This window comes from Bufo bufo, chromosome 4, assembly GCF_905171765.1.
Source record: "Bufo bufo chromosome 4, aBufBuf1.1, whole genome shotgun sequence".
Taxonomy (NCBI): Eukaryota; Metazoa; Chordata; class Amphibia; order Anura; family Bufonidae; genus Bufo; species Bufo bufo.
In genome coordinates, this window is record NC_053392.1 from 239,921,030 (window position 1) to 239,993,118 (window position 72,089).

At 44.9% G+C, this 72,089-nt stretch overlaps 1 protein-coding gene across 1 annotated transcript; it reads right to left on the reverse strand.

Annotated features, from left to right (window-relative positions):
- Positions 1-2,616: 2,616 nt before the first annotated feature.
- Positions 2,617-31,047, reverse strand: LOC121000056 (receptor-transporting protein 3-like). Its single transcript, XM_040431080.1, has 4 exons — positions 31,006-31,047; positions 22,690-22,785; positions 11,804-11,989; positions 2,617-3,484 (listed from the first exon to the last, which is right to left on the reverse strand). Exons 3-4 carry the CDS (start codon positions 11,983-11,985, stop codon positions 3,136-3,138), a joined length of 531 nt encoding a protein of 176 aa, XP_040287014.1. The 5' UTR covers positions 11,986-11,989; positions 22,690-22,785; positions 31,006-31,047; the 3' UTR covers positions 2,617-3,135.
- Positions 31,048-72,089: the final 41,042 nt, after the last annotated feature.

Consider the following 72,089-nt stretch of genomic DNA (forward strand, 5'->3'; position numbering starts at 1 on the left):
AGCCAAAAAATTGGGAAAACTTTGAAAGTAAGGGCTATTTGACCATGAAGGAGAGTGATGGGGTGCTGCGCCAGATGACCTGGCTTCCACAGTCACCGGACCTGAACCCAATCGAGATGGTTTGGGGTGAGCTGGGCCGCAGAGTGAAGGCAAAAGGGCCAACAAGTGCTAAGCATCTCTGGGAACTCCTTCAAGACTGTTGGAAGACTACCTCTTGAAGCTCATGAAGAGAATGCCAAGAGTGTGCAAAGCAGTAATCAAAGCAAAAGGGGCTACTTTGAAGAACTTAGAATATGACATATTTTCAGTTGTTTCACACTTGTTTGTTATGTATATAATTCCACATGTGTTAATTCATAGTTTTGATGCCTTCATAGTCATGAAAATAAAGAAAACTCTTTGAATGAGAAGGTGTGTCCAAACTTTTGGTCTGTACTGTATATCTATTAAATATGAAAAAGTACTCAGCGTTCCAAAGGGACCAACCTTCTACTTTCCATCACCCACCTTTAAATATATATATATATATATATATATATATATATATATATATATATATACTAGCAGAAGGACCCGGCTTCGCATTGGTATATTTGATCTATTTCATTTAATGTTTGTGTGTGTTGTTAAAAGATATCGACAGTATCCACTATAAGTCCTCTTTCACACTACCGTTTTTTTTTTTGTTTTGCGGCCGTTTTTTTGCGTTCCGTATACGGTCCCTATACGGAACCATTCATTTCAATGGGTCCGCAAAAAAAACGGAATGTACTCCATATGCATTTTGTTTCCGTGTTTCCGTATCTCCGTTCCGTGCAAAGATAGAACATGTCCTATATTTGGCCGCAAATCACGTTCCGTGGCTCCATTAAAGTCAATGGGTCCGCAAAAAAAGGAAGGGATACTGAAATGCATCCGTATGTCTTCCATATCCGTTCAGTTTTTTGCGGAACCATCTATTGAAAATGTTATGCCCATCCCAATTTGTTCTATGTAATTACTGTATACTGTATATGCCATACGGAAAAACGGAACGGAAAAGCGGAACCGAAACGGAAACACAACGGAAACAAAAAATGGAACAATGGATCCCTGAAAAGTGGACCGCAAAACACTGAAATAGCCATACAGTAGTGTGAAAGAGACCTAACAGTGACATCTACAGTACCCCACCCCTTTAACAGTGATCTTCACAGCGGCCGACCCTTTATTAGTGACCTCCACAGTACCCCGTCTCGTTAACAGTGATTTCCACAATAACCCGCCCCCTTAACCGTGATCTCTACAGAGCTCTGTTCCCTTAAAATGTGACCTCTACAACACCCCGCCCCCATAACAGTGACCTCTACAGCACCCGCTCTTAACACTGACCATAGGTTACTGTCCCCTTAACTGTGATCTCCACCATTCCCGGCCCCCTTAACAGAGACCTGCACAGCGACTGCCCCTTTAACAGTGACTGCCACAGTACCCCGCTACCTTAACACTGACCTCACAGTACCCTGCTGCCCCTTTAATAGTGGCCTCCACAGTCCCCTCCTCCCTTAACAGCAGCGATGGACTGGCCATCGGGAGTACCGGGAGAATCCCGGTGGGCCGATCGAATTATGGGCCGGCTGTCAATCACTGTCATTTTCTGTGTGATTTTGATTCATTTACCTGGCGGCTGGCGTCGGCGGCGCCGTCAGCCAATGACCGGCGTCCATCAAGCTGCGCTGGCCTGCCACTTCCCTCCGGCTCCGCCTCCTCCTATGTTTAGAGCGGCCCTGATCACCTCCCAGCGACGTGAGGTATCTCAGGGGTCACGCTCACGGCCGTATGCGGGAGGACAGGAGGAGTATGGGAGGAGCCGAGCCCGTTCAAGCAACAAGAGGAGGCGGAGCCAGCGCCGCCGAGGAGGAACGAGGAGGAACGAGAAAGTGTACGAGTACAGCGATAATTCAGTGCCACCACCACAGCGTCAGCAAGTAAGGTTAACAACAAGTGTTACCTATTGCCATTAGGTGTGACTTGCAACAACAAACATGTTAAAACACAAGACTAAACGTAAGGGAGGAGCCGAGAAGTTAAGAGACAAAAAAAGGCAAGCACTTGAGGCAGATGCCACTAAATGTGTAAAATTAGATGCATTATTTGCTGGAACGTCCGCAAAAGCTGAGAGCAGTGCGGGCCTGACTGCTATGGTAAGTCAGACATTATTATTTATTCCTTCTTAAACCACATACAGATTTGTGGACTTTATGGAACATATTTAGCCTACAGTTGTGACTTACTATATGTCTATTCTCAGGCTGGGTCCACAATAGAGGAGAGTGGAGAGGAGAGGGAGCATGAGGCAGACGATGAATGTGAAGACGATAGAGGAGATGAGCAGGAACATGAGTGTAGACAAGAGAGAGAAGTTCTGAAAAAAGACAGAGGATTAGAGAGAGGAGAAGACATAACGCATGAGATAGTAGATGACAGAGGAGATGGAAACATACTTATACTTACAGTGGAATGTTTTTACTTATGTTTTTTTTTTAGTGTGTTTGGGAAAAATAAAGTGGGCCGGTCTGGCTGAAGTCCAGGGCCACTTTATTGTCCCAGTCCATCCCTGCTTAACAGTGACCTCCACAGCGGCCGCCCCTTTATTAATGACCTCCACATTACTCCGTCTCCTTTTAACAGTGATTTATACAATAACCCGCCCCATTAACAGTGACCTCACCAGAGCTCCGTTCTCTTAAAATGTGACCTACACAACACCCGCCCCCTTAACAGTGACCTCTACAGCCCCCCGCTTGATTGACCGTGTTTCTGTTCTTGTCATTACCTGTTAAATCTCAAGTTTGAGAAATGGTCAGGATCTAGCTATTATTTGCCTGATTTATTTGTACAGTTAAAATTGCAATAAAAATTGATCAATGGAGCTCAGCTACAAAACCAGCTATGCCCTATGTAAAGGTGTGGGATTGTTTCTGGAATAAAGCCACCGTTTTTTTTTTATCCTGGACGGCACCTTTTATGGAGAAAATTATTTTGTGATTCGCAAGCCCATGAACTCAGTACTAGGATGCTTCATTTAATAATATACAATTTTAAACCTGTGCAGGGATTTGCAGGTTGGACCAATTGATATAATAATCTCTATATTTAAAAGACTTCCTGGTCTTTATTGCATATACCCATCATGCAAGCTTCACACAGATCACTCTCATGAGGTTTGGTTCTTATTATCCGTTGCTTTATATTTTGTATATTGCTGTCAATCTTCTCATGATAACAGTTTTTTCTGATTTTTAAAATGAGATTTTCCAGAATGGCTTCAACATTTTCATCTTTAAACGTGGGGTTGATGAAGGAATCATTGCTACATTGCCGACACATCTGGCCACAGGGGAGTAAGAGGACAGTGCCTCTCTTGGTTTTCCCGAGACAGTAGTGAAAGATAAGAGTGACTCGGCCAGAGTTCCAAAAATGAGAGCATTTCGGGCAGGTGAAACTACAAAAGAAACATGAATAATTATAACAACTGTGGTTATTGTAGTAAAGCTTTACTGTACACAATTACTGTATTCAGGGTTGATTGTGCTCTGAAGTTCCAGACTCTGAAACAATAATGCACCCAGAAAGTCCAGCAGAAGGCAGCCATATTTGACTCCTGAATCAATCACTTGACACTAAGGTCTATTGCTTTTTCAAATTCTTAAAGGGGTTGTCTCACTTCAGCAAACATCATTTATCATGTAGAGAAAGTTAATACAAGCCACTTACTAATGTATTGTGATTGTCAATATTGCTTCCTTTGCTGGCTAGATTCATTTTTCCATCACATTGTACACTGCTTGTTTCCATGGTTATGACCACCCTGCAATCCATCAGAGGTGGTCGTGCTTGCACACTATAGGAAAAAGTACTAGTCTATATGTGTCTATAAGTGATGGAAATATTAATCAAGCCAGCAAAGATGGCAATATAGACAATCACAGTACATTAAATGCCATTTGCTGAAGTGACACACCCCTTTAAATTTTATTCCCATCATTCATCATCATCATTAGCATAAGGCCTCATGCACACGACCGTTGTGTGCACCCGTGGCCGTTGTGCCGTTTTCCGTTTTTTTTCGCGGACCCATTGACTTTCAATGGGTCCGTGGAAAAATCGGAAAATGCACCGTTTTGCAGCCGCATCCGTGATCCGTGTTTCCTGGCCGTGAAAAAAATATGACCTGTCCTATTTTTTTCACGGCCAACGGTTCACGGACCCATTCAAGTCAATGGGTCCGTGAAAGAACACGGATGCACACAAGATTGGCATCCGTGTCCGTGATCCGTGGCCGTAGGTTCGTTTTTATACAGACGGATCCGAAGATCCGTCTGCATAAAAGCTTTTTCAAAGCTGAGTTTTTACTTCGTGAAAACTCAGAACCGACAGTATATTCTAACACAGAAGCGTTCCCATGGTGATGGGGACGCTTCTAGTTAGAATACACTACAAACTGTGTACAAGACTGCCCCCTGCTGCCTGGCAGCACCCGATCTCTTACAGGGGGCCGTGATCAGCACAATTAACCCCTTCGGCACCTGAAGGGGTTAATTGTGCTGATCACGCCCCCCTGTAAGAGATCAGGGCTGCCAGGCAGCAGGGGGCAGACCCCCCCCCCCCTCCCCAGTTTGAATATCATTGGTGGCCAGTGCGGCCCCCCCCCCCTCTATTGTAATAATAGGTTGGTGGCCAGTGCGCCCCCCCCTCCCTCTATTGTAATAATTCGTTGGTGGCACAGTGTGCGCCCCCCCCCTCCCTCCCTCTATTGTAATAATTCGTTGGTGGCACAGTGTGCGCCCCCCATCGGCCCCCCCTCCCTCTATAGCATTAACAACATTGGTGGCCAGTGTGCGGCCTCCCATCTCCCCCCCCCCCCATCATTGGTGGCAGCGGAGTTCCGATCGGAGTCCCAGTTTAATCGCTGGGGCTCCGATCGGTAACCATGGCAATCAGGACGCTACTACAGTCCTGGTTGCCATGGTTACTTAGCAATAGTACAATAGTAGAAGATTCATACTTACCGGCTGCTGCGATGTTCGTGTCCGGCCGGGAGCTCCACCTACTGGTAAGTGAACTGTCACTTACCAGTAGGAGGAGCTCCCGGCTGGAAGCAGACATCGCAGCTCCCAGGTAAGTATGAATCTTTTACTATTGTACTATTGCTAGTAACCCGCTGCCACCAATGATCGGGGGGGGGGGGGAGATGGGAGGCCGCACACTGTGCCACCAACGATTTATTACAATAGAGGGAGGAAGGGGGGGGGGCGCACACTGTGCCACCAACGATTTATTACAATAGAGGGAGGAAGGGGGGGGGCGCACACTGTGCCACCAAATTATTACAATAGAGGGATGAAGGGGGGGGGCGGGGGGGCGCACCAACGAATTATTACAATAGAGGGAGAAAAGGGGGGGGGCCGCACTGGCCACCAATGATATTCAAACTGGGGAGGGGGGGTCTGCCCCCTGCTGCCTGGCAGCCCTGATCTCTTACAGGGGGATATGATAGTACAATTAACCCCTTCAGGTGCGGCACCTAAGGGGTTAATTGTGCTGATCACTGCCCCCTGTAAGAGATCGGATGCTGCTAGGCAGCAGGGGGCAGTCATGTACACAGTTTGTAGTATATTCTCACTAGAAGCGTCCCCATCACCATGGGAACGCCTCTGTGTTAGAATATACTGTCGGAAATGAGGTTTCACGATCTAACTCATATCCGACAGTATATTCTAACATAGAGGCGTTCCCATGGTGATGGGGACGCTTCAAGTTAAAATATACCATCGGATTGGAGAAAACTCCGATCCGATGGTATAAAAGGGACTCCAGACTTTACATTGAAAGTCAATAGGGACGGATCCGTTTGAAATGGCACCATATTGTGTCAACGTCAAACGGATCCGTCCCCATTGACTTGCATTGTAATTCAGGACGGATCCGTTTGGCTCCGCACGGCCAGGCGGACACCAAAACGACTTTTTTTTCATGTCCGTGGATCCTCCAAAAATCAAGGTAGACCCACGGATGAAAAAACGGTCACGGATCACGGACCTACGGACCCCGTTTTTGCGGACCGTGAAAAAAAACGTTCGTGTGCATGAGGCCTTAAGCAGATTATAAATTACATTTACCCTAGGAACTCCCTCCTCTTGTCTCTCGGAGAGTGGTGTGGCACGGTCCGAGTTGGGACTACACAGAAATTCAAACCTTACATCCAACACTGTGATATCTCCATAAAACAGGAACTTTATTTTAGCAGGGTATAAAAGTAACTCTTACATGTTTTGGGCTACACTTTCTCAAAGCATACTAACATTAAAAAAACAGTTAAAATACCAGTTAGAATTAATATTTGAAAGTGAAAACGTCTGACACAATTCAAAACATGGAGGAGGTACGGAAAGCATTTGGTTGTCATCTTATCCATAAGACTCAATTCATCCATTCATTATTAAAAGAACTAGTGAGAGATACATTTATGGTGTGCGTCAGTCACAGGGAAGGTATATGAGGGAAGGTATGTGTCTCCTAGAATGGTGCAGGAAACCTATTAGAGGAGATGTATGGTATAATTTGCTGTGTTCTCCCGACGATCACCTGGCCTGTGGTGAGGCCAGGTGTGATAATCACTTGGGGATAAAGCAATCCTCAGTGTGTGAGAGAAGGGAGTTAGGCCACAGGGAACAGACCTAGAAAGGGCCTGTGTGGTCCCAGCAAGGAGGGCTGGGTGGCCACAAGGCTGAGGAAGCGTGAGTGTGAGGGAATTGAGATGAAAGCCTGCCGAGGCTGTGTGTGGTTCCAGCCAGGAGGGCTAGCCGGCCACAAGGCTGAGGAAGCCTGAGTTAGGGGGACCCAGCGACACCTGGAGAAGAGAGGAGTCGCACGGTCAGAGTCAGGAGTACTGCTGGACCATATCCCCCCAAGGTATTTTGTTGCTTCCACCAGGAGGACTGGTGGGTTGCACTGGTCACATCTAGGAGGCTGTTTGACCGAAGCCAAGTACCACAGTGTAAACACTGAGCTAGAGGTGAGTTAGGCAAAACCTCTGTATAGTGAGTGCCTAGCCGGGCAAGCGTTTGTTGTTTTGTGTTGATGTAACACGTTGTGACGTGAAGCTGTGACTTCATTGTGACAAGTGACGCCAAACTTGGAAGTGTGATATGCTGTGTGACAAATAAAGCACAGTTTGAGCTTGAAAACCCCCTGTTTGGTGAAAAGTCTGTAATTGCCGACCCCCTGTGAAAGAGCGAACCCTTACAATGGGTACAACTGAAGAAATGTCAAACTGTAATTTCTCTCTGGGATTAATAAAGTTGTATCATATCATATATCATAAATTAGTTCAATGCAAGCAAAACAGTATGAAATAAGTATCAATATTGGAGAATCGCATCTTGTTTCACATTCAGTCACAAGTGAGAAAATGTAATAAGCCTCTCTGGATAAGCGTTTCTTTCTCAGATCGACCCCCCTCCCTAAACGATCTGATTACCCTATCTATCCCACTAAATTTAAAACCTATAATTAAAACCTAACTGTCAAAGGGTTAACTGCAGTGATGTTATTTTTTATCTGGTAGGTGTCTGCAGATCCTCACTTTTAAGGCATTAGTGGTGCACCGCACTTTACAAATAGTACAGTCGATGGTATTGTAAATTCATATTTTATACATATTGTTATCCACATAAGATCTACACTGATTGGGTGTCTGGGAAGGCTTTCATAAAGGTCTCTGCTCTCTAGGATGTACCATTTTTGAGATATTCCCAAAAAATGCAAATATGGCATTATCACATGACCCGTATTAGCCAATAGAAGAAGTGGCCCTGATGAAGCACAACATCGCATCAGAGCCACTACCACTCCCAGCCTCTACATCGGATTCTCAGGGGGTGGCTGCACAGCATTTCATCAGCGCCACTACCATTCTCAGCCTCTCCATATTTACCGAGTGCTGTTACAGTATATACTATATTCTATCTTCCCTTTTAATTATGGCCATGTGCACCTGTGCATTTACTTTATCTTGCACGATGTGCTGATTTGTTCTGCTATTGCCCCTTATGTGTCCCAACACAGAATGATTCCCTCTTATGTGCTCCTCACACAATGTGATGCCCTCTTATATACCCACAACACTGAATAATGCCCTCATGTACTCCCAATACGATATTACAGCCTTTTATTGCCTCCAAAATGAATACTCATTTAGCCTACGTTCTTTCAACGAACATTAGAAATCTTTCACTGCAGACCTGGTATGGCAGGCGTTCTAATGTCGCTTCATCGCTCCTACAAGCTGCAAACCACCAGGGTAAATGGTGGACCTGCTTCACCACTGTATTCAACTGTATCTGGGTCCCGAGGATGTGGATACAATTTAAAGTGGTGCCCGGCTTCCACACATTTGTGTGGTCTGCATAATGGTAAAGACCATCACTGACTGCAACCTCAAAAGTGTATGGGGCACCAGCAGCCAGAATGCTGTCAATATGATTTTGAGAATTGATTTTGCAATTTTCCTAAGCAAATGGGTAAAGGCCTGGGTAAAGACCTGGGTGCCTATCACACTTTAGAATCTGATGTGCTAAGACAGGATTTAGCTGAGCGAACTAGGCTCCTGCCAGTGCCCACTCCACTCAGAAGCTCTGCATAGGACATTGGTGCAGGGTCTCTGATGTGCATAAATGGAAACAGTGGTGTGTAAAATGTTGACTGGATACTGGTCCAGTATCTCAGCTGCCACAAGGAAGAATTAATTTTATTTTTATTTTTCATTTTTTTAACATCAGGTAGTTTTTATTTTACATTTTTTTTTAGCCACAAGAAGCACACAAATCCTTCTACCCACTATCCCAAGGCAAGGACCCAACCCAATGATAAAGTAAGAACTCGAAAGATGAAGTGGAACTAGTTTTACTCCAGGAGTTACAAAAGCATTGCATGTGTCATACTAAGAATTTTTTGTATGCAGGTCAAATGTCTCCACAAGCTTGGCTCAGCCTCATGGAGTTGCTTAGCAGCGAAACTAACACACATACTTCTGATGAATGACACCATATATTAATATTTGACAGGTTTTACAACAGTCTCCCAGAGGTGTATTTATACAGACATTAGGAGAAACGTACCATCTTTGTGCCTGAAAACGGGCACCAAAAAGCGTGGAGCATGCTGTTGCACGAAATTTTGCTACTTTTTGGGGCTTTTACACAGCGTTCACCACTTTCAAGGCAGCGAGTGGTGTAGGGACAGCTTTGGTGGTCCATCAAATTTTTTCTAATCTATGCCACGAAAAACCTACACCAGCTCCCTTGCTAGAGTAGATCTCCATTTATGCGCATGGGTCTGCATAGATGAGAGGCGTGCACCTCTTAATAATCTTAGAGCATTTGATGCAAGCAGCAGAGAAATTAAGACCAGTGAATGGTATTGAGTGGTACTGAGCTGTGCTTAGGCCACGTGACCGGTGGATGAACAGAGATGTCACTAGCCTAGGAAGGGGCCCAAGCACTCATAGAGCGGCAGAGGTCCTGGGAGATGGACCCCAAAGATCTGATATTGATAGTCATCAATATAAAATTCCCAGAAAAGCCCTTTAAGGCCTCATGCACACGACCGTATGGCTTTTTCAGTGTTTTGCGGTCCGTTTTTTTGTTTCTGTTGTGTTTCCGTTTCTGTTCTGTTTTTCCGTATGGCATATACAGTATACAGTAATTGCATAGATAAAATAGGGCTGGGCATAACATTTTCAATAGTTGGTTTCGCAAAAAACGGAACAGAAAGGGAAGACATACAGATGCATTTCCGTATGTGTTCCGTTATTTTGCGGACCCATTGACTTGAATGGAGCCACGGAACGTGATTTGCGGGCAATAATAGGACATGTTCTATCTTTAAACGGAACGGAGAAACGGAAATACGGAAACGGAATGCATACGGAGTACATTCAGTTTTTTTTGCGAAACCATTGAAATAAATGGTTCCGTATACGGACCGTATACGGAACGCAAAAAATGGCCAGTAAACGGGGGAAAAAAACGGTTGTGTGCAGGAGGCCTAACAATGACTTCCCTTGCCAAAATCATTTGGGTAAAGGTCAATCTATAGGGCTGCTGATGTTATGGAAATGTTTTTTTTCTACTGAATGTGTTTTTTGTTTAATTTTTTTATTTCTATTTAACAAGTAAAAAAAAAACAAGCAGTATATTGGCCATCATATTGAGGTTGATGAAGTTACAGAAGGATTTGTTGAGTGTAAAAACTTGAAAGGGGGGCTACTTACAGAAGGAAATAAATGGAAGAATTACATTGACATGTTAAATGTTAACACCACAGTTTTGGGGATGGGTGAGGGATAACACAGGTAGTTGGTAAAGACCAGAGCAGTTTAGATCTTTCACATGGGGAAGATTAATAGGTTATGCAGGGATTCTAGATCATATACTATGGCATTGGAGAGAGTTAGATACTCAGGAATAGCATTTTTGGAATTGGAGTCATATTTTTGGCCATTCTGGGATCTCTTAGGCACTTCCAGAAAACATCTCTATTAATTTTTTTTTATTTTTTTGTCTAGATGGGATGAGATACCACATCAATATAGTTCATATACATTTTCTTCTGTGTGTTCCTTGTTGCAGCTACTAGGGAGTTACTTTTATCTATTCCTCCCTTAATCCAGAAATCTAACTTTTATAATATGCTAATTAGCCTCTAGGTGCGGGGGGGGGGTCGTTGTTCCTGCTCCTAGAGGCTCCGTTCTCCCACCTCTGGCCACGCCCTGCTACACTAGATTGACAGGGCCAGGCAGCCTTCACCTCCAACTGCCGGCCCTGTGCGCCCGGGAAATCTCGCGCCGTTCAGTATTCAGCCCAGGAGCAGTGAGGAAGCCGGAAGCCGCCGAGCGCCCTTCACTCACTGCGCCTGGCACTTTAGATGTCTGCAAAGTGCTAGCCACAGAAGCCAATGGTTGCCAGAATGCAGCCTGTATTTACCATTTATGTCTGGCTAGTCTTCTCCTCACACATAGTAAAATAAAATCTAAGTTTAAAACTCCAGTATGTTGCCTCAAATATTTGCAGTTGCAGGTCCCAAAGATGAGGTGGGCACAATTCACAGTACCGTCAATGCGTTTTACAGGACCGCGCGTTCCCTATCCGATCAGGAGAAAACCTCTTTAAGCTCAAACCATCCACTTTAGTGTATATAGGAAAAACATCAGGTCCCGCAGGTATCCTTTTCCACCAGATATTCCTGTGGGATATCAGAAATCGCACTAATAGTGAAGCACTGTGACTCAATGCTCACAAACACTCGTATTGTTATACTCGCGAGCGCAGGTGATAATGCAGGCCCCTCAAGTTAATCGAAACGCCTGTTTTTTTTCTTTCTTCTTTTTCTCCTCACACATAGTGTTTGACTGAATGGGGTTCACAGCCATTTCCAGTGTGTTGAGCTGGAACCAGGACATAGGGAGCAATGTGGACCAGAGCTGTACTGGAACATCACCAGCAGGGAATTTAAACCATTTTCTACGCTTAAAACAGACATAGAAAATGATGAATGAGACGAGCCTTCCGTCCTTTCCCCTTCCCTGCCCACGCTATCCCCACTTTTTTAGACCTGGCGTGAGAGGGGAACAGTCGCAGATTGCACCGCAAATAACCTTTGCGCCGCAATCTGTGCAATAAATATGTATTATATAGGCGTATTTCTGGATAGTAAATGACCCCATTGATATTTTGGCAGATTTAGGAAATTGGATTTTTACCTGGCAAACTTTGTGGTTTGTGAGATCTTCCACCCTTTCTTTCTCTGCTCTTCAGTCAAAATGTCCACCAGTTTATAGTTGAACTGTAGAATCCACCTTTTCCTATATCTTTCTTCTAAATCTTTCTTTTGCAGACTTTGAAATGTGTCAATCCAGATATTTCCAGATGATGATCCAGCCATTGTTCTAAAATACATGATAATAAATGATAATAACTACAGAACTGAATAACAAGCAGTCCAAAGATATTACCATCTTCTTTACGTCATGCTCTAATCATATGCCATCAAAAGCATCGCCACTTGATAAATGACTATGTAATTCAGACACCATCTGAATTATATACATTTATGTTCATAATTGTAGGGAATATGTTAACTGTGGTTATTTGCGAATTTGAACGTCTGTATGAAAACTAACATACAAGCCAAATTTTATTACATAAGTGCTTAAAGGGGTTTTCCAGAAATTCTTCCTTAATTAGTTGTGGCTCCTAGCATGTGTGACTTAATGAAAGATTCATAGTTACCGGATTCTGTTGCTCCTATCCTGCACTGATCGCACATCTTGTTTCTAATCCCCACCAATGGTGTGCTACAGTATAAACGATCAGAGAATATCAGGGACAAAATTGTTAGAGCAGACGTGGGGGGCAGCAGGGAGAAGTGCCGACAATCCCTATTGACTGCCTAAAGGAGGGGTACTTTCCCGTGCCTACAGTGTATACACTGAGCCAGTGTGATTAAAGGTGAAAACCTGACCCACCCACGAACAGGAGAACAAATCCCAATTAAGGGGTATTATACATGTGACAGCTGCTTTGCTGTGTATATTTTAGAATGTCCCTGTGGCCTGCTATATGTGGGAGAGACACCACACGGATCAAAGATAGGTTTTGCAAGTATAAGTCGACTATCCGTAAAGATAATCTACTTTATCCTATACCCTATCACTTTGATGCTTGCAAACATAAAATACCACAATTACGATTTCAGATTATCAACCATGTACCCCAACCACGTAGAGGTTGAAACCGCATACAGCTGCAAAAAAACACGGGAAGCATACTGGATCCATAGGTTGCAGACACTGGAGCCTATGGGTCTGAATAGAGATTATAGACTAAACAGCTTCTTGTAATCACCATTTATTTATTTATTTTATCTCCCTCAATTTAGGAAGACAAAATGTTGCAAAGATGTGCAGCTGGACCAATAAGAATAACACTATGAACTTTTTAATGACTTTGGTACAATTTGCTGGATACGTTGCCTATGGTTACTACATTGCCATGTCTGCTGTTTTCACTCTGACACCTATGATTATTCACGCTGTTTTGTGGTTGTCATGGTAACACGAAGACATCACTTGGCGGAGTGTATGTGTTTAAATCTCGTCTTGCTCACTAATGGAGTATTGCAGTTTGAAAAAGGCTTGAGCCGAAACTAGTCACTGATGATGCTATTATGCTTTGAGTAAAAGTCTCTTCATGTCGTCAAGAAAGTAAGTGCCGGTCCTACTTTGCTATATACCAGTGGGACGCCTTCCCTGGCTGTGAGCACCAGGTGCAAACCGCAGTGCCGACCCATCTTCTTCAATACAAAAGATGAACAAGTCAGAGCCAGGGCTCAGGACCTGAGTTGCAGGTAAGTATGCAGGCTCAGACTGGCCCACAGGGGTACAGGGAAATCCCCCGATGGGCCCCTGAGGAAGGTGGGCCCCTAGTCTCCCACCCCCTGCCCAAGTGGCACATAACACAGTAGACTTACTGCACTACGTACATATATTCAATGTACAGCACCTCAACCAGCCTGTGTTCATAGAAATAACTTGATAGATTAGTAAAGAAACTCCCCAGTTTATTATTAGAGACATGATCAGAGCTGAGATGACTTCTAGGTATAGAGGAAAGCTACCAGTGCCCTCTTTTCCCCAGGACCTACCTTCTCAAAGTTGCTGCAGGGACCCCCATATTCAGTAATCTGGTAGCATCTTGCTGCTGTGTGAGCAGGTAATATTTGAATGTATCAGTACTGTGGGCCCCAAAAATAAATTTTACTGGTGGGCCCTAGGCACCCCAGTCCGACACTGTAAGTATGAGTCTTCAGCAGGTTATACGGGATAGGGGCCATAACTAAATAGGATAAAAGTCTTTCTAAAACCCTTTTAAACTTCCCAAAATCTAACATATATTAACTTGTGTATATTTTATATTGTAACTTTTACAACAGAAGTTAAAGTAGTGAGTTCTATGGACTGGCTTTATTTACAATTCAGGTACAGTTTTCAAAAACTCCTAGAACCTGTAAAAGTTCAAATTAATAAATAATTGGTATTATACTTTACTTATAGTCTGCATTCTTCTTGTTTCTTAATGCCAGTCTTCTTCTGTAGCCTGTGATGATAGGTCTTAGTATGTCCACAGTGTGGTAATCTCACATACCCTTGCCGACCAATGATTATGTGTTTCTATAGAAGTGGTGGCGAACCTTTGGCACGGGTGCCAGAAGTGGCACTCACAGCCCTCTCTGTGGGCACCCACATCCTGGAAAAATTCTACCAAAAAGTGTACCAATATGCCTTAGAGTTCTCCTGCCATTCATCAGCGCAGGGCGTACTATGAACAGCACAGGCAGTGCATTGAATATAGGCAGGCTATTATAGCTAAATGATAAAGTACATGGAAGATATACTATATTGGTATTCGGGGTAAATTGCCGTGTTGGCACTTTTGCGATAAATAAGTTGGTTTTGGGTTGCAGTTTGGGCACTCAGTCTCTAAGAGGGTTCGCCATCACTGTTCTACAGTGACATAACCTTATACAATAGCAGTTGGAAAATACAGTCACATCACTAAGGCCTAATCACCACAATGGATATAGTAATATGCATAATGATAGGCAAAACCTGCATTCCAACCCTCCTTCTAGAGAAGTTATTCTTTTTACAATAACTATAAATCCTTTTCATGCTGTTCAGAGGAAATTAGGTTCATAATTTAAATAATTATAATAAGTTAATAATAAAGCAACCTTTTAAGCACATTGCCAAACAATCAATGTTTTCATCAAATGGATATTCTCACATGTATATACAGTATGAATTATCAGAAAAACATTTTTGCTCTGATTTCCCTTGATTCATATTAGTTTTTAGAAAAGTTGTATACTAAGCAGTCTTGTATACTACATACAATACATGATCCATGTTATTCTCCTAGAAGACTCTGTCATAAAACCTTTTCACTAAAAAGGCATGCACAAATTGGCACTATATTATTTAAAGAGAATCTGTCAGCATGATATGTTGCAAGATGACCAACTCTGAAAAAATCAAATTTTTCTAATAACTCCCAAAAAAGTAACAATTTTTTGTCAAAGTTGATCATTTCATGCTATCTATCCTAGGATATCTCGAAAAGGTCAGGATGGTCACTTAACTCTCTGGGATAGCCATCTCCTCAGTAAGACAGTTGGTACACATCAAAAAGCTACTCCGGCACAGTAGATTCTGGGTTCAAACAGGCCACAATCAGCTGTATTATTCTTCATTCACCCTTCCAACAGATACAGTAGTCACAACACAGAACACTACAAAACAAATGGTCTGGCCACTAAACACACAGTACTTTCCCTCACTACAACAATCTGGGTCTACCACCCAGTTCCTCAAAAATCAATTCACAATTTACACCATAGATATAGTCCTCCAACTCCCATGGGTCTCTTCACTGGCGCAAATTGGTCATTTTAGAAACTCTGTTTCTTCATAAATGCCACTCTGCCTATTTCTCTGCCAACTGTCAATATAAATAAACATTTTTCTGACAGGTTATGAGGTGGTTCTAACTTCTAAGTTATTTTCATATAACATTTGGAAAATCTGTCAACTTGGTTAAATATTCACTTTAGGGCTGATTCACACGAAAGTAAGGGTTACATTCAGGATGCATGGACTAGGCAGCTTCTCTTTACCAGTCACTTCCATTTTCAAACCCTCTGACGTATTCTTTCCATTAGCAACCACCATATATACTCCATCACATACTAACCAAGGTACATGACTGACCAGGAGAGTAGCATAAAGGCTCATGGGCCCTGGTGCAAGAGTTAAGCTTGCCCTTACCTTCCTTCAGTGATTTGTGGCATGGCAAGGAGAAGAGGTGCACCTAGCCTTTCTGCTGCCTGAGGCAAAAATTGAAACGGCACCCCCCCATGCCAAATTCTCAACCTAACCCCTTCCCTCCAGCCCTACTGTTAAAAACATACTTGAAAAACATTACATAGGGTAAAATAGTGCCACATACCTGTTACATCCAGTGACTTCTATGATGTAGATGTTCTCTTTCCTCATCTTCTATATTCAGACCAGACCGCCATGAGGATTTCTTTAAACCATCTCTTGTCTCTGCACAGTTTAACAAACATACAGTTGTGGCCAAAAGTTTTGAGAATTACATAAATATTGGAAATTGGAAAAGTTGCTGCTTAAGTTTTTAGAATAGCAATTTGCATATACTCCAGAATGTTATGAAGAGTGATCAGATGAATTGCATAGTCCTTCTTTGCCATGAAAATTAACTTAATCCCAAAAAAACCTTTCCACTGCATTTCATTGCTGTCATTAAAGGACCTGCTGAGATCATTTCAGTAATTGTCTTGTTAACTCAGGTGAGAATGTTGACGAGCACAAGGCTGGAGATCATTATGTCAGGCTGATTGGGTTAAAATGGCAGACTTGACATGTTAAAAGGAGGGTGATGCTTGAAATCATTGTTCTTCCATTGTTAACCATGGTGACCTGCAAAGAAACGCTTGCAGCCATCATTGTGTTGCATAAAAATGGCTTCACAGGCAAGCATATTGTGGCTACTAAGATTGCACCTCAAGCAACAATTTATAGGATCATCAAGAACTTCAAGGAAAGAGATTCAATTCTTGTTAAGAAGGCTTCAGGGCGTCCAAGAAAGTCCAGCAAGCGCCAGGATCGTCTCCTAAAGAGGATTCAGCTGCGGGATCGGAGTGCCACCAGTGCAGAGCTTGCTCAGGAATGGCAGCAGGCAGGTGTGAGCGCATCTGCACGCACAGTGAGGCGAAGACTTTTGGAAGATGGCCTGTTGTCAAGAAGGGCAGCAAAGAAGTCACTTCTCTCCAAAAAAAACATCAGGGACAGATTGATCTTCTGCAGAAAGTATGGTGAATGGACTGCTGAGGACTGGGGCAAAGTCATATTCTCCGATGAAGCCTCTGTAATGACCGACGTCACGCACAGGGAGGAAAACAGGGAAAGCCCTGCCCAAGGGAGAGGGAAAGGTGGTGACCCCTAACTCACCTTGCGGCTGGCACCTGACTGCCCTGACGTCCCTAGACGGGTTCCTCACCCGTGCGGCGATCACGTGCCTAAACCCTGGCTTTCCCTAATATGAGCCCTAGATAGTGAACAGGCCGGTGGGATCGCTAGTCCACACCACTATCACTAAGAGGGAAACACCAGGGAGAGGACAGACAAAACAGACAAACACATACACCCAGGTGGGCGACCACAATAAACCAAAAAGGTCCAACAGGGATCCGGAGGGTAGCGTTCTGGACCAACTACCAGCGAACGCAGCAACACAGCTCCAGAAGGTCAGAATAGATGTCCAGGCAGGAAGCTCTATCTCTGGCAACCAGAGAAGTGTGAGAGAGGAATATAAGGAGGTCTGGGAGTGCTGGACAAGGAACAGCTGAGGAGAAAGAGCTACGGATCATTGAGTGAGCCAAAAGGGTTTGCAAAGCAAACCCAGAAAGCTACCATAAGGAAAACAGCCCTATCTTAAATAGAGCATGCAGCCAACCGCTGCGACTTCCTGACCCCGGGTATAACGGAGTCAGGCGTGGTTCTCGATACCCTCGTGACAGCCTCTTTCCGATTGTTTGGGGCATCTGGAAAAAGGCTTGTCCGGAGAAGAAAAGGTGAGCGCTACCATCAGTTCTGTGTCATGCCAACAGTAAAGCATCCTGAGACCATTCATGTTTGGGGTTGCTTCTCATCCAAGGGAGTGGGCTCACTCACAATTTTGCCCAAAAACACAGCCATGAATAAAGAATGGTACCAAAACACCCTCCAACAGCAACTTCTTCCAACAATCCAACAACAGTTTGGTGAAGAACAATGCATTTTCCAGCACGATGGAGCACCGTGCCATAAGGCAAAAGTGATAACTAAGTGGCTCGGGGACCAAAACGTTGACATTTTGGGTCCATGGCCTGGAAACTCCCCAGATCTTAATCCCATTGAGAACTTGTGGTCAATCCTCAAGAGGCGGGTGGACAAACAAAAATCCACTAATTCTGACAAACTCCAAGAAGTGATTATGAAAGAATGAGAGCATGCCCAGTCGAATTGCAGAGGTCCTGAAAAAGAAGGGCCAACACTGCAAATACTGACTCTTTGCATAAATGTCATGTAATTGTCGATAAAAGCCTTTGAAACGTATGAAGTGCGTGTAATTATATTTCACTACATCACAGAAACAACTGAAACAAAGATCTAAAAGCAGTTTAGCAGCAAACTTTGTGAAAACTAATAATTGTGTCATTCTCAAAACTTTTGGCCACGACTGTACATCTCAGTTTCCTACTTTTTCCATCATCCTCCAACCTTCTGAACCCCCCCATCCAGCCCCCAAATACTGTGCCCGCTGTGCTCCCCAAAACTATACTGCAGAAACAGTCCCTCTGAAAATACTAGTACCACACAGATAATGCTCTCTTCACACAGTGCCCTAAAAAATAACTGCCCAACAAATAGTGCCCTTGATACTAATATTGTAAACATAATGTCCCCAAAAAATAATAGTACTAAGCTGATACTGTGGCAGGATACCCCTCATAGTAATACTGCTCCCCAAAGTCCCACCAATAGAAATAATTATCTGCCAGAGTGCATAGTGTTAACAGTGCCCCCATTAGTAATAATACCCCCATTGTGCCCATAATAGTAATCATGCTCCCCATAGTCACCCAGTAGTAATAATTCTGCTTATGTGTGCCAGTATAAAAATGTTCCCCTAATGTATGCCAGTACAAAAATACCCCCTTATAATGTGTTCCAGTACAAAAATTATCGCCTTATAATGTTTGCCAGTACAAAACATACCTCCTTATAATGTGCACCAGTACATAAAATACCTTTATAATGTGCACCAGTACAAACAAAACCCCTTTATAATATGTGCCAGTACAATAAATAACCTCTTACATTCCCCTTTACACCTCAGATTAGACTCTTGTACCAGACCTCATATCAGACCCCCATATCAGACCTCAAATCAGAGATTCTTTAGACCTCTGTATCAGACCCCCATTTCAGACCTCAGATCAGAGCCTCTTTAGACCTCCATGTCAGACCCCTATTTCAGACCTCAGATCAGAGTCCCTTTAGCCCTCCATGTTAGACCCCATCAGACCTCAGTTCAGACCCAAAATAAATAAATTCACTCAGCTCTCCTGCTCCACCACTACTCTGCAGGTACTCAGTTTGCTCTTGCAGTTGCGGTCCCTGACGTTCACCTGACTGTGTACAATGTCGGGTCATAGTGCACCCAGATCCAGAAGATCAGGGAGAGGTGAGTACAGGCAGCTCTTCACTCCCCATGCCTTCTACATACTAGTCAGTACTTCCATAATAGAATAAAATTAAATAAAAAATTAATACAGCCATATTAATCAAACCTAACCTACATATCTCTATGCAACATACAATGAAAACCTCCTTCTACTACTTTAACCCCTTTACAACCCCTACTGTCTTTTGGTAGTGCAGGGTAGTGATGAGCGGCAGGGGTCATATTCGAATTTGCGATATTTCGCGAATATTTTTTAGAATATTCGTCAAATATTCGCGAATTTGAATATTCGTTAGGAGTAGTGTTGATTGTGAATTTTCGTAATACGAATTTTCGTAATGAGAATTTTCGTGATGCGAATTTTCGTAATGACAATTAATGAGATTGTGAAAACTCAGATCCGATGGTATATTCTAACCCCCAGGCGTTCCCATGGTGACAGGGATGCTTGTCGGGGAGGAGTATGCCAAAGTGGAACAACTGTACAGATAAAAAAAAAAAAGACAAATATTCTAGAAAACGAATATATTTGTTTTCTAGAATATTCGTAATATTCAAAAACAAGAATATATAGCAATATAGCGAATATTCGAAAAAAACGAATAAAGAGAAATTTAGCAAATATAGTGCTATAATCTTCTTTGTCTAATAGTTGTAATTTTTTTCTCATGTGAAGTTCAGAATGGAAAAAAATTACAACTATTAAAAAAAGGTTATGGCACTATATTAGCTAAATTGTTCTACATTCTTTTTTTTTCGAATATTTGCTATATTGCTATATATTCTTGTTTTAGAATATTACGAATATTCGAAAAACAAATATACAGCACTATATCGTGGTTTGTCATCCACGTCCGTGATCGGTGGTTCCAGTCCATCAAAAAAATATAACCTGTCCTATTATTTTCGCGGAAAACGGTTCGCGGACCCATTCAAGTCAATGGGACTGCTAAAAAACACGGAGGCACACAAGATTGTCATCCGTGTCCGCGCGTCCGCGTCCGTTTTTTTCCTATCATTTGCATGGCAAACCTGTCTTAGATTTTTTTTTTACTTTCCTTTATGTCTGGTGATCCTCCAAAAATAAAGGAAGACACACGGAAACAAAAACAGAAACGGATCACGGAACAACGGAACCCCATTTTGAGGAACGGAACACAACAACGGTCGTGTGCATGAGGCCTTTGTCTCATTTTTTTTCTAATATTCGCTATATTGCTATATATTCTTGTTTTAGAGTATTACGAATACTCGAAAAACAAAGATATAGCACTATATCGAATATATTCATTTTTTAGAGTATTCGTCTTTTTCTTTTTTTATCTGTACAGTTGTTCCACTTTGGCATACTCCTCCCCGTCAAGAGTCCCCGTCACCATGGGAATGCCTGGGGGTTAGAATATACCATTGGATCTGAGTTTTCACGATCTCATTGACTCTCATTATGAAAATACGCATTTCGAAAATTCGCATTATGAAAATTCGCAATCAACTCTACTCCTAAAGTCAAAGATATTGCAGCCTTCTCATTGGCCCACAAGCTAGAAGCAGGGAGGGATCATGTGTACTGATTAAAAATAAATCTCGAATATTCAAAATTACGAATATATATCACTATATTCTAAATATTCACGAATTCTTGAAGTGCCGATATTCGAGATAAAAATTAGCAATTCGAATATTCGTGATCAACACTAGTGCAGGGCCTCAGTCTTCAGTGCCATCTTTTGGTGTTGCAGAAGCAGAGTGGAGTTAACAGGTCCCGGAGCGCTCCAGCACTAAGAACCAGCTGTTACTAACAGCTTAGTGCATGCCCCTGCATTACAGCCAGGGTCAACAGAAGCTCCAATCCCAGCTGTTAATCCTTTTATTGCTGTAGTCTGTGTAATAGTGGCAGAGAGAATAAGGTATTATCATACACGAGTAATACATTATAAGTTGGAAATAAAGTAAAAAAAAAAAAACTAATTGCATAATTGGCAAAAAAATTCAAAATAATGTAATAATAAAAAAACTGTGCAAATAAATGCAAAAATTTAAAAACACAATTTTAATTAAAAAAAATTACACATATTGGGTATCCACATGACCATAGTGACCTGAAGAATTAATTTATTATCCTCAAAAATGTATGTTTTCTATATTTCTACAGGGAACAAAAATCATATACATTAGGGTCCATTCAAACATCCGCAATTTGGTTCCGCATTCTGCGGAACGGAATTGCGGACCCATTCATTTCTATGGGGCAGCATGATGTGCTGCCCAGGAAATCGCCGATTTCCGTGTTTTGCGGATCCACGAATCCGTGGATCCGCAAAACACACACGGACATGTGAATGAACCCTTAAACTGTAATTTAAATGTACCTCCTAAGAACGCCAAAAAACAATAACATTTCTCCCACATAAAACAAGGCCTCAACCCATGTCAATGGAAAAATAAAAAAGCTATGGCTGTTGAAATGCAGAGGGTGGTAACAGAACCAATTATAGTGGGTCAGATTACAGTTACTAAATAGTGGGCTAAACCCTTTTAATCCAAAGTAAATTAACAACTGATGGGTAGCTTATTTTATTTAAAACTTAACATTTAATAATGTCTAAGAGTAAAATAAAGGGCCCATTATTTTACTCTTAGACATTATTAAATGTTAAGTTTTAAATGAAATGCAGAGGGGAAAGAACGAAAAAATAATGTTGGTCATAAGGAGTTAATTACCTCCTCACACCCTTGCATATGTTTGTGCTACAATGCCCTTTGTAATAGTTACAATGTGTTACATAGTATATATGGTTGGAAAAAATATACTGTTTGTGCATCACTTCAACCAAGGGTTACTGTGACGCCAGTACTGTGGTGAGTAAACTCCTATGGAGATAATAGGATGAGAAGTGTAAAATGCTCTGATCCATGCAAACACAGCACACAAGCCATATCAAATCTCCAGTCCCTGCTAGCATACTTTTTCTAAAAATCTAACATCTTTAGGAAATGATATATAGCTATTGATAATCAAGATGTATGCATCATTCAGATGGTGCTACAGATCTTTACTTATTAGTAATAAGCAAAAATTGAGAATTTTTTCTTGACTGTGATACAGAGCATTGTGTTGCATTTTTAGGTATGCACAGTGTATCTTTCAGTTAGCAAACCATTTTTTCATATGATACATGACCTATACGACATTCTGTTTGATACATAGAAACAAGAATATATTACGGTACTCAAATGAACAGTAGTCAAAAGCAATGCACAGATATGTTATGCATACCTGGAGTGAAGGAGTGAAGCTTCGATCAGAAGGACTTCTAACTCTGATCTATCTTGTTTTGCTTTTATACAGTAGAGCTCTAGAGGAGAATAGAAACTGAAACAATGATAGTACAGATTGTCATTAACCCCTTAAGGACTCAGCCCTATTTCACCATAAGGACTTGGACATTTTTTTGCATATCTGACCAGTGTCACTTTAAGTGCTGATAACTTTAAAACGCTTTGACTTATCCAGGTCATTCAGAGATTTTATTTTCGTCACAAAAAGATTTTAAATGAAGTAAAAAAAAACATTTTTATTTATAAAAAAAATACCAAATTTACCAATTTTTTTTAAAAAAATAGCAAATTTCCAAGTTTCAATTTCTCTACTTCTATAATATATAGTAATGTCTCCAAAAATAGTTATTACTTTACATTCCCCATATATCTATTTCATATTTGGATCATTTTGGGAATGATATTTAATTTTTTGGGGATGTTACAAGGCTTAGAAGTTTAGAAGCAAATCTTGAAATTTTTCAGAAATTTTCAAAAACCCAATTCTTAGGGACCAGTTCAGGTCTGAAGTCACTTTGCGAGGCTTACATAATAGAAACCACCCAAAAATGACCCCATTCTATAAACTACACCCCTCAAGGTATTCAAAACTCATTTTACAAACTTTGTTAACCCTTTAGGTGTTCCACAAGAATTAATGGAAAATAGATACAATTTAAAAATTTCACTTTTTTGCCAGATTTTCCATTTTAATAATTTTTTTCCAGTTACAAAGCAAGGGTTAACAGCCAAACCAAACTCAATATTTATGGCCCTGATTCTGTAGTTTACAGAAACACCCCATATGTGGTCGTAAACCGCTGTACGGGCACACGGCAGGGCGCAGAAGGAAAGGAATGCCATACAGTTTCTGGAAGGCAGGTTTTGCTGGACTGTTTTTTTTGACACCATGTCCCATTTGAAGCCCCCCTGATGCAACCCTAGAGTAGAAACTCCATAAAAGTGACCCCATCTAAGAAACTACACCCCTCAAGGTATTCAAAACAGATTTTACAAACGTTGTTAACCCTCTAGGTGTTCCACAAGAGTTATTGGCAAATGGAGATGAAATTTCAGAATTTCAATTTTTTGGCAAATTTTGTTAACCCTTTAGGTGTTCCACAAGAATTAATGGAAAATAGAGATACAGAAACACCCCATATGTGGTCGTAAACAGCTGTACGGGCACACTGCAGGGTGCAGAAGGAAAGGAATGCCATACGGTTTTTGGAAGGCAGATTTTGCTGGACTGTTTTTTTTTACACCATGTCCCATTTGAAACCCCCCTGATGCACCCCTAGAGTAGAAACTCCAAAAAAGTGGCCCCATTTTAGAAACTACGGATAGGGTGGCAGTATTGTTGGTACTAGTTTAGGGTACATATGATTTTTGGTTGCTCTATATTACACTTTTTTCGAGGCAAGATAACAAGAAATAGCTGTTTTGGCACCGTTTTTATTTTTTGTTATTTACAACATTCATCTGACAGGTTATATCATGTGATATTTTTATAGACCAGGTTGTCACGGATGCGGCGATACCTAATATGTATACTTTTATTTTTATTTATGTAAGTTTTACACAATGATTTCATTTTTGAAGCAAAAAAAATCATGTTTTAGTGTTTCCATAGTCTTCAGAGTCAAATTTTTTCAGTTTTTGGGAGATTACCTTGGGTAGGGTACAATTTTTGCGGGATGAGATGACGGTTTTATTGGCACTATTTTGGGGTGCGTGTGACTTTTTGATCGCTTGCTATTACACTTTTTGTGATGTAAGGTGACAAAAAATGGTTTATTTAGCACAGTTTTTATTTTAAATATTTTACGGTGTTCATCTGAGGGGTTAGGTCATGTGATATTTTTATAGAGCCGGTCGATACGGACGTGGCGATACCTAATATGTATACTTTTGTTTTATTTATGTAAGTTTTACACAATAATATAATTTTTGGAAAAAAATAAAAATCATGTTTTAGTGTCTCCATATTCTGAGCCATAGTTTTTTATTTTGTTGTCTCAGGTAGGGGCTCATTTTTTGCGGGATGAGATGACGGTTAGATTGGTACTATTTTCGTGGGCAAACGCCTTTTTGATCGCTTGCTGTTGTACTCTTTGTGATGTAAGGTGACAAAAAAATGGTTTATTTAGCACAGTTTTTATTTTTTACGGTGTTCATCTGAGGGGTTAGGTCATTCTCAAAACTTTTTGCCACGACTGTACATCTCAGTTTCCTACTTTTTCCATCATCCTCCAACCTTCTGAACCCCCCCATCCTGCCACCCCAATACTGTGCCCGCTGTGCTCCCCAAAACTATACTGCAGAAACAGTCCCTCTGAAAATACTAGTACCACACAGATAATGCTCTCTTCACACAGTGCCCTAAAAAATAACTGCCCAACAAATAGTGCCCTTGATACTAATATTGTAAGCATAATGTCCCCCAAAAATAATAGTACTAAGCTGATACTGTGGCAGGATACCCCTCATAGTAATACTGCTCCCCAAAGTCCCACCAATAGAAATAATTATCTGCCAGAGTGCATAGTGTTAACAGTGCCCCCATTAGTAATAATACCCCCATTGTGTCCATAATAGTAATCATGTTCCCCATAGTCACCCAATAGTAATAATTCTGCTTATAATGTGTGCCAGTATATAAATGTTCCCCTAATGTATGCCAGTACAAAAATACCCCCTTATAATGTGTTCCAGTACAAAAATGATCGCCTTATAATGTGTGCCAGTACAAAACATACATCCTTATAATGTGCACCAGTACATAAAATACCTTTATAATGTGCACCAGTACAAACAAAACCCCCTTATAATATGTGCCAGTACAATAAATAACCTCTTACATTCCCCCTTACACCTCAGATTAGACTCTTGTACCAGACCTCATATCAGACCCCCATATCAGACCTCAAATCAGAGATTCTTTAGACCTCTGTATCAGACCCCCATTTCAGACCTCAGATCAGAGCCTCTTTAGACCTCCATGTCAGACCCCTATTTCAGACCTCAGATCAGAGTCCCTTTAGCCCTCCATGTTAGGCCCCATCAGACCTCAGTTCAGACCCAAAATAAATAAATTCACTCACCTCTCCTGCTCCACCACTACTCTGCAGGTACTCAGTTTGCTCTTGCAGTTGCGGTCCCTGACATTCACCTGACTGTGTACAATGTCGGGTCATAGACCACCCAGACCCAGAGAAGATCAGGGAGAGGTGAGTACAGGCAGCTCTTCACTCCCCATGCCTTCTACATACTAGTCAGTACTTCCATAATAGAATAAAATTAAATTAAAAATTAATACAGCCATATTAATCAAACCTAACCTACATATCTCTATGCAACATACAATGAAAACCTCCTTCTACTACTTTAACCCCTTTACAACCCCTACTGTCTTTTGGTAGTGCAGGGTAGTGATGAGCAGCAGGGGTCATATTCGAATTTGCAATATTTCGCGAATATTTTTTAGAATATTCGTCAAATATTCGTGAATTAGAATATTCGTTAGGAGTAGTGTTGATTGAATTTTCATAATACGAATTTTCGTAATGAGAATTTTTGTGATGCGAATTTTCGTAATGACAATTAATGAGATTGTGAAAACTCAGATCCGATGGTATATTCTAGGGATGTCCCGATACCATTTTTTTAAGACTGAGTACGAGTACCGATACTTTTATTTAAGTGCTCACCGATACCAATTACCGATACTAATTTTAACAATAAAATACACACACATGTATTTTCTGACCACTGACCAACCAAAAGGCCCAAAAACAGAACTATAACATTCCAAGGAGACGTTATACTGTATGGGGGCAGCCACAAGGAGACGTTATACTGTATGGGGGCAGCCACAAGGAGACGTTATACTGTATGGGGGCAGCCACAAGGAGACGTTATACTGTATGGGGGCAGCCACAAGGAGACGTTATACTGTATGGGGGCAGCCACAAGGGGACGTTATACTGTATGGGGGCAGCCACAAGGAGACGTTATACTGTATGGGGGCAGCCACAAGGAGACGTTATACTGTATGGGGGCAGCCACAAGGAGACGTTATACTGTATGGGGGCAGCCACAAGGAGACGTTATACTGTATGGGGGCAGCCACAAGGAGACGTTACACTGTATGGGGGCAGCCACAAGGAGACGTTATACTGTATGGGGGCAGCCACAAGGAGACGTTATACTGTATGGGGGCAGCCACAAGAAGAAGTTATACTGTATGGGGTAGCCACAAGGAGACGTTATACTGTATGGGGGCAGCCACAAGGAGACGTTATACTGTATGGGGCAGCCACAAGGAGACGTTATACTGTATGGGGGCAGCCACAAGGAGATGTTATACTGTATGGGGTAGCCATAAGGAGACGTTATACTTTATGGGGGCAGCCACAAGGAGACGTTATACTGTATGGGGGCAGCCACAAGGAGACGTTATACTGTATGGGGGCAGCCACAAGGAGACATTATACTGTATGGGGGCGGCCACGAGGAGACGTTATACTGTATGGGGGCAGCCACAAGGAGATGTTATACTGTATGGGGGCAGCCACAAGGAGTCGGCTCTCAAGTGAACCGAAGGTCAGGAGGGACTCGCTCCTGGCAAACACAGCTCTGCTGCAGTGAATGCAGTGGAGCAGACTGTGATGTAATTAAAATGTATAGTTATTGCAGGGACTCAGAGAATCGTTAAAAGAATCTAATGAGTCAGAGACTGTCACCGAGTCCCTGCCAGGCTTCCTGCTCTGCTACATGCACCCTGTACACACACAGCTCTACTACATGCTATGCTAATAATGCCCCCCCCTCCTCCCGGACTGACTTACAGGGAGCCGCAGAGCAGGAAGCCTGGCAGGGACTTGGTGATAACTAATAAACTCTCAGACGATTCTCTGAGTCCCTGCGACTCCCCCTGTGCTGTGAGTCAGTGCTGGTTCCCTCTGATTGGTTGGAGGGGGGGGAGGGGCGGGCCTAGCTTCCACTGTAGGCTCCTATTACACTGCCTGCTGCTGCCTCTGAAGCTATATCAGCTGTGCGAGATGCAGGGGCCGCGGACGGACACAGACACATTTAGAAGCGGCGCACAGGTATCGGCAGTGGTATCGGGGACATTTGCACGAGTACATGTACTCATGCAAATGTCCGGTATCGGTCCCGATACCGATACTGGTATCGGTATCGGGACATCCCTAGTATATTCTAACCCCCAGGCATTCCCATGGTGACAGGGACGCTTGTCGGGGAGGAGTATGCCAAAGTGGAACAACTGTACAGATTTAAAAAAAAAGGACAAATATTCTAGAAAACGAATATATTTGTTTTTTAGAATATTCGTAATATTCAAAAACAAGAATATATAGCAATAGAGTGAATATCCCAAAAAAAACGAATATAGAGAAATTTAGCAAATATAGTGCTATAATCTTCTTTGTCTAATAGTTGTAATTTTTTTCTCATGTGAAGTTCAGATTGGAAAAAATTACAACTATTAAAAAAAAGGTTATGGCACTATATTAGCTAAATTGTTCTACATTCTTTTTTTCCGAATGTTTGCTATATTGCTATATATTGTTGTTTTAGAATATTACGAATATTCGAAAAACGAATATACAGCACTATATCGAATATATTAGTTTTTTAGAATATTAGTTTTTTTTTCCATCTGAAGTCATGATTCCTCCCTGCTTAATTTACTTAAGCAGGGAGGAATCATGAATTCAGATGGAAAAAAAGATGAGTATTCTAGAAAACGAATATATTCATTTTTTAGGATATTGGTAATATTCAAAAACAAGAATATATAGCAATATAGCGAATATACGAAAAAAAACGAATATAGAGCAATTTAGCTAATATAGTGCTATAATCTTCTTTGGACTCATGCACACGACCGTTATTTTATTCCGTGTCCGTTGTTCCGTTTTCGTGATTTTCTGCGGACCCATTGACTTTCAATGGGTCCGTTAAAAACTCGGCTAATGCACCGTTTTTCATCCGCGTCCGTGATCGGTGGTTCCAGTCCGTCAAAAAAATATAACCTGTCCTATTATTTTCGCGGAAAACGGTTCGCGGACCCATTCAAGTCAATGGGACCGCTAAAAAACACGGAGGCACACAAGATTGTCATCCGTGTCCGCGCGTCCGCATCCGTTTTTTTCATATCATTTGCATGGCAAACCTGTCTTAGATTTTTTTTTACTTTCCTTTATGTCTGGTGATCCTCCAAAAATAAAGGAAGACACACGGAAACAAAAACGGAAACGGATCACGGAACATTGGAACCCCATTTTGAGGAACAGAACACAACAACGGTCGTGTGCATGAGGCCTTTGTCTCATTTTTTTTTCGAATATTCGCTATATTGCTATATATTCTTGTTTTAGAGTATTACCAATACTCGAAAAACAAAGATATAGCACTATATCGAATATATTCATTTTTTAGAGTATTCGTCTTTTTCTTTTTTTATCTGTACAGTTGTTCCACTTTGGCATACTCCTCCCCGTCAAGAGTTCCCGTCACCATGGGAATGCCTGGGGGTTAGAATATACCATTGGATCTGAGTTTTCACGATCTCATTGATTCTCATTACGAAAATACGCATTTCGAAAATTCGCATTATGAAAATTCACAATCAACTCTACTCCTAAAGTCAACGATATTGCAGCCTTCTGATTGGCCCACAAGCTAGAAGCAGGGAGGGATCATGTGTACTGATTAAAAATAAATCTCGAATATTCGAAATTACGAATATATATCACTATATTCTAAATATTCACGAATTCTTGAAGTGCCGATATTCGAGATAAAAATTTGCAATTCGAATATTCGTGATCAACACTAGTGCAGGGCCTCAGTCTTCAGTGCCATCTTTTGGTGTTGCAGAAGCAGAGTGGAGTTAACAGGTCCCGGAGCGCTCCAGCACTAAGAACCAGCTGTTACTAACAGCTTAGTGCATGCCCCTGCATTACAGCCAGGGTCAACAGAAGCTCCAATCCCAGCTGTTAATCCTTTTATTGCTGTAGTCTGTGTAATAGTGGCAGAGAGAATAAGGTATTATCATACACGAGTAATACATTATAAGTTTGAAATAAAGTAAGAAAAAAAAAACTGCAATTGCATAATTGGCTAAAAATTTTCTAAATAATGTAATAATAAAAAAAACTGGGCAAATAAACGCAAAAATTAAAAAACACAATTTTTTTGTATACATATATTTTATTGTGCACACTGAATAATAATAAAAAAAAATACACATATTGGGTATCCACATGACCATAGTGACCTGACGAATTAATTTATTATCCTCAAAAATGTATGTTTTCTATATTTCTACAGGGAACAAAAATCATATACATTAGGGTCCATTCAAACATCCGCAATTTCGTTCCGCATTTTGCGGAACGGAATTGCGGACCCATTCATTTCTATGGGGCAGCATGATGTGCTGCCCAGGAAATCGCCGATTTCCGTGTCTTGCGGATCCACGGATCCGTGGATCCGCAAAACACACACGGACGTGTGAATGAACCCTTAAACTGTAATTTAAATGTACCTCCTAAGAACGCCAAAAAACAATAACATTTCTCCCACATAAAACAAGGCCTCAAACCATGTCAATGAAAAAATAAAAAAGCTATGGCTGTTGAAATGCAGAGGGGAAAGAACGAAAAAATAATGTTGGTTATAAGGAGTTAATTACCTCCTCACACCCTTGCATATGTTTGTGCTACAATGCCCTTTGTAATAGTTACAATGTGTTACATAGTATATATGGTTGGAAAAAATATACTGTTTGTGCATCACTTCAACCAAGGGTTACTGTGACGCCAGTACTGTGGTGAGTAAACTCCTATGGAGATAATAGGATGAGAAGTGTAAAATGCTCTGATCCATGCAAACACAGCACACAAGCCATATCAAATCTCCAGTCCCTGCTAACATACTTTTTCCAAATATCTAACATCTTTAGGAAATGATATATATCTATTGATAATCAAGATGTATGCATCATTCAGATGGTGCTACAGATCTTTACTTATTACTTAAAATTGAGAATTTTTTCTTGACTGTGATACAGAGCATTGTGTTGCATTTTTAGGTATGCACAGTGTATCTTTCAGTTAGCAAACCATTTTTTCATATGATACATGACCTATACGACATTCTGTTTGATACATAGAAACAAGAATATATTACGGTACTCAAATGAACAGTAGTCAAAAGCAATGCACAGATATGTTATGCATACCTGGAGTGAAGGAGTGAAGCTTCGATCAGAAGGACTTCTAACTCTGATCTATCTTGTTTTGCTTTTATACAGTAGAGCTCTAGAGGAGAATAGAAACTGAAACAATGATAGTGCAGATTGTCATTAACCCCTTAAAGACTCAGCCCTATTTCACCATAAGGACTTGGCCATTTTTTTGCAAATCTGACCAGTGTCACTTTAAGTGCTGATAACGTTAAAACGCTTTGACTTATCCAGGTCATTCAGAGATTTTTTTCGTCACATATTGTACTTCATGACACTGGTAAAATGCTATAATAGATAGTAATACCTCCAAAAATAGTTATTACTTTACATTCCCCATATATCTATTTCATATTTGGATCATTTTGGGAATGATATTTTATTTTTTGGGGATGTTACAAGGCTTAGAAGTTTAGAAGCAAATCTTGAAATTTTTCAGAAATTTTCAAAAACCCAATTCTTAGGGACCAGTTCAGGTCTGAAGTCACTTTGCGAGGCTTACATAATAGAAACCACCCAAAAATGACCCCATTCTATAAACTACACCCCTCAAGGTATTCAAAACTCATTTTACAAACTTTGTTAACCCTTTAGGTGTTCCACAAGAATTAATGGAAAATAGAGATACAATTTAAAAATTTCACTATTTTGCCAGATTTTCCATTTTTTTTTCCAGTTACAAAGCAAGGGTTAACAGCCAAACCAAACTCAATATTTATGGCCCTGATTCTGTAGTTTACAGAAACACCCCATATGTGGTTGTAAACCGCTGTACGGGCACACGGCAGGGCGCAGAAGGAAAGGAATGCCATACAGTTTCTGGAAGGCAGGTTTTGCTGGACTGTTTTTTTTGACACCATGTCCCATTTGAAGCCCCCCTGATGCAACCCTAGAGTAGAAACTCCATAAAAGTGACCCCATCTAAGAAACTACACCCCTCAAGGTATTCAAAACAGATTTTACAAACGTCCTTAACCCTTTAGGTGTTCCACAAGAGTTATTGGCAAATGGAGATGAAATTTCAGAATTTCAATTCTTTGGCAAATTTTGTTAACCCTTTAGGTGTTCCACAAGAATTAATGGAAAATAGAGATACAGAAACACCCCATATGTGGTCGTAAACAGCTGTACAGGCACACTGCAGGGTGCAGAAGGAAAGGAATGCCATACGGTTTTTGGAAGGCAGATTTTGCTGGACAGTTTTTTTTTTACACCATGTCCCATTTGAAGCCCCCCTGATGCACCCCTAGAGTAGAAAGAAAGGTGTATCCATATAAATGGCCCACCCTGTACTTTCTGCTTAGAAATAATCACATGCAGCAAGGTTGATTGGACATGCTTCACAATAGGGGTGGGCGATATAGGCGATATGCAATATAAATTTGTGCCACGATATGGATTTTGTGCATATCGCCTATATCGCCGGACCGCGATATGACCACGGAGCGGTAGTGAATGATCGCGCTCTCGGCGCGCACCATGTTCTCCTGAGCCGGCACAGTGGAGAAGGAGAGAGTCCCTCCATACCCACTGTGCGCGCTGCCGCTGGCCACCAATAAAAACAGAGTAGGAGGAGGAGGGGAGGGACTGTGGCCACTGCGCCACCAATGAATGCCTGAATACCCGTAGCGTTCATGTGCCGGCCATATCCCGGCCCCTATGACTGCACGCTGCGATCCGCCGCAATTTTTCGTGCAGATTTTTCGTGCAGATCACAGCGTCCTCTCAGAGGTCGGGTGCCGGGAATGTTTGTCAGTCTCGACTCTCTGCATTGGTGGCAGTGGGCAGTTCCGATCGGAGTCCCAGCAGTGTAATGCTGGGGCTCCGATCGGTTACCATGGCAGCCAGGAGTCACGCTACTGAAGTCCTAGCTGCCATGGTATGTTAGTGAGCAGCATTATACTCACGTGCGCCGTGGCCGCCGGTCGCTCCTTCTTCTGTCTGTGCGGCGCATTGCTAATGCTTATAGAATTAGCAATGCGCCGCACAGACCTATGAGAAGAAGGAGCTCCCGGCGGCCACGGCGCACGTGAGTATAATGCTGCTCACTAACATACCATGGCAGCCAGGAATTCAGTAGCGTCCTGGCTGCCATGGTAACTGATCAAAGCCCCAGCATTACACTGCTGGGGCTCCGATCAGAACTGCCCACTGCCACCAATGATGGGGAGGAGGAGGGGGACCCTGTGGCCACTGCCACCAATGATTAATACTGGGGAGGGAGGGGGGTGGGTTTGAGTTACCAGAGGAGGCTGATAAGCGGGAGAGGCTGGGGGGCACATGAGAGGCTGGGGGGCACATGAGAGGCTGGGGGGCTGATCAGAGGCTGGGGGCCACATGAGAGGCTGGGGGGGCGGATCAGGGGCTGGGGAGCACATGAGAGGATGGGGGGCTGATCAGAGGCTGGGGGGCTGATCAGAGGCTGGGGGGCTGATCAGAGGCTGGGGGCCTGATCAGAGGCTGGGGGCCTGATCAGAGGCTGGGGGGCGGATCAGAGGCTGGGGGGCACATGAGTGGCTGGGGGGCACATGAGAGGCTGGAGGGCACATGAGAGGCTGGCTGCCACGGTCAGCTCCCTGCTGTTGTGTGCACAAAGCACAGGGCAGCAGGGAGAGTGTAAAGTCCTATTCACCCTAATAGAGCTCTATTAGGGTGAATATGACAAGGGTTCTAGCCGTTAACCACCTCCGGACCGCCTAACGCAGGATCGCGTTCCGGAGGTGGCAGCGCTGCGCACAGTCACGCATATACGCGTCATCTCGCGAGACGCGAGATTTCCTGTGAACGCGCGCACACAGGCGCGCGCGCTCACAGGAACGGAAGGTAAGAGAGTTGATCTCCAGCCTGCCAGCGGCGATCGTTCGCTGGCAGGCTGGAGATGTGTTTTTTTTAACCCCTAACAGGTATATTAGACGCTGTTTTGATAACAGCGTCTAATATACCTGCTACCTGGTCCTCTGGTGGTCCCCTTTGTTTGGATCGACCACCAGAGGACACAGGTAGCTCAGTAAAGTAGCACCAAGCACCACTACACTACACTACACCCCCCCCCCATCACTTATTAACCCCTTATTAGCCCCTGATCACCCCTAATCACCCCTGATCACCCCATATAGACTCCCTGATCACCCCCCTGTCATTGATTACCCCCCTGTCATTGATCAACCCCCTGTAAAGCTCCATTCAGACGTCCGCATGATTTTTACGGATCCACTGATAGATGGATCGGATCCGCAAAACGCATCCGGACGTCTGAATGAAGCCTTACAGGGGCATGATCAATGACTGTGGTGATCACCCCATATAGACTCCCTGATCACCCCCCTGTCATTGATTACCCCCCTGTCATTGATTACCCCCCTGTAAAGCTCCATTCAGATGTCCGCATGATTTTTACGGATGCACTGATACATGGATCGGATCCGCAAAACGCATCCGGTCGTCTGAATGAAGCCTTACAGGGGCATGATCAATGACTGTGGTGATCACCCCCCTGTCATTGATTACCCCCCTGTAAAGCTCCATTCAGATGTCCGCATGATTTTTACGGATGCACTGATAGATGGATCGGATCCGCAAAACGCATCCGGACGTCTGAATGAAGCCTTACAGGGGCATGATCAATGACTGTGGTGATCACCCCATATAGACTCCCTGATCACCCCCCTGTCATTGATTACCCCCCTGTCATTGATTACCCCCCTGTAAAGCTCCATTCAGATGTCCGCATGATTTTTACGGATGCACTGATAGATGGATCGGATCCGCAAAACGCATCCGGACGTCTGAATGAAGCCTTACAGGGGCATGATCAATGACTGTGGTGATCACCCCATATAGACTCCCTGATCACCCCCCTGTAAAGCTCCATTCAGATGTCCGCATGATTTTTACGGATGCACTGATACATGGATCGGATCCGCAAAACGCATCCGGTCGTCTGAATGAAGCCTTACAGGGGCATGATCAATGACTGTGGTGATCACCCCCCTGTCATTGATTACCCCCCTGTAAAGCTCCATTCAGATGTCCGCATGATTTTTACGGATGCACTGATAGATGGATCCGATCCGCAAAACGCATCCGGACGTCTGAATGAAGCCTTACAGGGGCATGATCAATGACTGTGGTGATCACCCCATATAGACTCCCTGATCACCCCCCTGTCATTGATCACCCCCCTGTCATTGATTACCCCCCTGTAAAGCTCCATTCAGATGTCCGCATGATTTTTACGGATGCACTGATAGATGGATCCGATCCGCAAAACGCATCCGGACGTCTGAATGAAGCCTTACAGGGGCATGATCAATGACTGTGGTGATCACCCCATATAGACTCCCTGATCACCCCCCTGTCATTGATCACCCCCCTGTCATTGATTACCCCCCTGTAAAGCTCCATTCAGATGTCCGCATGATTTTTACGGATGCACTGATAGATGGATCGGATCCGCAAAACGCATCCGGACGTCTGAATGAAGCCTTACACGGGCGTGATCAATGACTGTGGTTATCACCCCATATAGACTCCCTGATCACCCCCCTGTCATTGATCACCCCCCTGTCATTGATCACCCCCCTGTCATTGATCACCCCCCTGTCATTGATCACCCCCCTGTCATTTAGCACCCCTCTGTAAGGCTCCATTCAGATATTTTTTTGGCCCAAGTTAGCAGAATTTTTTTTTTTTTTTCTTACAAAGTCTCATATTCCACTAACTTGTGTCAAAAAATAAAATCTCACATGAACTCACCATACCCCTCACGGAATCCAAATGCGTAAAATTTTTTAGACATTTATATTCCAGACTTCTTCTCACGCTTTAGGGCCCCTAGAATGCCAGGGCAGTATAAATACCCCACATGTGACCCCATTTCGGAAAGAAGACACCCCCAGGTATTCCGTGAGGGGCATATTGAGTCCATGAAAGATTGAAATTTTTGTCCCAAGTTAGCGGAACGGGAGACTTTGTGAGAAAAAAATTAAAAATATCAATTTCCGCTAACTTGTGCCAAAAAAAAAAAAATTTCTATGAACTCGCCATGCCCCTCATTGAATACCTTGGGGTGTCTTCTTTCCAAAATGGGGTCACATGTGGGGTATTTATACTGCCCTGGCATTCTAGGGGCCCCAAAGCGTGAGAAGAAGTCTGGTATCCAAATGTCTAAAAATGCCCTCCTAAAAGGAATTTGGGCACCTTTGCGCATCTAGGCTGCAAAAAAGTGTCACACATCTGGTATCGCCGTACTCAGGAGAAGTTGGGGAATGTGTTTTGGGGTGTCATTTTACATATACCCATGCTGGGTGAGAGAAATATCTTGGTCAAATGCCAACTTTGTATAAAAAAATGGGAAAAGTTGTCTTTTGCCAAGATATTTCTCTCACCCAGCATGGGTATATGTAAAATGACACCCCAAAACACATTCCCCAACTTCTCCTGAATACGGCGATACCACATGTGTGACACTTTTTTGCAGCCTAGGTGGGCAAAGGGGCCCATATTCCAAAGAGCACCTTTAGGATTTCACAGGTCATTTACCTACTTACCACACATTAGGGCCCCTGGAAAATGCCAGGGCAGTATAACTACCCCACAAGTGACCCCATTTTGGAAAGAAGACACCCCAAGGTATTCTGTGAGGGGCATGGCGAGTTCCTAGAATTTTTTATTTTTTGTCACAAGTTAGTGGAAAATGCTTATTTTTTTTTTTTATTTTTTTTTCATACAAAGTCTCATATTCCACTAACTTGTGACAAAAAATAAAAACTTCCATGAACTCACATTGCCCATCAGCGAATACCTTGGGGTCTCTTCTTTCCAAAATGGGGTCACTTGTGGGGTAGTTATACTGCCCTGGCATTCTAGGGGCCCAAATGTGTGGTAAGGAGTTTGAAATCAAATTCTGTAAAAAATGACCTGTGAAATCCGAAAGGTGCTCTTTTGAATATGGGCCCCTTTGCCCACCTCGGCTGCAAAAAAGTGTCACACATCTGGTATCTCCGTAATCGGGAGAAGTTGGGGAATGTGTTTTGGGGTGTCATTTTACATATACCCATGCTGGGTGAGAGAAATATCTTGGCAAAAGACAACTTTTCCCATTTTTTTATACAAAGTTGGCATTTGACCAAGATATTTATCTCACCCAGCATGGGTATATGTAAAAAGACACCCCAAAACACATTCCTCAACTTCTCCTGAATACAGAGATACCAGATGTGTGACACTTTTTTGCAGCCTAGGTGGGCAAAGGGGCCCACATTCCAAAGAGCACCTTTCGGATTTCACAGGTCATTTACCTACTTACCACACATTTGGGCCCCTAGAATGCCAGGGCAGTATAACTACCACACAAGTGACCCCATTTTGGAAAGAAGAGACCCCAAGGTATTCGCTGATGGGCATAGTGAGTTCATGGAAGTTTTTATTTTTTGTCACAAGTTTGTGGAATATGAGACTTTGTATGAAAAAAAAAAAAAAAAAAAAAAATCATCATTTTCCACTAACTTGTGACAAAAAATAAAAAATTCTAGGAACTCGCCATGCCCCTCACGGAATACCTTGGGGTGTCTTCTTTCCAAAATGGGGTCACTTGTGGGGTAGTTATACTGCCCTGGTATTCTAGGGGCCCAAATGTGTGGTAAGGAGTTTGAAATCAAATTCAGGAAAAAATGAGGAGTGAAATCCGAAAGGTGCTCTTTGGAATATGGGCCCCTTTGCCCACCTAGGCTGCAAAAAAGTGTCACACATCTGGTATCCCCGTACTCAGGAGAAGTTGAGGAATGTGTTTTGGGGTGTCTTTTTACATATACCCATGCTGGGTGAGATAAATATCTTGGTCAAATGACAACTTTGTATAAAAAAATGGGAAAAGTTGTCTTTTGCCAAGATATTTCTCTCACCCAGCATGGGTATATATAAAATGACACCCCAAAACACATTCCCCACCTTCTCCTGAGTACGGAGATACCAGATGTGTGACACTTTTTTGCAGCCTAGGTGGGCAAAGGGGCCCATATTCCAAAGAGCACCTTTCGGATTTCACAGGTCATTTTTTACAGAATTTGATTTCAAACTCCTTACCACACATTTGGGCCCCTAGAATGCCAGGGCAGTATAACTACCCCACAAGTGACCCCATTTTGGAAAGAAGAGACCCCAAGGTATTCGCTGATGGGCATAGTGAGTTCATAGAAGTTTTTATTTTTTGTCACAAGTTAGTGGAATATGAGACTTTGTAAGGAAAAAAAAAAAAAAAAAAAAAATCATCATTTTCCGCTAACTTGTGACAAAAAATAAAAAGTTCTATGAACTCACTATGCCCATCAGCGAATACCTTAGGGTGTGTACTTTCAGAAATGGGGTCATTTGTGGGGTGTTTGTACTGTCTGGGCATTGTAGAACCTCAGGAAACATGACAGGTGCTCAGAAAGTCAGAGCTGCTTCAAAAAGCGGAAATTCACATTTTTGTACCATAGTTTGTAAACGCTATAACTTTTACCCAAACCATTTTTTTTTTACCCAAACATTTTTTTTTTATCAAAGACATGTAGAACTATAAATTTAGAGCAAAATTTCTATATGGATGTCGTTTTTTTTGCAAAATTTTACAACTGAAAGTGAAAAATGTCATTTTTTTGCAAAAAAATCGTTAAATTTCGATTAATAACAAAAAAAGTAAAAATGTCAGCAGCAATGAAATACCACCAAATGAAAGCTCTATTAGTGAGAAGAAAAGGAGGTAAAATTCATTTGGGTGGTAAGTTGCATGACCGAGCAATAAACGGTGAAAGTAGTGTAGGTCAGAAGTGTAAAAAGTGGCCTGGTCTTTCAGGGTGTTTAAGCACTGGGGGCTGAGGTGGTTAAGGAGGCTAATAGTTATTAAATAAAAAGTAAAAAAAAAAAGTTTAAACACCCCCCCAAATATAGAAAATAATATATCGCGATATATATCGCATATCGCACATGCTTAAAATTATATCGCAATATAGATTTTTGGCCATATCGCCCACCCCTATTTCACAGTACAGATGAACAATGACCCAAAATATACTGTGAAAGCAACCCAGGAGTTTATTTTAAGGCAAATAAGTAGAATATTCTGCAAAGGTTGTCAATCACCAGATCTCAACCCATCAAGCATGCACTCCATGCCCAAGAGAGTTAAGGCAGTGCTGGAAAATAATGGTGGCTACACAAAATATTGACACTTTGGGGACAATTTGGCCATTTTCACTTAGGGGTGTACTCACTTTTGTTGCCATTTAGACATTATTGGCTGTGTGTTGAGTTATTTTGAGGGCACACCAAATTTTATATGAACCCTTTGGAATTATATGGATTTCTGCACAAATTGGTCATAAAATGTGATCTGATCTTCATCTAAGTCACAACAATAGACTATCACAGTCTGTTTAAACTAATAACACACAAATAATTAAATGTTACCATGTTTTTATTGAACACACCATGTAAACATTCACAGTGCAGGTGGAAAAAGTATGTGAACCCTTGGATTTAATAACTGGTTGAACCTCCTTTGGCAGCAATAACTTCCACCAAACGTTTCCTGTACAGTAGGTGTTTCTGACATTGTGTTTTTAGCACGACAGCGTCGCGCTGATACTCGGCGACATGGTGCCGAGATCTCGCACTCACTGGGATAGTGACAGCACATCCCAGCAAGCGCGTCATAGAAGCGACGGGAGATCCGACTTGGATTCCCGCCAATTCTACACGTGTGCGGCGTTTGTTATGAATCCTGAGGGGGAAGTCCCCGCCGGATTTTAAATAAAAATCCGGCCTGGGTCCCGCCCTCAGGAGCATACCGGGCCCTTAGGTCTGTTATGGGTTGTAAGGAGAGCCCCCCCCTACGCCGAAAAAAACGGCGTAGGGGGTCCCCCTACAATCCATACCAGACCCGTATCCAAAGCACGCTACCCGGCCAGCCAGGAAGGGAGTGGGGACGAGCGAGCGCCCCCCCCCCCTCCTGAGCCGTACCAGGCTGCATGCCCTCAACATGGGGGGTTGGGTGCTCTGGGGCAGGGGGCGCACTGCGGCCCCCCCACCTCAGAGCACCCTGTCCCCATGTTGATGAGGACAGGGCCCCTTCCCGACAACCCTGGCCGTTGGTTGTCGGGGTATGCGGGCGGGAGGCTTATCGGAATCTGGGAGCCCCCTTTAATAAGGGGGCCCCCAGATACCGGCCCCCCACCCTAAGTGAATGAGTATGGGGTACATCGTACCCCTACCCATTCACCTGCAAGAAAAGTGGTAAAAACACAAATAAACCACACAGTGTATTAAAATATTTTATTTTTCTGCTCCGGAGGCCGCCCCCTGTCTTCTTTATTAGCTCTTTTACCAGGGGGGGGCTCTTCTTCTTCCGATATCCCGACGGGTCTTCTCCGCTATCCGGGGGGTCTTCTCAACTCTCCGGGGTTCTCCTTCTGTCTTCTCCTTCTGTCTTGTTGTCTCCTTCTGTCTTCTGTCTCCGGGGTTCTCCTTCTGTCTTCTCCGCTATCCGGGGGGTCTTCTCAACTCTCCGGGGTTCTCCTTCTGTCTTCTCCTTCTGTCTTGTTGTCTCCTTCTGTCTTCTCCTTCTGTCTTGTTGTCTCCTTCTGTCTTCTGTCTCCGGGGTTCTCCTTCTGTTTTCGCCTCTCTCTGTTGTTGACTCGGCGCACCCCGGTTCTTCGTCTCGCGAGACTCGGCGCACCCCGATTCTTCGTCTCGCGAAGGAGAAGACAGAAGGAGACAACAAGACAGAAGGAGAAGACAGAAGGAGAACCCCGGAGAGTTGAGAAGACCCCCCGGATAGCGGAGAAGACCCGTCGGGATATCGGAAGAAGAAGAGCCCCCCCCCTGGTAAAAGAGCTAGTAAAGAAGACAGGGGGCGGCCTCCGGAGCAGAAAAATAAAATATTTTAATACACTGTGTGGTTTATTTGTGTTTTTACCACTTTTCTTGCAGGTGAATGGGTAGGGGTACGATGTACCCCATACTCATTCACTTAGGGTGGGGGGCCGGTATCTGGGGGCCCCCTTATTAAAGGGGGCTCCCAGATTCCGATAAGCCTCCCGCCCGCATACCCCGACAACCAACGGCCAGGGTTGTCGGGAAGGGGCCCTGTCCTCATCAACATGGGGACAGGGTGCTCTGAGGTGGGGGGGCCGCAGTGCGCCCCCTGCCCCAGAGCACCCAACCCCCCATGTTGAGGGCATGCAGCCTGGTACGGCTCAGGAGGGGGGGGGGCGCTCGCTCGTCCCCACTCCCTTCCTGGCTGGCCGGGTAGCGTGCTTTGGATACGGGTCTGGTATGGATTGTAGGGGGACCCCCTACGCCGTTTTTTTCGGCGTAGGGGGGGCTCTCCTTACAACCCATAACAGACCTAAGGGCCCGGTATGCTCCTGAGGGCGGGACCCAGGCCGGATTTTTATTTAAAATCCGGCGGGGACTTCCCCCTCAGGATTCATAACAAACGCCGCACACGTGTAGAATTGGCGGGAATCCAAGTCGGATCTCCCGTCGCTTCTATGACGGCTCTGTCTCCATCGCGGCAAGCCAGCTCGGCGCTGGCTCCCGCGATGGGGCTCGTATGTGCTCAATCTCGCCGAGAAATACAGCGAGATTGACACAAAATCGGGTTCACCTACTGTAGTTGCAGATCAGACGTGCACAACGGTCAGGAGTAATTGTTGACCATTCCTCTTTACAGAACTGTTTCAGTTCAGCGATATTCTTTGGATGTCTGGTGTGAATCGCTTTCTTGAGGTCATGCCACAGCATCTCAATCGGGTTAAGGTCAGGACTCTGACTGGGCCACTCCAGAAGGCGTATTTTCTTCTGTTTAAGCCATTCTGTTGTTGATTTACTTCTATGCTTTGGGTTGTTGTCCTGTTGCAACACCCATCTTCTGTTGAGCTTCAGCTGGTGGACAGATGGCCTTAAGTTCTCCTGCAAAATGTCTTGATAAATTTGGGAATTCATTTTTCCTTCGATGATAGCAATCCGTCCAGGCCCTGATGCAGCAAAGCAGCCCCAAACCAGCCCCAAACCATGATGCCCCCACCACCATACTTCACAGTTGGGATGAGGTTTTGATGTTGGTGTGTTGTGCCTCTTTTTCTCCACACATAGTGTTGTGTGTTTCTTCCAAACAACTCAACTTTGGTTTCATCTGTCCAGAGAATATTTTGCCAGTACTGCTGTCGAACATCCAGGTGCTCTTGTGCAAACTGTAAACGTGCAGCAATGTTTTTTTTGGACAGCAGTGACTTCCTCTGTGGTATCCTCCCATGAAATCCATTCTTTTTTAGTGTTTTACGTATCGTAGATTCGCTAACAGGGATGTTAGCATATGCCAGAGACTTTTGTAAGTCTTTAGCTGACACTCTAGGATTCTTCTTCACCTCATTGAGCAGTCTGCGCTGTGCTCTTGCAGTAATCTTTACAGGACGGCCACTCCTAGGGAGAGTAGCAGCAGTGCTGAACTTTCTACATTTATAGACAATTTGTCTTACCATGGACTGATGAACAGCAAGGTTTTTGGAGATACTTTTACAACCCTTTCCAGCTTTATGCAAGTCAACAATTCTTATTCATAGGTCTTCTGAGAGCTCTTTTGTGCAAGGCATCATTCACATCAGGCAATGCTTCTTGTGAAAAGCAAACCCAGAACTGGTGTGTGTTATTTATAGGGCAAGGCAGCTGTAACCAACACCTCCAATCTCATCTCATTGATTGGACTCCAGTTGGCTGACACCTCACTCCAATTAGCTCTTGAGATGTCATTGGTCTAGGGGTTCACATACTTTTTCCACCTGCACTGTGAATGTTTACATGGTGTGTTTAATAAAAACATGGTAACATTTAATTCTTTGTGTTTTTAGTTTAAGCAGACTGTGATTGTCTATTGTTGTGACTTAGATGAAGATCAGATTACATTTTATGACCAATTTGTGCCGAAATCCATACTTTTTCTTGCAACTGTATATATATACATATATATATATATATATATATATATATATACAGTGAATATAAAAAGTCTACACACCCCTGTTAAAATGTAAGTGTTCTGTGATTTCAGAACTTTGTCCACCTTTAATGTGACCTATAAACTGAAAACAAACTGAATTCTTTTAGGTAGAGGAAAGAAAAAATATAAAAATAAAATAATATGGTTGCATAAGTGTGCACACCCTTAAACTAATACTTTGTTGAAGCACCTTTTGATTTTATTACAGCACTCAGTCTTTTTGGGTATGAGTCTATCAGCATGGCACATTTTGACCTGGCAATATTTGCCCACTCTTCTTGGCAAAAACACTCCAAATCTGTCAGAGTGCGAGGGCATCTCCTGTGCACAGCCCTCTTCAGATCACCCCACAGATTTTCAATCGGATTCAGATCTGGGCTCTGGCTGGGCCATTCCAAAACTTTAATCTTCTTCTGGTGAAGCCATTCCTTTGTTGATTTGGATGTATGCTTTGGGTCGTTGTCATGCTGAAAGATGAAGTTCCCCTTCATGTTCAGCTTTCTAGCAGAAGCCTGACGGTTTTGTGCCAATATTGACTGGTATTTGGAACTGTTCATAATTCCCTCTAGCTTAACTAAGGCCCCAGTTCCAGCTGAAGAAAAACAGCCCCAAAGCATGATGCTTCCACCACCATGCTTCACTGTGGGTATGGTGTTCTTTTGGTGATGTGCAGTATTGTTTTTGGGCCAAACATATCTTTTGGAATTATGGCCAAAACATTCAACCTTGGTTTCATCAGACCATAACACCTTTTACCACATGCTTTTGGAAGACTTCAGATGTGTTTTTGCAAAATGTAGCCTGGCTTGGATGTTTTTCTTCGTAAGAAAAGGCTTTCGTCTTGCCACTCTACCCCATTGCCCAGACATATGAAGAATACGGGAGATTGTTGTCACATGTACCACATAGCCAGTACTTGCCAGATTTTCCTGCAGCTCCTTTAATGTTGCTGTAGGCCTCTTGGTAGCCTCCCAGACCAGTTTTCTTCTCGTATTTTCATCAATTTTGGAGGGACATCCAGTTCTTGGTAATGTCACTGTTGTGCCATATTTTCTCCACTTGATGATGACTGTCTTCACTGTGTTCCATGGTATATCTAATACCTTGGATTTTTTTTTTTTTACCCTTCTCCTGGCTGATACCTTTTAACAATGAGATCCCTCTGATGCTTTGGAAGCTCTCCTTGGACCATGGCTTTTGCTGTGGGATGCGACTAAGAACATTTCAGGAAAGACCAACTAGAGCAGCTGAACTTTATTTGGGGTTAATCAGAGGCACTTTAAATGATGGCAGTTGTATGCTGACTCCTATTTAACATGATTTTGAATGTGATTGCTTAATTATGAACACAGCTACATCCCCAGTTATAAGAGGGCGTGCACACTTATGCAACCACATTATTTTAGTTTTTTTTTTGTTTTCTTCCTTCCACCTTAAAGATTTCAGTTTGTTTTTCAATTGAGTGGTACAGTTTATAGGTCACATTAAAGGTGGAAAAAGTTCTGAAATGATTTATCTTTGTCTAATTTTTTTACAGCGCAAAAACCTGACATTTTAACAGGGGTGTGTAGACTTTTTATATCTGCTGTACATACACACACATATAGAGTATATGTCCTTCTTTATATATATAGATTAGGTGTGTATCAGCCAGGATTTCCACACACTAGAGCCTGATACATCAGACTAGATCATTCTGGCAGTAATATTCTGACTGCAGTGTGCTGCCAAACCAGAATATTGTGGAAAATGGCCCCTTACTTCTGGCCACGTGATTTAGCCACTATTCTGATGCTGCCACCTGCCTGATGCCACACATCTGTGCCTCTGCTGCCATCTTCTCCTACTGCCACCATCTTGCTGTTACTGCCACAGCTGTTGCAACCTACCTCCCCAGTGACTAGGCCACTATGCTGACTCCTATCACTGTTGCCAACCTCCCCACTATGTGACTAGGCCACTATGTTGACTCCTCATGCTGTTGCCACCCTCACCACTCTGTGACTGCCACTAGTGTCCCTGTTTGGCCTTGTTGACATCACTGTTTATTTTACAATTCTTCTGATCGGTCGGAAGAATCCAAAAATGAAAACACAGTGCATCCTGTCTTTGGAGAATTCATAAAGCCTCTATTACATGTTCAGTATTTTTCAAAAGCAGCTAAAAGCAGGAGTAGGCCCAAAACACAGAAGATAAGCAAATATTTCTATCACGTGTCATCTCTGTTTTTGACCCACTCCTGTTTTTGCAATTACCGACCAAATACTGACTGTGTGAAGGCGGATGCTCATAAAACAAGATTTTGATTTGTTCTTCTGTCAGATCAGAAGAAGGGAAAAATAAACATTGATGTCAACACAAACTTACTGCTGACACCCTCCCCAGCCTGTCATGGGGCCACTACTTGTATCAGTGGCTAACAGAACAGCTTCTCTAGCAATCTATTTGGAATCAGCAGACGGTGTAAAAGACTGCTCTTTCCCTCTATAGTAGAATCTTGGGCCACTGCACGGTTAAGTACATTACCTGATGCTAACATTGGCAGGGAGTGTCGGGGAGCAGGTTAGTATGCTCTAGAGGAGGGGCCCTGGCATTCTGTGGTCATTATAGTAAATTGGATAACCCCTTTATTCTACAAGGACGTTTCTAACTTGTAACAGAAGTCCTTTCATGTAACAGAAGCCCTCTCATGTGACAGAAGCCCTCTGTTTGTCTGTTGAGAAATTTTGTGGAACCCCCGAACGAGTTTTATGGACAAAATAAAGTTGTGAACTGTAAAGTATTAAAAAACATTTCGACTCTCGAAAAGGAGACCGACCGAACAGCCTGATTCTATGGAACTAGGTCGGTCAGAAACAAGACCTCCAGGAAATTCTTTAACCCCTTCTCTGATATAGGTGATTTTTGGATATGTAGGTCACCCAGATCATGGGCTATCAGGGGATGTCACATTTGTGTGGATATTGTGGATTTTGGGGTACTTTTTAATGCTTTATAAAAAAAATGTGTTTTTTAATTGGATTACATACAGTATCTGACCTAATTATCTCCCAGTCAGATGGGAGGAATTGTGTGTCCTGTATAGGAGTGTCCCGGATTGTGTAGTTGTTTCCATTGGTCTGTGTGTTTGGGGACTTGCATATAAGGCCAAGTGTGGCACCAATAAAGGCTGATCTTCTTACCCTCAACTCGCAGCCTCGTCTCGCTACTAGCTCTTGTAAGAGCTGCACAGCTATTGGGAATCACAACTCGGCTTGGAAGTCTCTGAAGCAACTCTACACCGCTACTCTGACTAGGGGATAAAGACGTCGCCAACGGTTGATACCGTTACATTTGGTCGCAGCAGTGGGATGGTCCTTATACCCCAGAAGGTGTGCAGGTCGACTGGAAAGACGATATGAGCAGCTAAAAAGGATGACCCTCAAGGATCTACTGGAAAGCCGTGGAGGGAGTGCCAGCAACCGACCTAAGAGGGAGCTGATTGCAGAGTTACAGCAGCTGGATCGTAATTCTGCCATGGCTGAACCGCCTACCCTCTCTGGAGACAAAACGACTCGCATAGTGAGGTAGCGATTGGCGATCTATGGGCAAAACCCCTCTGAGAAACGGATTGCTCTGATTTTTGCCTAGGTAGCAGCGGAAGCTCAAGAACAGAGGGAATATGAGCCGCAACTAATTATTGCTCAGAGACCTCTAGAGCCACCCCCAGTCACCCTTACTCCGGCCAGCACAGAAAAGCGAAAGGTACCGTTTGCTGCATTTAAACAGTTCCTGGAGGTAGACGGGGAGATCGACAACTATTTGGTGGACTTTGAAAGGCAGTGTGCACTTCACCAGGTACCCCCAGAGGAATGGGTTACCATTCTATCTGGCCAGCTATCCGGGAGAGCAGCAGAAGAATTCTGGGCTATCCCAGAGGATGAGGTAAAACAATACCACCTTGTCAAAGACACTTTACTTAAACGGTATGCTCTAACTCCTGAGGCATACCGGCGGAAATTCTGAGATACCAAAAAACGGGGATGTGACACCCACATGGAATGGGCTAACAGGTTGCACCGCACTACCCATTGGATTGATGGAAGCCAGGCCGTATCTGCATAGGAGGTGCTACAACTTTTTCTCTTGGAGCATTTCTTCAATACTCTACAGCAGGACTTAAGCAACTGGGTAAGAGACCGACGTCCCCACACCCTCACAGAAGAGTATGCTGATTCCAGTCGTCTGGACTCAGCGTTTTCCCCACCTAATCTTCGAGCGGATACCCGGGTCCCCCTTGTATCCAGACAATCTACACGACCAGAGTTTAGGGCTCCTTTTCTGCCCAGCCCGCCTCATTTTGCTGGTCCTTCCAGGAATAGTTCAGAGTATTCCAAGGTGAAATGTCACCTATGCCACGAACCAGGACACCTAGTGGTCAATTGCCCTTTTTGCCCTTTACGACCTTCCTGGAACAACTCACCCCCTGTGTCAACCCCTGCTGCATCCCATACTCCGGCTGTTCACTGCGTGAACACGGACATTCACTCTGAGGAATATCTGGGGGTATTGTACAAGGTTAATCCCATCCAGGCTGATTCCGGGGATAATAGACAGCAGCACCGACAAGAGGTCAAACTCGACGGACAGGTCGCCCAAGGATTACGGGACACTGGGGCTACCATTACACTGGTACAGAGGCACTTGGTTCCAGCCCATATGCGGACGGGTCAAACTGTAGCTGTTCGAGTGGCTGGGGAGCCATATTTCGCCTGCCTACCGCCCATGTTCACCTAGACTGGGGAGCCCGATCTGATGTAGTAAAAGTTGGCATAATGGATATCTTACCTACAGTGGTCCTTCTGGGCAATGATTTGGGCCCCCTCACTTCTGCCTACGTCCCCACCTCGACAGCAGCTGCACACCTCGTGATGACCAGGGCACAAGCTAGAACCAAACGGACCAGTTCACCAACTCGGGAGACCCAGGTAAAACACCTCCCGACTGTGACTAATCCCCAGACCTTGATAGCTTGGGACACCCCTGCAGAGTTTTGGAGGGAGACTAGAGTGGATCCGTCCCTCCAGAAATATAGGGAAAAGGCAGGAACAGGAGTTGGGGGTTGGACAACAAAGTTTTTATGTGGAACGCTAATAAATTATACCGGGTCACTGAACAGGCAGGGCAGAACCCCTACCAAAAGTGCCAGTTAATAATCCCCAGCGAGTATCGAAGGGAAATCCTTAGGATCGGGCACGAAATTCCCTTGGCTGGACACTTCGGAGTAACCCGTACCTTACACCGGGTAACCCAGACCTTCTTTTGGCCCGGGGTACACGCAGATGTATGGGCTTACTGCCGAACATGTGATGTGTGCCAGCGAGTGGGGAAACTATTGGATCACCCCAAGACTTACTTGGTACCCCTGCCAATTATTGAAGAACCCTTCAGCAGGATAGCCATTGACCTTGTGGGACCCCTCGCCAGGGCCGTTTCTAGGGGCGGGCGGAGCGGGCGGAACGGGCGGCCGCCCGGGGCGCTGTCAGAAGGGGGGCGCCCTCTTGTCGTTTCTCTGCCGTGGTTATATATAATTGCCGGCCGGCGGCGCCCCTCATGCTGCGCCTCCTGAGCGGCTGAGCGCTTGCCGCTCCTCTAAAGAATCTCCTGCCTGCGCCTGCTGTCTCTGCTCATGTTAATGTAGCGTGGCCGAGCTCTGTTCGGTCCGCGGTACAGGAGCATTTGTTTCCTGTACCCGGCCGGACTGACAGGAAGTGCTCACTTAGTGTGCACTTCCTTTCAGTCCGGCCGGGTACAGGAAACAAATGCTCCTGTACCGCGGACCGAACAGAGCTCGGCCACGCTACATTAGAGGTGACAAACTGACAATAGAATGGAAATGAGTGACAAGGGGGGGGGGGGGGATGGAAATGAATGACGGGGGGGGAAGAATGGAAATGAATGACAAGGGGGGGAATGGAAATGAGTGACAAGGGGGGGGGGGAGGAATGGAAATGAGTGACAAGGGGGGGGGAGGAATGGAAATGAATGACAAGGGGGGGGGGGATGGAAATGAGTGACAAGGGGGGGGGGGAATGGAAATGAGTGACAAGGGGGGGGGAGGAATGGAAATAAATGACAAGGGGGAGGAATGGAAATGAATGACAAGGGGGGGGAATGGAAATGAGTGACAAGGGGGGGAATGGAAATGAATGACAAGGGGGGGGAATGGAAATGAGTGACAAGGGGGGGAATGGAAATGAGTGACAAGGGGGGGGGAGGAATGGAAATGAGTGACAAGGGGGGGGGAGGAATGGAAATGAATGACAAGGGGGGGGAATGGAAATGAGTGACAAGGGGGGGGGAATGGAAATGAGTGACAAGGGGGGGGATGGAAATGAGTGACAAGGGGGGGAGGAATGGAAATGAATGACAAGGGGGGGGAATGGAAATGAGTGACAAGGGGGGGGAATGGAAATGAGTGACAAGGGGGGGGAATGGAAATGAGTGACAAGGGGGGGGGAATGGAAATGAGTGACAAGGGGGGGGGAATGGAAATGAGTGACAAGGGGGGGGAATGGAAATGAATGACAAGGGGGGGGGAATGGAAATGAGTGACAGGGGGGGGATGGAAATGAGTGACAAGGGGGGGGTGGAAATGAGTGACAAGGGGGGGGAATGGAAATGAGTGACAAGGGGGGATGGAAATGAGTGACAAGGGGGGGGTGGAAATGAGTGACAAGGGGGGGATGGAAATGAGTGACAAGGGGGGGGATGGAAATGAGTGACAAGGGGGGGGAATGGAAATGAGTGACAAGGGGGGGGAATGGAAATGAGAGTGACAAGGGGGGGGGGGGAATGGGAGTGACAAGGGAGGGGGGGGGGGAAGAGAGTGACAAGAGAGTCCCCAGAGCCAGACCAAGAGCCAGACTGCAGCCAGAGACCAGATCATCTTATTGTCCTGGTGGTAAGTAGACAATGCAATATGTTTATTATGTAATTGTTTAGTTATTAATGCTACATTGGAAACTAATTTACCTCACATTTAGGGCCCATTCACACGTCCGTATGTGTTTTGCGGATCCACAAAACACGAACACCGGCAATGTGCGTTCCGCATTTTGCGGACCGCACATTGCCGGCACTAAGAGAATATGCCTATTCTTGTCCGCTATTGTGGACAAGAATAGGACATGTTCTATTTTTTTCAGGATCGGAATTGCGGCCCCATAGAAATGTATGAGTCCGCAATTCCATTCTGCAAAAAGAGACAGCTACAAGAAGCTGGAATAACAGTAAAGGAAGCATAGCAGTTCTTTTAATTTAAAAGCTGAGAAAGGGGTGGAACATATGTGATGTCTGATAAGGGGGGGGGGGCGGCAATTTTTATCTTGCCTAGGGCGGCAAAAATCCTCGCCGTGCAATGTGGTTCCACATTTTTTACAATGGGGAGACACTTATTTCATCGAGCAGTTTTGAGGAGGGGGGGGGAGTTTTTTTGACACTCGCCCTGAGAGAAATTTTACCTAGAAACTGCACTGCCCCTCGCCAACCCTAGTCCATCCGGTAAGAAGTACATACTTAGCATGGTGGACTATGCTACTCGCTATCCAGAGGCAGTTGCTCTGTCAAATATACAAGCAGACACTGTAGCTACCGCTCTGGTACATATAATCAAAAAAAGGAACAGCACCTCCAGAGATAATTGCAGGTGCAAGCTACCATGGCAACAATGTAGAAAAATGAAAAAGTAGCAGCACACCACTAAATGCACTAAGAATGGGCGAACAAGTGAATGTGTGAACAGGGTCAAATACATGACTCCCATACTTACTATTAAGCGGAGTAGAAGCTCTGGTACAGATTTTCTCCAGAGTCGGGTTTCCCAAGAAAATTCTCTCAGATAGAGGGACACAATTTACTGCATAACTGACACAGCAGCTGTGGAAGGTCTGCAGTATTAAATCGCTACTTAGTTCACCCTACCATCACCAAACTAATGGTCTCTGTGAGCGTTTCAATGGAACCTTGAAGCAAATGCTCAAGACTTTCACCAGCGAATACAGAGACTGGGAGCAATTCCTACTGCCCCTCCTATTTGCCTATAGGGAGGTACCGCAGGAATAAACTGGGTTTTCCCCCTTCTAGCTTCTATATGGGAGAAAGGTGCAAGGGCCCATTGATCTCATCAGGGAGCACTGGGAGGGAGAAACGGAGAATGAAGGGACCCCAATCTTATCATACATACTGGACCTTCGGAACCGCATGGAGCAGCTGGCACAGACAGTCAAAGACAACCTCCGGGCGGCCCAAAGGCAACAGAAGGTGTGGTATGATAGGTGTGCCCGACAACGTAATTTCTTTATAGGACAAAAGGTCTTAGTATTAAAGCCCATTAAGCAGGATAAACTGCAAGCTTCCTGGCAGGGACCCTATAAGGTGATAGAGAAGCTGTGCGATACAACTTATGTAATTGCCAGTTGTAAGGATGAGAGGCTAAATAGAGCCTTTTATATTAATATGTTGAAAGATTACTTAGAGAGACCGGAGAATGTGTCTGCTGTATGTAGCTTTGCTACTGAAGACCCTGACAACCTACCCTTACCGTACCTCTTAGAGAAGGGGTCACCCGCCGATCTCCTTAGCCAGGTTCAGTTAGGGGACAAACTCAATCCCACTGTGAGGGAACAGTTGCACAACCTATTACAGACTAAGAGCCTTACTTTTTCTCAAGAGCCTGGGTACACCACTCTCACGACTCACAGAGTAGAAACCCCTGGACAAGCCCCACTCCAGCAGCCCCCTTTCTACATCCCTGAAGCAGTCAGAGATGGGATGCGGAAGAAAATTCATGAAATGCTGAGGTTAGGGGTAATCAAACCCTCAGACAGCCCCTGGGCATCCCCTGTAGTATTAATGCCGAAGAAAGATGGTACCACCAGATTCTGTGTGGACTACCGCATGTTAAATGACAAGAGGTGACTGATGCCTACCCTTTGCCCCGAGTAGAGGAGCTTTTGAATCGCATAGCCAGGGGACACTATCTAACCACCATTGACCTCTGTAAGGGTTATTGGCAAATTCCCCTGGCCGAGGAGGCGATCTCCAAGTCGGCCTTTATCACCCTGTTTGGCTTGTACCAGTTTAAGGTCATGACATTTGGGATGAAAAATGCCCCAGCCACGTTCTAGCGCTTGGTGGATTGACTCCTTGATGGATTCCAGGATTTCGCTTGTGCTTACCTAGATGACATAGCGATCTATAGTGAGTCCTCGGAGGAACACTTAGCTCACATAGGAACGGTGCTGGATCAGATACAGGCCGCTGGCCTGACTCTGAAACCAGACAAATGCCATTTTGGGATGGCTGAGGGGTGTGAGAAACAGTGACCTGAGCCTGCTAAGATTGAGGCTGTCGCTAACTGGCCCACACCTCGCACCAAGACCCATGTACTGGCCTTCCTGGGCACAGCTGGGTATTACAGACGCTTTGTACCAGACTATAGTGCCATTGCCAAACCCCTGACTGACCTGACCAAATTTTTTTTACCCTGACAGGTCCTGTGGTCTCCTGACTGTGAAACTACGTTCCAAGCACTTAAGACTGCATTAGTTCATGCTCCCATCTTGGCTGCCCCAGTCCCTAACAAACACTTTGTTGTCCATACAGACGCTTCAATGTTCAGACTGGGGGCAGTTTTGAGCCAGGTGGGAGAAGATGGAGGAGAGTACACTGTTGCCTACATTAGTAGAAAGCTTCTTCCCCGAGAGGTCAGCTACGTGGGGGTGAAGAAGAAGTGCTTAGCCCTGGTGTGGGCCTTAAAGAAATTGATTCCATATTTATACGGACAGGAGTTCACACTTGTTACAGACCATAATCCGCTTGTGTGGCTAAACCATGTTGCAGGGGACAATGGCCGGCTACTGAGATGGAGTCTGGCACTCCAGCCCTACAACTTTACCATCCAGTACCGGCCCAGAAAACAGAATGGCAACATGGATGGATTATCCCGGCAGACTGATCTCAACCCCAAATAATAGAGACTGGACAGCCCTGAAAAAGGGTCAAACCGGGTCTGCCAGCGTGTTCCACTAAGGGGGAGCCATGTAACAGAAGCCCTCTCATGTAACAGAAGCCCTCTGTTTGTCTTCTGTTGAGATATTTCGTTTAATTATGTCGAACCCCCGAACGATTTTTATGGACAAAATAAAGTTGCGAACTGTTGAGTATTAAAAAACATTTCGACTCTCGAAAAGGAGACCGACCGAACAGCCTGATTCTATGGAACTAGGTCGGTCAGAAACAAGACCTCCAGGAAATTCTATAACCCCTTCTCTGATATGGGTGATTTTTGGATATGTAGGTCACCCAGATCAGGGCTATCAGGGGATGTCACATTTGTGTGGATATTGTGGATTTTGGGGTACTTTTTAATGTTTTATGAAAAAATGTGGTTTTTCAGCCTGGAGATAATTGGATTGCATACAGTATCTGACCTAATTATCTCCCAGGCAGATGGGAGTAATTGTGTGTCCTGTATAGGAGTGTCCTGGATTGTGTGATTGTTTCCATTGGTCTGTGTGTTTGTCATCCAGTTCTCCATCAGGTCCAGAGGGGAGGTCCCCTTGCATATAAGGAACTTGCATATAAGGCCAAGTGTGGCACCAATAAAGGCTGATCTTCTTACCCTCAACTCGCAGCCTCGTCTCGTGTTGTAGGGAACAGCTATATCACTACTAGCTCTTGTAAGAACTGCACAGCTATTGGGAATCACAACTCGGCTTGGAAGTCTCCGGAGCAACTCTACAGCGCCACTCTGACTAGGGGAGAAGGATGTTGCCAACGGTTAATACCGTTACATAACTCTTGCACAGTTAGCAGCTGTGCTATCAGTCACAGCCAGCTCTCCATAGAGAAGGCAGAAAGTCCCTGTCTTCTCCATTGCTGTAAACACAGCACTCAATGATCTTTGTGTATACTAATCACTCAGGCAGAGTCAATGTGACTTCCTGCTTCAGTCCCAGAAATCGTCTGATCTCTGGGTATCTGCAGGCAGGCCCGGCGCTACCATAAGGCAGACCAAGCGGCTGCCTTAGGGCGTACCCAGTGCAGAGAAGGGGTGGGAGGAAAAATTAACCTTTTTTTATTTTTTTTATAAATCACTTGCGAGTACTCCGAGTAGTTCTTGCGCCTCCGGGCGCCCGCTCCATTCTGCGTGTGTGTGTGCCGTGTGGCCCCAGCGTCAGCTCTCACTCACAGAGCAGCACGTGAGCACGGCAACACGGTCACGGGGTCAGCAGGGGGTGACCAAAATGTAGCTTTGTGTTGGCAAAAATCCTTGCACCGGCCCTGTCTGCAGGAGCTGCTGGGTTGTAGCAGACCCATATGATAGATCATCTGCAGTGAGGTTCAACATTCTTGTTTTTCATCTGGAGGTTGTATTCTTCCAGTAACTGAGGCTAAAGCTGCAATGTTATAATGCCCCCAAAGGTCTTGAATGAACTTATTGGGAGAGGGGCACAAAGTATTAAATTAATAAACTAAACTAAAAAATAAAATAAATAATCAAAATAATCATAATAAATGCCAGCAATAGCTCACACTGCAGTATTTTGCCCCCTCCTTGCACAATATATATACCCTGTATCAAAATGATCACAACAGAAAAGGAACATAATTTAAAAAAGCATTTTATTCACAGCATGCGCTATTAAATAAAAATAAATAAAAATCTAAAACAAATTTTCCAGGTACATCAAAAATAAAAACAAAATGATTTGTAGTGTCCCCACTAGCTAAGCGTGGGCACTACACGAGGGTCAATTGGTGTGTGCGTTACTTCTCCTCACTAGGGACAGGGATGTTACCTCTTATTGTGCATTTTATGTAATTTATAAAGTATTGTTTGTATGCAATGTTTCATCATCAGGCCTAGTCTCTGTAGTTAGTCATCCTAGACACTAGAGGGAGCTAGAGTGGCCCTGATATAAGTATTCAGGCCCAGACAGGAGTTGGGAGTTCAGAGTCAGGAGTCTGCAGAGACAAGTGGTAAGGCACCAGCTAGTGATAAGCTGTGGGCCTTCTCCTGACATGCAGCTAGACAGCCCAGGCTGTTAGTTGTAACCAGGGGGCTAGAAGAGGGATCCTAGCCTACCTGTGGATCAAGAGAGCCTTAGTTAGCTCTGAAGACGCCCCAGTAGCAGGATAGCACCTCCTGGGAGAAAACCAGCAGTTACCCTCCAGTCAAGTCAGGACAATACCAGGTCAGATAAGTACCATGATGGACAGAGGTTATATAGAATACAGCAAGTGCCGATATTGGAGAAAGAACCGATATAACAAGGATAAAAGCCAGCATTTAGGCATCCGGGCCTTGGCATCCAGCCAGCTAGAATAGCGGAAGGGGATAGAGCAGGGTTGCACTGTAAAGCAATCATCATTGTGTTCCTCCAAGTATCTTGCCTGTTTATTTCCTGCCGCCATCTGGAGTCTACCTGTTTGTGAAGTATTGTCTGAGGAACTGCATTACAATCATTTATCAACTGAACTGTATGTACAAAGTTTGAACCGTGTTCTTCAAGTAAAAAGACGTTTGGTTTATCTACTGATTCCTCAATTATTCCACCTGTCACTACACGGTGTGCCACCGTCCAATTGGCACTGGCGTCACGTACCTCAAAGGGACCTTGCCCCAGGCACATAAAACACCTGCAACATCCAGGGCACCTCATCCACCACCAGGCCTGGTCCCTAACTACAGAGTGTGCCCCAGAGGACTCCTGTGCCAGCCTCTCCTTCACTGCTGTATGCCTGCCCAGGGTTTCCCTACAGAACTGAGAGTAACCCTCGCTTGCCATTAACCGTGACCTCACAATCGCAATACCCTGCAGGTCTGGCGTACCGCATAAATTAGCGTCACAAACAGGATAACGGACATTCCTGCGCCATTGCGGATATAAAACTGTGTGCTAAGAAATCGTCTTAAAGTGACCAAGCCCTAATTGTTTTATTCAAAATTGCTGGGCCAAAGAACTGTCATAAGTAGCGGTGTGAAGATAGTGTTTCCTGGACTGTTTGCTGCTTATTTAAGCCACCGCTTGCTGTCAGTGAATAGACAGCGTTTTGCTAAAGATGGCCGCTGAGCTTGCTTGAGTTTACTGCTGCGTCATCTTCATCCTGAATTGGCGGTAAAAAGTTGGCGCCTTTTTGCTGAGAAGAGAGGGAAAAGGCTATCTGCAGGCGCCACCGCCCTGTCTGGACATTTGCATGTCTGCGGATATGGACTCCGCCTCCCCCATACTGGAGTACCTGGGGGGCGGCCTCCCAGTGCAATGGGAGGATCTGTCTGAACTTATTGGCGCCACCCTGTCGCTCTCTGGAGAAGGATCGAGCATGTTGGAGAGTGAAGACTGCTCTGCTGGGATGTCCGCGCCTGATCTATTAAACATGGATGACATTGGTGTAGAGCCAGAGGAGGCTCCACCTGCCTACTCTCCGGGACCGGAGAGACCCGCCTGCCCGCCACTGGGGAAAGAACCGGAGAACTACTACACCTCCTGGAGAGACTTCTTTCAGCCCTCATTCAAGTGGTCAGCACTAATGGCAGAAATCCGGGAGGCCGCCATAAAGAAAAATACCAAGACCAAGATATACTATGAAGAACTGGCAAAGACCGTTCACGAGCGTCACACTAATGCCCAACCCCGCCTGGAAAGGAGAAAGGGGTTGGTTGTGTCTTTTGATAAGAACCGTGGCTACGGGTTCATACAAGATTACATTACTGGCAGAGACTTATATGTCAATCGGAGGTCCGTCAAGCGGGATTACCTCCCTGAGCATCTGCATAACCTCCGCGAGGGAGAAGAAGTGGAATTCACCCCTGCCGAGAGTCTGCGAGGCCCATATGCTACGGCCGTGACCCGTCCCAAGAAAGAACCGGAGGACTGGGAAGCAGATGAGGACTACTCTGGCTGCGAGTGCAAACCTGTGCACTCTCCAGAACCGGCACATCACGCCTTCCAAGAGCGGGGCTCTTTCATTGGTCCTAATGTGTTTTGGCAGCCAACCGTGTTGGAGAAATGGGTGAGTCCCTATCCATCCCCCGAGCTGCCTCGCCGGGAGAAGACGATCCAAGACATGGAGAATCTAAAAGGACTCCGCGTTACCCTAGAGAATATCCGGAAGGGTAGGAGACCTGATGCGCCACCGGAACCTGCAGCGGCCACGTCCGATGCATCCTACACCGTACCTGTGCCGGCGGCGACAGAAGAGGACAGCGATTCTGAGACCGAGAGCCTGGGTGATCAGATCGTCCGTCTGGAAGCAAAGTTGCGGGAGCTGCGCAAGATTGCCACCGCCAGGATCCAGACGCCGCCTAAGAAAGACGAGGTAAGGGTGCCTGTCACCACCCATAGACCACCTTCTGCTACCATCGCTCCGTCAAGGCCCCCAAGCAGGCCCTCTAACCCTGCGATGTGCTGCGCAGAATCAACTATTCCAAAGCCCACCGGACCGCTTGCGGCGGCGGTATCCAATTCAGCACAGCCTACCATCCTTATGCCTGGACCGGTGCGGTCCACAACTGTCCTTACCCCTAGGCCTATGGGGCCGATACCTATTAGGGGTCCCTTCATGTTGCAGCTACCTCCTAATGCTGTAATGTGGGCACATCCGCCTGTGGAGGATTACTACAGGCCTTATTTGCCAGCAGAGCCAGGTAATTATGATATGCCCTTGTGAATTAGCCTGCTAGGCCTTTGATTTGCTTTGCCAAGGGATTATTGCCGAAAATTTAACCCTTCCAGGACAGGAGTCCTTTGTTTTGGTCCTTTGTTGCTGCTGCCAGTTACCCACGGCTCAGTGGTAGTGGTCACCCACTGAAATAAAAATGTCAGCAAAGCCATGTGTGTTTCCAGGACCTCCTGCCTGCTTCTACAATCCCACACCAAGTTGTGCCTGTTCCTTTGTTGCACCTTAACCCTTTAACCCCCTTTTCAGGTTGATCAGGGGTATTACAGCACTTGTTTTATATTATGTCATTTGATTGTGCAACTGAATTCTAAGGAAACGTGCCCAGTGATAGACTCAAAAGTACCTGAGCCTCTGTGATTTGCTACCTTGCCTTTCTGGTGAAAGACACTCACTCTAAGTAAGAAAGGAACCTGGGTACGGACTCATATTTGTTCCTTGAGCCTCCAAGAACTTTTAAATTGTTTACATTTTCCTGCTGTTCTATTAAGGACAATTTGCACATATGGACTATCCTGGTAGTAATGCTACGCTGTGCCAGGTCAGCGCCCCTGTTCCCTCATATGATCCTGAGAGAAGAGAACGACGCCCCTTTTCACCGGTACTTGTTCCTAAGCCAGTGGAACTGCCTGATTTGTGCATGTAATGTGCTTCTGCAAATGTAGATGTGTTTTTCCTGCTTTGCTTTTTGGTCTCTTTTTCAGGTGCAGTATCCAGCTGGGCAGGGCCCCTCCATGTTGCGCCGAGGTCGGGCAACGTTAAAGCGTGGGGGTATGTAGTGTCCCCACTAGCTAAGCGTGGGCACTACACGAGGGTCAATTGGTGTGTGCGTTACTTCTCCTCACTAGGGACAGGGATGTTACCTCTTATTGTGCATTTTATGTAATTTATAAAGTATTGTTTGTATGCAATGTTTCATCATCAAGCCTAGTCTCTGTAGTTAGTCATCCTAGACACTAGAGGGAGCTAGAGTAATCCTGATATAAGTATTCAGGCCCAGACAGGAGTTGGGAGTTCAGAGTCAGGAGTCTGCAGAGACAAGTGGTAAGGCACCAGCTAGTGATAAGCTGTGGGCCTTCTCCTGACATGCAGCTAGACAGCCCAGGCTGTTAGTTGTAACCAGGGGGCTAGAAGAGGGATCCTAGCCTACCTGTGGATCAAGAGAGCATTAGTTAGCTCTGAAGACGCCCCAGTAGCAGGATAGCACCTCCTGGGAGAAAACCAGCAGTTACCCTCCAGTCAAGTCAGGACAATACCAGGTCAGATAAGTACCATGATGGACAGAGGTTATATAGAATACAGCAAGTGCCGATATTGGAGAAAGAACCGATATACCAAGGATAAAAGCCAGCATTTAGGCATCCGGGCCTTGGCATCCAGCCAGCTAGAATAGCTGAAGGGGATAGAGCAGGGTTGCACTGTAAAGCAATCATCATTGTGTTCCTCCAAGTATCTTGCCTGTTTATTTCCTGCCGCCATCTGGAGTCTACCTGTTTGTGAAGTATTGTCTGAGGAACTGCATTACAATCATTTATCAACTGAACTGTATGTACAAAGTTTGAACCGTGTTCTTCAAGTAAAAAGACGTTTGGTTTATCTACTGATTCCTCAATTATTCCACCTGTCACTACACGGTGTGCCACCGTCCAATTGGCACTGGCGTCACGTACCTCAAAGGGACCTTGCCCCAGGCACATAAAACACCTGCAACATCCAGGGCACCTCATCCACCACCAGGCCTGGTCCCTAAATACAGAGTGTGCCCCAGAGGACTCCTGTGCCAGCCTCTCCTTCACTGCTGTATGCCTGCCCAGGGTTTCCCTACAGAACTGTGAGTAACCCTCGCTTGCCATTAACCGTGACCTCACAATCGCAATACCCTGCAGGTCTGGCGTACCGCAGATTACTAAAATAAAAATGACATAAAAATAAAGCCCTATTAACCCCTTCACGACCGCAATCCGTATATATACGTGATAGCTGCACATACCCCGTGCAGCTACCACGTGTATAGACGTCATGGCAGCTATTTAATCCAAGCGCTGCAAAGCGCTTGGATTAAAGCTTCTGCCCCTGCCCTGGTGCTGTCACGGACAGTATACAGTTCAGTAATGCCGGCAAGGGACCAATCAGAGTGGCCCCTTGCCGGCAATCGATCCGATTGGTTAGTCTGTGCAGACTAACCAATCGGATCGCGGCAGTGAAAAAATGCCGGTTTCAGGCTCTGATCTGCGCTCTGCAGATCAGAGCCTGAAATCAGATAGTGTCCTCGTGCCCCCCCCCCCCCGATCTGTGCCCCTCCAAGCCCCCCCTTGTCCCCGCCTGCCCCTTATGAAGTCCCCCCCCTGCTCCCATTCACATTCCTGCAGCTTGCCCAGTGCCCTGATGCGGTCCGCCTCCTGCCCCCATTTGCGCTTCCCCTCCAGGGCCGATCCTACACGGGGTGCAGTGGGTGCCCCGCACCCCAGCGCTGTCACCCGAAAGGCGCCGAGCGCAGGGCCGGACTGGCCTGCCGGGATAGCGGGAAATTTCCCGGTGGGCCGGCAAGCCTGAGTGCCGCAAGGCCGCGGCCCTGGTGACAAGTGGGGGCGGCCGCGGCCGGCGGCAGGGCAGAGCAGGAGATGAGCGCCTCCATTGCGGAAGCGCTCATCTCCATAGTCATCTGTATTGCCGTCCTCAGGACGGCAATACAGATGCCTGTGCTGCGGCAGAGGAGGGAGAGGTGTGTCCCCTCCTGTTCCTCTGATAGGCTGCCGGCTTAGTGCTGGCAGCCTATCAGAGGCCGGTGCAGGCGACGCGATGACGTCATCGCGTCGCCTGAGCCGTATAGCGAGGGACACAGACGGAAGAGGCGGCCTGCATCGCATCGCATTGCTGGAGGTAAGTATAAGTGTATTATTTTTTTTATTTTTTTATATAGGTACAATACTGGGCTGGCACATGATAAGGGGGGCTACTGGGCTGGCACATAAGGGGGGATACTGGGCTGGCACATAAGGGGGGACTACTGGGCTGGGCTGGCACATGATAAGGGGGGCTACTGGGCTGGCACATGATAAGGGGGGACTACTGAGCTGGCACATGATAAGGGGGGCTACTGGGCTGGCACATAAGGGGGGCTACTGGGCTGGCACATAAGGGGGGACTACTGGGCTGGGCTGGCACATGATAAGGGGGGCTACTGGGCTGGCACATGATAAGGGGGGACTACTGGGCTGGCACATGATAAGGGGGGACTACTGGGCTGGCACATGATAAGGGGGGCTACTGGCACATGATATGGGGGGCTACTGGCACATGATATGGGGGCACTCTGGCTACTGGCACATGATATGGGGGCACTCTGGCTACTGGCACATGATAATGGGGGGGATCTGGCTACTGGCACATGATATGGGGGGGGGGCTCTGGCTACTGGCACATGATATGGGGGGGGGCTCTGGCTACTGGCACATGATAAGGGGGGGGGCTCTGGCTACTGGCACATGATATGGGGGGCTACTGGCACATGATAAGGGGGGCTACTGGCACATGATAAGGGGGCTACTGGCACATGATAAGGGGGTCTACTGGCACATGATAAGGGGGGCTACTGGCACATAGGGGGGCTACTGGCACATAAGGGGGGCTACTAGCACATGATATGGGGGGCTCTGGCTACTGGCACATGATATGGGGGGCTCTGGCTACTGGCACATGACATTTATTTTGACTTGTCAAAGCCGTTGACTGAGTTATTGTCAAAGCAAATTGGTGGGGCTGAAGTTGGGGGCTGAAGTTGTTGCCATAGAAACATTGTAAAGGGGAGGAGTTAGTAAGATAACCACGCCCATGTGGGGGCGCCAGAAATATTTCTGCACCCAGGCGCCTGTGACCCTAGGATCGGCCCTGTTCCCCTCAATGCTGGCCGTACCCCCCCGCCCCCCTTTTCAAGGCTGCCCCCATGCCGTGCGGTCCCCCTGCTGTGTGTGATTGCGGTGGCTCCATTCCTGAGCCGCCGCCATCAGCAGAGAGTGTCAACTCTATGCTGACACTCTGCTGTAACACCATAGATGCCGCGGCAGCGGCATCCATGGGGTTAATAGAGGGAGGGGGCTCCCTCTCTCCACCATCGGGGCTGTCGCGCTGCCATGGCAGCGCCCGGTGGTTGCCATGGCAACCGGATGCTTTGCAAAAGCGTACACTGTTGCCACCTACAGGGCATCTGATTGTATTATACTTTGCAATGCAAGAGCATTGCAAAGTATAGTACAGCCATCAGCTCCACTGGATCTTCAAGATCCAAGAGGGACTTGATAAAAAAAAAAGTGAAAATAATAAAAGTAAAAATAAATAAATAAATAAATAAAAATGTAAAATTAAAAAAATAAATTACCTTTTCCTATTAAAAAATAAAATAAAAACTACACATATTAGGTATCACCGCATCCGTAACGACCGTATCTATAAATATATCACATGATAGACCCCATCCGATAAACACCATAAAAAAATAAAATAAAAACTGTGTAAACAAAGACATTTTTGTCATCTTACATCACAAAAAGTGCAACAGCAAGCGATCAAAAAGGCTTATGACCCCCAAAATAGTACCAATCAAACCGTCACCTCATCCCGCAAAAAATGATACCCTATTTAAGACAATCGCCCAAAAAATAAAAAAGCTATGGCTCTCAGACTATGGAGACACTAAAACATCATTTTTTGGGTTTCAGAAATGCTATTATTGTGTTAAACTTATATAAATAAGAAAAAGTATACATATTAGGTATTGCCACGTCCGTAATGATCTTCTCTATAAAACTGTCACATGACCTAACCCCTCAGATAAACGCTGTAAAGATAAATAAATAAAAACTGTTCCAAAACAGCTAATTTTTTGGTCACCTTGCCCCATAATTTGTAATAATGAATGATCAAAAAATCCTATGTACCCAAAAATGGTACCAATAAAAACCTCAACTCTTTCTGCAAAAAACGAGCCCCTGCACAAGACAATCAGCAGAAAAATAAAAAAACATATGGCGTTCAGAAAATGGACACACAAAAACAAAATTTATTTTTCAAAATTGCTTTATTATGTAAAACTGAAACAAACAAAGAAAGTAGACATATTTGATATCATTGCATCCGTAACAACCTGCTCTATAAAAATAGCACATGATCTACCCTGTCAGATGAATCTTGTAAAAAAAAAAACATTGTTACCTTGCCTCACAAAAAACTTAATATAGAGCAATTAAAAATCATATGTACCCCAAAATAGAACCAATAAAATTGGCACCTTATCCCCTAGTTTCCAAAATAGGGTCACTTTTTGGGAGTTTCTACTGTAAGGGTGCATCAGGGGGGCTTTAAATGGGACATGGCATCTAAAACCAGTTTAGCAAAATCTGCCTTCCAAAAACCATACGGCGTTCCTTTCCTTCTGCGCCCTGCCGTGCACCCTTACATCAGTTTACGACTACATGTGGGGTGTTTCTGTAAACCGCAGAATCAGGGTAATAAATGTTGAGTTTTGTTTGGCTGTTAACTGTCAATGTGTTAAAGAAAAATTTTTTATAAAATGGAAAATCTGCCAAAAAAGTGACATTTAGAAATTTCATCTCCATATTCCTTTAATTCTTGTGGAACACCTAAAGGGTTAACAAAGTTTGTAAAATCAGTTTTGAGTAACTTGAGGGGTGTAGTTTCTACAATGGGGTCATTTATGGTGGGTTTCCACTATGTAAGCCCCACAAAGTGACTTCAAACCTGAACTGATCCTTAAAAAGTGGGGTTTTGGAAATTTTCTTAAAAATTTGAAGAATTGCTTCTAAACTTCTAAGCCTTCTATTGTCCTAAAAAAATAAAATGACATTTCCAAAATGATGCCAACATAAAGAAGACATATGGGAAATGTTAAGTAATAAATATTTTATTAGGTATGACTTTCTGTTTTAGAAGCAGAGAAATTGAAATTTTGAAAATTGTGAATTTTTGATAAATTTGGGATTTTTTCATAAATAAAGGTGAAATATATTGACTCAAATTTATGACTATCATGAAGTACAATATGTCACGAGAAAACAATCTCAGAATGGCTTGGATAAATAAAAGTGTTCCAAAGCAATTACCACATAAAGTGACGCATGTCAGATTTGTAAATTTTGACCTGGACACTGGGGCATCAATGACCCTTGGTCATGAAAGGGTTAAGCAAACCATACACATTTTTTATTTTGTGCTATTTATTGCCTACAGTATTTATTGTCCAATATACTGTATGTGGTCATTATTAGCCCTGTCTATTATCTGAAGAAGAGGCAATTTGGTTACCACAAAACTCGCTGCATTTGGACAGTGGTCAAAATATATTCTTACAACAATATCTTAGGGGGAGATTTTTCATCTCCATTGCACCTGAAAAGTGGCATTAAAGGGAACCTGTCACCTGGATTTTGTGTATAGAGCTGAGGACATGGGTTGCTAGATGGCTGCTAGCACATCCGCAATATCCAGACCCCATAGCTCTGTGTGCTTTTATTGTGTAAAAAAGCCAATTTGATACATATGCAAATTAACTGAGATGAGTCCTGTCCCTGACTCATCTCACGTACAGGACTCATCTCAGGTTAATTTGCATATGTATCAAATCGTGTTTTTTTCCACAATAAAAGCACACAGAGCTATGGGGACTGGGTATTGCGGATGTGCTAGCAGTGATCTAGCAACCCATGTCCTCAGCTCTATACCCAAAATCCTGGTGACAGGTTCCCTTCAAGGCCTCTTTCACACGGGCGTTGCGGAAAAATGTGCGGGTGCGTTGCGGGAACACCCGCGATTTTTCCGCGCGAGTGAAAAACATTGTAATGCGTTTTGCACTCACGTGAGAAAAATCGCGCGTGTTTGGTACCCAAACCCGAACTTCTTCACAGAAGTTCGGGCTTGGGATCAGTGTTCTGTAAATAGTATTATTTTCCCTTATAACATGGTTATAAGGGAAAATAATAGCATTCTGAATACAGAATGCTAAGTAAAACAGGGCTGGAGGGGGTTAAAAAAAATAAAAAATCATTTAACTCACCTTAATCCACTTGCTCGCGATGCCGGGCATCTCCGTCTGACTCTTTTACTGTATAGGACCTGTGGAGAGCATTAACTATAGTTTAAGGACCTGGGATGACGTCACTCTGGTCATCACATGGTACGTCACATGATCTTTTACCATGGTGTGGTTCCTAGTCTGGAAGTGTAAAGCTGTGTGGTGTGTTGCTGTGGATAAGCCTGCCGTTGCCTACTCTTTTCCCCCCTCTCCAGAGGGTGGTGGAACTCTGGAACTACAGAGGACTGTGAGTTATACCATTTGATATGAACTGTGTTTCTTTGTGTTTACCCGCTGAAGTAAGCGAGCATTTGTGTTGAACAAAATGAAAGACTATTGTTTAAATGACACCTGAAGTCACTGTTTGAGCTGATCCCCACAAGTGGTGTCGGATGCGGGCATAAACCCGCGGTCGAATTACATGTCCTGGGTCAAAGCTGCAACACAGAGCCAACCCACACCAGCTGCCATGGAGGAAGTGATTAAGCACCTGGTGCAGGCAAACTTGCAGCAACAGAAAGCACATACAGACGCCATGCAAGCCCAGCAAGAGACCAACAAGCTGCTCATCCAGGAGATGGCCGTTCTGACCGACGCTGTTCGCACCCGGGAGAGTTCAACTCCTCCCACTCTGAATGATGGTCATCGTGTCAGGAGGACTGTGAGGGAAGCTTTACAAAAGATGACCCTGGAGGATGACGTCGAAGCTTTCCTCACGGTGTTCGAGCGGATGGCTGACCGGGAAAAGCTACCACCAGATCAGTGGGCTAAAGTCCTGGCCCCGTATTTAACCACTTAAGGACCACAGGTTTATACCCCCCTAGTAACCAGGCCCTTTTTTCCAAATCGGCACTCCACAACTAAAATTTTTCAATTTCAGTTGTAAAATTTTGCAAAAAAAACGACATCCATATATAAATTTTTCTCAAAATTTATTGTTCTACAAGTCTTTGATAAAAAAAAATGTTTGGTTAAAAAAACAAATGGTTTGGGTAAAAGTTATAGCGTTTTCACAAACTATGGTACAAAAATGTGAATTTCCGCTTTTTGAAGCAGCTCTGACTTTCTGAGCACCTGTCATGTTTCCTGAGGTTCTACAATGGCCAGACAGTACAAACACCCCACAAATGTATTCGCTGATGGAAAGTAGACACCCTAAGGTATTCGCTGATGGGCATAGTGAGTTCATAGAACTTTTTATTTTTTGTCACAAGTTAGCGGAAAATGATGATTTTTTTTTTTTTTTCTTACAAAGTCTCATATTCCACTAACTTGTGACAAAAAATAAAAACTTCCATGAACTCACTATGCCCATCACGAAATACCTTGGGGTGTCTTCTTTCCAAAATGGGGTCACTTGTGGGCTAGTTATACTGCCCTGGCATTTTAGGGGCCCAAATGCGTGCGAAGTAGTTTGAAATCAAAATCTGTAAAAAATGGCCGGTGAAATCCGAAAGGTGCTCTTTGGAATGTGGGCCCCTTTGCCCACCTAGGCTGCAAAAAAGTGTCATACATGTGGTATTGCCGTACTCAGGAGAATTTGGGCAATGTTTTTTGGGGTGTCATTTTACATATACCCATGCTGGGTGAGAGAAATATCTTGGCAAAAGACAACTTTTCCCATTTTTTTTATACAAAGTTGGCATTTGACCAAGATATTTATCTCACCCAGCATGGGTATATGTAAAATGACACCCCAAAACACATTGCTCAACTTCTCCTGAGTACGGCAATACCACATGTGTGACACTTTTTTGCAGCCTAGGTGGGCAAAGGCGCCCACATTCCAAAGAGCACCTTTAGGATTTCACAGGTCATTTTTTACGCATTTTAATTTCAAACTACTTACCACACATTAGGGCCCCTAGAATGCCAGGGTAGTATAACTACCCCACAAGTGACCCCATTTTGGAAAGAAGACACCCCAAGGTATTCCGTGAGGGGCATGGCGAGTTCCTAGAATTTTTTATTTTTTGTCACAAGTTAGCGGAAAATGATGATTTATTTTATTTTTTTCTTTCTTACAAAGTCTCATATTCCACTAACTTGTTACAAAAAATAAAAACTTCCATGAACTCACTATGCCCATCACGAAATACCTGGGGGTGTCTTCTTTCCAAAATGCGGTCACTTGTGGGGTAGTTATACTGCCCTGGCATTTTAGGGCCCCGAATGCGTGAGAAGTAGTTTGAAATCAAAATCTGTAAAAAATGGCCGGTGAAATCCGAAAGGTGCTCTTTGGAATGTGGGCCCTTTTGCCCACCTAGGCTGCAAAAAAGTGTCACACATGTGGTATTGCCGTACTCAGGAGAAGTTGGGCAATGTGTTTTGGGGTGTCATTTTACATATACCCATGCTGGGTGAGATAAATATCTCGGCAAAAGATAACTTTTCCCATTTTTTTATACAAAGTTGGCATTTGACCGAGATATTTCTCTCACCCAGCATGGGTATATGTAAAATGACACCCCAAAACACATTCCCCAACTTCTCCTGAGTACGGCGATACCAGATGTGTGACACTTTTTTGCAGCCTAGATGCGCAAAGGGACCCACATTTCTTTTAGGAGGGCATTTTTAGACATTTGGATCCCAGACTTCTTCTCACGCTTTAGGGCCCCTAAAATGCCAGGGCAGTATAAATACCCCACATGTGACCCCATTTTGGAAAGAAGACACCCCAAGGTATTCAATGAGGGGCATGGCGAGTTCATAGAAAAAAAAAAATTTTGGCACAAGTTAGCGGAAATTTCAATCTTTCATGGACTCAATATGCCCCTCAGCGAATACCTTGGGGTGTCTTCTTTCCGAAATGGGGTCACATGTGGGGTATTTATACTGCCCTGGCATTTTAGGGGCCCTAAAGCGTGAGAAGAAGTCTGGAATATAAATGTCTAAAAAAATTTACGCATTTGGATTCCGTGAGGGGTATGGTGAGTTCATGTGAGATTTTATTTTTTGACACAAGTTAGTGGAATATGAGACTTAGAAAAAGAAAAAAAGAAAATAAAAAATTTCCGCTAACTTGGGCCAAAAAAATGTCTGAATGGAGCCTTACAGGGGGGTGATCAATGACAGGGGGGTGATCAGGGAGTCTATATGGGGTGATCACCCCCCTGTCATTGATCACCCCCCTGTAAGGCTCCAATCTGACGTCCGTATGTTTTTTACGGATCCACGGATACATGGATCGGATCCGCAAAACACATACGGACATCTGAATGGAGCCTTACAGGGGGGTGATCAATGACAGGGGGGTGATCAATGACAGGGGGGTGATCAATGACAGGGGGGTGATCAGGGAGTCTATATGGGGTGATCACCCCCCTGTCATTGATCACCCCCCTGTAAGTCTCCATTCAGATGTCCGTATGTGTTTTGCGGATCCGATCCATGTATCAGTGGATCCGTAAAAATCATACGGACGTCTGAATGGAGCCTTACAGGGGGTGATCAATGACAGGGGGGTGATCAGGGAGTCTATATGGGGTGATCACCCCCGTCATTGATCACCCCCCTGTAAGGCTCCATTCAGACGTCCGTATGTGTTTTGCGGATCCGATCCATGTATCAGTGGATCCGTAAAAATCATACGGACGTCTGAATGGAGCCTTACAGGGGGGTGATCAATGACAGGGGGGTGATCAGGGAGTCTATATGGGGTGATCACCCCCCTGTAAGGCTCCATTCAGACCTCCGTATGTGTTTTGCGGATCCGATCCATGTATCAGTGGATCCATAAAAATCATACGGACGTCTGAATGGAGCCTTACAGGGGGGTGATCAATGACAGGGGGGTGATCAATGACAGGGGGGTGATCAGGGAGTCTATATGGGGTGATCACCCCCCTGTCATTGATCACCCCCCTGTAAGGCTCCATTCAGATGTCCGTATGTGTTTTGCGGATCCGATCCATGTATCAGTGGATCCGTAAAAATCATACGGACGTCTGAATGGAGCCTTACAGGGGGGTGATCAATGACAGGGGGGTGATCAGGGAGTCTATATAGGGTGATCACCCCCGTCATTGATCACCCCCCTGTAAGGCTCCATTCAGACGTCCGTATGTGTTTTGCGGATCCGATCCATGTATCAGTGGATCCGTAAAAATCATACGGACGTCTGAATGGAGCCTTACAAGGGGGTGATCAATGACAGGGGGGGTGATCAATGACAGGGGGGTGATCAGGGAGTCTATATGGGGTGATCACCCCCGTCATTGATCACCCCCCTGTAAGGCTCCATTCAGACGTCCGTATGTGTTTTGCGGATCCGATCCATGTATCAGTGGATCCGTAAAAATCATACGGACATCTGAATGGAGCCTTACAAGGGGGTGATCAATGACAGGGGGGTGATCAATGACAGGGGGGTGATCAGGGAGTCTATATGGGGTGATCAGGGGTTAATAAGTGACAGGGGGGGGTGTAGTGTAGTGGTGTTTGGTGCTACTTATTACTGAGCTGCCTGTGTCCTCTGGTGGTCGATCCAAGCAAAAGGGACCACCAGAGGACTAGGTAGCAGGTATAATAGACGCTGTTATCAAAACAGCGTTTAATATACCTGTTAGGGGTTAAAAAAAATCGCATCTCCAGCCTGCCAGCGAACGATCGCCGATGGCAGGCTGGAGATCCACTCGCTTACCTTCCGATCCTGCGAACGCCCGCGCCTGTGTGCGCGCGTTCATAGGAAATCTCGGCTCACGCGAGATGACGCCAATCGGCGTTAGTGTGACCTGGGAGTGCCGCAGCAATGACCCCTTTCTGCGTTAGTGCGACGGGAGGTGGTTAACTGGGGAGCCCCAAAAGGCCTATTATGATATTGCCCTGCAGGACGCTGAAGAGTACCCCAAATTAAAAGCCGAGATCCTGGCACGGCTGGGTGTTACTTTGGCGGTGCGAGCCCAAAGGGTACAGTACTGGACCTATAGCCTGGACAAACCTCCGAGGTCCCAGCTATTTGACTTGCTACATCTGGTTCAAAAGTGGTTGCAGCCAGAGGTTTGCTCCCCTGCTGAAATGGTGGAGCCTGTAGTTATGGACCGGTACATGCACTCCCTTCCTCACCCTATTCAGTGCTGGGTTACACAGGGTGACCCCCAGACAGCAGATGACCTGGTGGGACTAGTGGAGGGATTCCATGCCATGGAAAAGTCCCTGGGCAGTCCAGGGAACCTGAAATCAACATATTGGGGGCCCCGGAAGGACTCCGATAGTCAGAAACTAGGGGCCAAGCCTACTCGAGAGGGTCGTGTCAAGGCCAGGGGGATGCCCGAACCCATACCCAGAGGAATCTCTCAGGAAATCATTTGCTGGAGATGTTGGGCCCAGGGTCACATGGTAGCCCAGTGTCCCCTCACCACGGAGCCCATGGACTGTTCTGTGGGCCAGCGCAGTTCCCTCTTTGCGCAGCCAGCTTGCAGCGCCGTTCCCACAGGGGGGAGGGTCCCCAGATGTGTACACTAACCGTCAATGGAACTCTGGTCTCAGGACTGTTGGACTCAGGGAGCTTGGTCACCCTGATCTCGGCCTCTCTTCCTCATGTGTTGGTCCCTGGGAAAAATCTGGGAGTCACATGTATTCATGGGGACACCAGAGTTTACCCGGTGGCCCAGGTTACTCTGGAGACGGGGTGGGCTGCCCTGACCCACCATGTGGGAGTAGTGAAATGCTTACTGCATGAGGTTATTATTGGTCGTGACTGCCCCCTGTTCTGGGAACTGTGGGCAAAGGTTGCTATGCCGAATCACCCCGCAGGCCCATGCAACCCTGTGGGTGGGAGTCCAGAGGCGACCCAGGAGTTTCCTCTGACTGTCCTGCTAGGAGACAATGAGGAAAAGTATACCCCAGAGGAAAATGTCCCCGACTTGGAGGTATCCCGGGGAAAGTTTGGTACGGCCCAACTTCGAGATTTGACCTTAAAAGGGGCACTAGAGAATGTGGAGGTCCTTAATGGGGTTCCGCAAGAGCCCGGGGTCGACCAACGGTTTCCACACTTTGCCCTGAATCAGGATCTATTATACCGGGTGACCAAGATACAGGACGAAGTGATAGAGCAGCTACTAGTCCCGGGACCATATTGACATATGGTTATGGACATGGCCCATTCCCTTGTGTTAGGTGGTCACCTGGGTGCAGACAAAACACTTGAGACGGTCCTACAATGATTTTATTGGCCGGGGTGTTACCGAGAGATTAGGGAATTCTGTCAATCGCGTCCAGTTTGTCAGGTCACTTCCCCGGTAGCACACTTCCGTAGCCCTCTCGTCCCCTTACCAATCATTGAGGTCCCCTTTGAAAGGATAGCAATGGACCTGGTAGGCCCATTGGTGAAGTCCGCTAGGGGGCATCAGTACATCCTCGTAATCGCTGATTACGCTACCCGGTACCCCGAGGCTGCTCCCCTACAGAACCCCACATCCTAAAATATTGCCCGGGAGTTGTTCCATGTCTTCTCCCGAACGGGTATTCCCAAAGAGATTCTTACAGATCAGGGGACCCCATTTATGTCAAAAGTGATGAGTGAACTGTGCAAAGTTTTAAGAGTCACTCAGCTGCGAACCTCCGTATACCATCCTCAGACGGATGGCCTTGTGGAGCGTTTTAATAAGACCCTAAAGGCCATGCTGAGGAAGGTGGTAGAGAAGGATGGGCGGGACTGGGATTGTCTGTTACCATACCTACTGTTCTCTATTAGAGAAGTGCCCTAGTCCTCCACAGGTTTTTCACCCTTTGAATTACTATATGGCAGACACCCAAGAGAAGACTGCGTTCTCTACTCCTGAGGGGTCTTTTCAGTATGTAAGAATGCTGTTTGGCTTGCAGGGGGCCCCTGCCACCTTCCAAAGGGCTATGGACCAAGTACTACGGCCCCATAAGGAGTATGCCGCGGCGTACTTAGATGACATTGTCATTTTTAGTCGCGATTGGGAAAACCATCTCAGAAAAGTTCAGGCCGTCCTTGATGCTCTAAGGAAGGCGGGGTTTACGATAAACCCAGCCAAATGTGCCCTAGGCATGGAGGAAACCAGATACCTGGGCTATGTAGTGGGGAGAGGGGAGATTAAACCCCAGCTTAACAAGGTAGAAGCCATTCAGAATTGGCCCCGTCCACTAACTAAGAAGCAGATCAAGGCATTTCTGGGTATTGTGGGCTACTATAGGCGGTTTGTCCCCAGGTTCGCAGAAATAGCGGTTCCCCTGACTGACCTGACAAAAGGCACAAAGTCTGCTATG

Bases quoted from the DNA above. Each gene is read 5' to 3' on its own strand.
- LOC121000056 (XM_040431080.1), bottom strand. From the start codon at position 11,985: ATGGCTGGATCATCATCTGGAAATATCTGGATTGACACATTTCAAAGT. The intron at 3,485-11,803 runs GTAAAAATCCAA...TTTCTTTTGTAG, and splicing joins CAAACCACAAAGTTTGCCAG to TTTCACCTGCCCGAAATGCT.